Source organism: Pelodiscus sinensis, chromosome 33 (assembly GCF_049634645.1).
Source record: "Pelodiscus sinensis isolate JC-2024 chromosome 33, ASM4963464v1, whole genome shotgun sequence".
In the NCBI taxonomy this organism is placed as follows: domain Eukaryota; kingdom Metazoa; phylum Chordata; order Testudines; family Trionychidae; genus Pelodiscus; species Pelodiscus sinensis.
In genome coordinates, this window is record NC_134743.1 from 10,112,071 (window position 1) to 10,183,922 (window position 71,852).

General features: G+C 48.3%; 1 protein-coding gene across 1 annotated transcript; it reads right to left on the reverse strand.

The window, feature by feature from the left end:
* Nucleotides 1–11,337: 11,337 nt before the first annotated feature.
* On the reverse strand, nt 11,338–36,810 carry LOC142823350 (uncharacterized). The gene is made up of 6 exons (XM_075914286.1): nt 36,698–36,810; nt 33,682–33,824; nt 30,233–30,359; nt 15,608–15,829; nt 11,530–14,095; nt 11,338–11,344 (listed from the first exon to the last, which is right to left on the reverse strand). The coding sequence occupies exons 1-6, from the start codon at nt 36,735–36,737 to the stop codon at nt 11,338–11,340; spliced, it is 3,105 nt and encodes a 1,034-aa protein (XP_075770401.1). The 5' UTR covers nt 36,738–36,810.
* Nucleotides 36,811–71,852: the final 35,042 nt, after the last annotated feature.

Consider the following 71,852-nt stretch of genomic DNA (forward strand, 5'->3'; position numbering starts at 1 on the left):
ATACCTACCCCACATTTACAGAAGCAGCCCGTTATTTTGAAATATTTTTCAAAATAATGGGCACACTATTTTGCCATCCCAATAAACTTTGTTGCATGAGGGATAAGGGATGGCTTGAAATAGCACATTATTTCGACATTTGGTGCTGTGTAGAAGCGCCACATTTCAAAATAGGCTATGCAAAATATGATAGGCAATTTGCGGAGTGCAAATTGTGCATCTTATTTCAAGTTTAGGGTGCTGTATAGACACAACCCTAGCCTTACTGCACCATAACCATTAATGCTAGACTTCAGAAGGAAAGGACACAGAGCTCTAATCACAGTTCCTGTTTTCCTACTTCTCAGTAGATATGGAATCATGAGCATATAATGCCCAAAGATCTAGGGCCTGGGAGACAAGTTGAAGAAAGAAAAATGATCTTCCTACTAACTGGATGTACAACTATGAGAACAAATATTTGTGGCTAGCCCATGACCTCTTCACAAATGGCATTCCCTGGCCTCTATTTGCCAGAATGGGCATGTTCTGTTCACTCCCTATGGGGCACCTGGCATTGGCCACTGTCTGAAGACAGGATCCTGGGCTAGATGGACATTTGGTCTGACCCACTACAGCCGTTCTTATGTTCTTAGATTCCAGCACAGATGACTGATAATTCAGCTAGGGATGTTTGAATGAAATGATAGATATGCTTACCGCCCTGTCTTTAAGTACCAAGAATGACAACTCCATTCCAGCAGCCATACCCTTCCTGATACCAAAAGCCTGGTGCCCTATCCTTGCTAATCAGCCAGGAATTTGGATTTGAAGCTTTCATGCTACCAGAAAACGAACAGTCACTGGCAATTTCCAGGGTGATGTTAGTTCAGGGGTCTGGAGAGGCAAAAGTCCACTCCAGTGATGCCAGTAAAGGGAAGTCTTTAGGATGCCAAAGCAACTATTAATTAATGGAAACAGAATGAAACTTAATTTCTCCCTGCACCCACCTTGACATGGTCTTGGACCTTTCTGCAGAAAGACCCAAGCTATTAACCTTTAGGAATTATCTCAACCTGTCTGTGGCTTAAATGAAGCCTTACATCTTCCAGTGAAGCTGTGGGATCCATGGTTACCAAAATGAACACTGTAAGGAGCACTATATACCTGTCCATCGGCAGACGTTTGGTGAGGAGGCTGAAGATCACTGCCTCTAGGTGCTGGTGGGCTAGAATGGACACTGCCTCCACCAGGAACTGCCTCAAGCTACCCTGCTTGATGGTAGGCATATGAATGTATATTCTCCTCAGGATAGCTGGCACCTGGACAGAATAAAACCAGAAAAAATGTCCCTTTTCCATTCTCTTCATTCATTCTGCAGAGCCAAAACCTTTATTTAGTCGTTTAGCAATTTGCTGTTCTTGTAGAAATTCCTCCCTTCAAAAAACAAGTATTTAGACATGGCTGCATAGATTTAATCCACAAAAATTATGCATATCTCTGCCCATACCTGGCTGCAACACCGGGTTAAGACATGCTGAGGCCCTAAGCTATGTCAAGTTAAAGAGGCCTCATTGCATTTCCAAAAAAACATGTATTATTCTAACAGAAAGGACAATGAAAAGAGAAATAATAAAGTTATCTATCTATCTATCTATCTATCTATCTATCTATCTATCTATCTATCTATCTATCTATCTATCTATCTATCTATACATAGGCAAAGAGGCAAGTAAAAACTAGTAATTTGGGGGTATTTTTAGAGACCCCTCATTATCTGAGGCCCGAAGATGTAGTTCACTTAGCTTGTCTCTTGGGGCCGGATATTCTCTTTTTGCATGTTACTCGGAGTCTAATTTTTCCAAGCCTTTCATGGCTGGAAACTGTGACAACAAGATAGACAACTAATCAAGCATCTTCCTTTTCCCTTGGGGTACGGCTACACTAGCTCGTTAGTTCGAGCTAGGTAGGGTAATGAGGGCAAGCAGAGTTGCAAATGAAGCCCAGGATTTAAATATCCCAGGCTTCATTTGCATGTTCCCGGGTGCTGCCATTTTAAAATCCTCCTTAATCTGAACTCCGTGCCCGCGGCTACACGCGGCACGGAGTAGGTAGTTCTAATTAAAGATCCTAATTCCATGAGGAGTAATGGTAGTTCGAATTAGGATCTTTAATTTGAACTACCTAGTCCATGCCGCATGTAGCCGCGGGCACGGAGTTTGGAGTAAGGGGGATTTAAAAATGGTGGCGCCAGGGAACATGCAAATGAAGCCCGGGATATTTAAATCTCGGGCTTCATTTGCAACTCCGCTTGCCCTCATTACCCTACCGAGCTCGAACTAACGAGCTAGTGCAGATGTACCGTTAGATTATCTCTGTCTTCTGCTGTTGATTCCCCCATTGCCTGACTCAGGATAGGAACACAGATGGAATTAACTTCCAATCCCAGGGGGAGAAACAGCAAGACTTGTGTTCACTGCAAATGATGGCAAAGACCTGAAAGCCTGCAGGTTAGCCAGAAAAACCTCTCCAGCTTCTATTTTACCTCATCCAGCATGGCACCTCCACACTCCTTCAGGATGATCTTCATCCACAGACCGGCTGCTGTGGCACAGGAGGGGCTAGCAGACCGCATACCATCCAGTATGGCCTCAATAAAATCTGTGGCTTGTTCAGAGGGAAAGTACTTACTAACCACCTGTGGACAGATCAAAAACAGGAAAGATTGCAATGATAGTCGGCTCCAGTACTTTTAAGAAAGGAGGCCTAAGAGCTGTATTGGAAAATAATGTATTCATCAGCAAATTGCTAATTGGGCTCCTATCTGGCAAGGCAGTTGCAATTAAAATTTTCTCTGTAATCTTTCTAGCTACCACATCTCTATTCTACACTAATAATATCAGGTTAGATCTTAGGTTGTACAGTTAGCACAACATTGTATGGGACAAACAGGATGTAAATTTCCAGTTTATATTCTATTATGTACATGACATCTTTTCACAAAATATAAAAATATGCAAAGAGATGCATGCACACAAATATAGGTTCAGGTAAACACACAAGGTGCCAAGACTGGTTTCTCAGCTTGATGTCCCGCTCACATATTTTCCCCCGGATGGATGGATGGATGGATGGATGGATGGATGGATGGATGGATGTGCGCGCGCACATGCATGGGCATGTTCATGCAACTGTCTGGAATCTGTTTGTTTTTTACATGGCATTCATAGCATATACCTATGAAAAGCATGTTACTGATTACCCATGAATGCCTCACTCCCATAGCTCGCTCCAAGTGTGGAAAGACATCACAAAAGCATAAAACAATCATAGAATCATAGAATACTAGGACTGGAAGGGACCTTGAGAGTTCATCGAGTCCAATCCCCTGCCCTCATGGCAGGATCAAATACTGTCTAGACCATCCCTGATAGACATTTATCTAACCTACTCTTAAATATCTCCAGAAATGGAGATTCCACAACCTCCCTGGGCAATTTATTCCAGTGTTTGACTACCCTGACAATTAGGAACTTTTTCCTAATGTCCAACCTAAATCTCCCTTGCTGCAGTTTAAGCCCATTGCTTCTTGTTCTATCCCCATAGGCCAAGATGAACAAGTTTTCTCCCTCCTCCTTATGGCACCCTTTTAGATACCTGAAAACTGCTATCATGTTCCCCCTCGATCTTCTCTTTTCTAAACTAAACAAACCTAATTCCTTCAGCCTTCCCTCATAGGTCATGTTCTCTAGACCTTTCATCATTCTCGTTGCTCTTCTCTGGACCCTCTCCAATTTCTCCACATCTTTCTTGAAATGCGGTGCTCAGAACTGAACACAATACTCCAATTGAGGCCTAACCAGCGCAGAGTAGAGCGGAAGAATGACTTCTCGTGTCTTGCTCACAACACCCGTTAATGCATCTCAGAATTATGTTTGCTTTCTTTGCAACGGCATCACACTGCTGACTCATATTCAACTTGTGGTCCACTATAACCCCTAAATCCCTTTCTGCCGTACTCCTTCCCAGACAGTCGCTTCCCATTCTGTATGTATGAAACTGATTGTTCCTTCCTAAGTGGAGAACTTGGCATTTGTCTTAAACTTCATCCTATTTACCTCAGACCATTTCTCCAATTTGTCCAAGTCATTTTGAATTAGTGACCCTATCCTGCAGATTAGTCGCAACCCCTCCCAGCTTGGTATCATCTGCAAACTTAATAAGCGTACTTTCTATATCAATATCTAAATCGTTGATGAAGATATTGAACAAAGCCGGTTCCAAAACAGACCCCTGTGGAACCCCACTTGTTATGCCTTTCCAGCAGGATTGTGAACCATTAATAACTACTCTCTGAGTATGGTTATCCAGCCAGTTATGCACCCACCTTATAGTAGCCCCATCTAAGTTGTATTTACCTGGTTTATTGATAAGAATATCATGCGAGACTGTATCAAATGCCTTACTAAAGTCTAGGTATACCACATCCACCCCTTCTCCCTTATCCACAAGACTCGTTAGCCTATCAAAGAAAACTATCAGATTGGTTTGACATGATTTGTTCTTTACAAATCCAGGCTGGCTGTTCCCTATCACCTTGCCACTTTCCAAGTGTTTACAGACGATTTCCTTAATTACTTGCTCCATTATCTTCCCAGGCACAGAAGTTAAACTAACTGGTCTGTAGTTTCCTGGGTTGTTCTTATTTCCCTTTTTATAGATGGGCACTAGATTTGCCCTTTTCCAGTCCTCTGGACAAGGGAAAATGAATGGTGCACAGCCACTAGGACAGTCACCTAGTGTTTGTTACCTTAGCCATTTTGGAAGATGCTTGAAACAGAGCCTCAGGGTCTGGAGTTGTTAGTGCCTCACGGAGACAACTCAGCTCCTCCTCTGCTGACCCCAGGTTAGTGCACTGACCTAGGATAGAGAAAAGGAGAAAAAGTATGGCAACATTTAATAAAACTGAACCTCTGATCCATAGATAATCATACAGGAGGATCTATGGGGTATGTTATTACCAGCTGTGTGTGAAATTTTGGCCCCACTAAAGCCAATGACGAAATTCTTGTTGACTTTAACGGAGTCAGAATTTTACCGTCAGGCTATGTCTAGACTACATCCCTTTTTCGGAAAAGGGATGTAAATTAGACGTATCGCAATTGCTAATGAAGCGGGGATTTAAATCTCCCCTGCTTCATTAGCATAAAAATGGCTGCAGCTTTTTTCGGCACGGAGCTTTGCCGGAGAAAAGCGCCAGTCTAGATGCTGATCTTGCGGAAAATTAAGCCTTTTCCGAAAGATCCCTTATCCCTCCGAAAAAGGGATGTAGTCTAGACGTAGCCCCTATGTCTGAAAGTTAACAGTAATGGCATGTGATTCATTGTGATTCATACAGGATTAAACAGGCACTGTATTCTGTGTGGAGCATCTTTCTCTGTATATCTGGTTTCAGTAGCCACTCTGCTCTCAGTATTTAAATCTAATCTCATAGTCAAGCACAACTCATGTAGATTGATCTGAGGTTCTGATTTGGAGGAGAATCCCTCCACTGAACTCTCATTGTAAAAGAGATGGGGCTGACCAAAAGCTTAGGTAGGAAACCCAGGCTCTTCGCTCACTTCTAAATCATGAACTGTCTCTTTAAGGGAAAGCTGTCCTGCTCTGTCATCTCCCTCTCCCCACCCCACTCTGCAGAGCGGGGGCATATGGGCATATGGCAGGGGAGAGAGTGTGTGTGAGACAATGTGTGTGTGTGTGTGTGTGAGAGAGAGAGAGAGAGAGAAAGAGAGAGGGACATGCTGGCTGCCAGAGAAATCTTAGAAACAGTGCCTCTTTAGATAGGCACTCCGTTACTCACCATACTTCAGACTGGAGCAGCACTATTGTATGTGTCCCTCTCCCCAAACTCTGCTCTGCAGAGATGATGACAGGGGCAAAAGGGTCACCCTGACTTCTGCACGTCTCCCTGCTCACCTCCCCTCCACACACCACTAGCAGCAGATAGGATGGAGCAAGGTCGGAGAGGGGCAGCTGAACACATGCTGCTGGCATGCTTGCTAATCAGCTGAGTGCTCCAGACAGAAATTCTGGGGAGAAGGGCAGATCTGGCCTGTGTGCTATATTTTGTCCACCCTCTAATATTTGCAGATTATTTATTATTTGTGCAGTTCTCTTCCAGCAATGTACTTACAAGGCCCCAATCGTTCTGTTATATGAGTGTCGCTAACAAGACAGAAAGAATTACAGATGGAAAAAATGGTCATTACAACAATGAAAGAAAGTGAAGAGTTACTTACACCTGCTCATGGTCTCCTCACCTTGTATATTGAGAAGACAGTTGATACAGTCAACCACCCACTGACGCGATGTCGTAAGTGAAGCACAGGTATATGGTGCTAACAGCCCAATCAGCGATCCAAACTGATCAAAAGTTTCCTGAGGCTAATTTTAAAAGAATGAAGAATGAAAGTTCTCCGGCTATACTGGACATTATTTGCCTTCCTTATTGTGAACTCCATTACTGTACCTGGGTACGGCACATTGGAAAACATAATCCTTGTTGTACATGCAAATTGATGGGGTCTAAATTAGCTGTAGCACTCAAGAAAAATCTCAGAGTCATTGTGGATAGTCCTCTAAAAACATCTGTTCAACATGCAGCTGCAGTTAAAAATGCTAATGGTATGTTAGGAACCACTAGGAAAAGGGATGAATAATAATATGATAAATATCATCATGCCACTGTTTCAAATCCATGGTACACCCACACCTTGAATATTGCAAGCAATTGTAGTCCTCCAACTTAAATAAAGTTAGGTTATAATTGGAAAAAGTTCAGAGAAAAGCAACAAAAATGATATGGGATATGGGACAAGTCATACAAGGAGAAGTTAAAAGGACTGGGACCATTCATCTTAGAAAAGAGATGCTTACAGGGGGGTTTGATAGAGCCATATAAGATGATCAGAGATGCATGATATGGGTGTCCCTATATCTCTGACTGCCTGGGGCTGGGACTGGACAACAGGGGAGAGATCACTCAACAATTGCCTTGTTCTGTTTGTTCCCTCTGATGCATATAACACCCACCACTGTCAGAAGACAGGCTACATGAACCATTTGTCTGGGGGATCCAGAATGGCCATTCATGTTTTATGTTCTTATCCGATTAAATAGAAATAGAAATTCAACTTTAACAGCGATAGAAATGTAGCTGTGTTAGTCTGGGGTAGCTGAAGCAAATGCAGGACAATGTAGCACTTTAAAGACTAACAAGATTTATTGATTTATTTATTGATTTATTTTTTAAGATGGTTTATTAGATGATGAGCTTTCGTGGGCCAGACCCACGTCCTCAGATCAGGAAGTGGGTCTGGCCCACGAAAGCTCATCATCTAATAAACCATCTTGTTAGTCTTTAAAGTGCTACATTGTCCTGCATTTTGCTTCAACTTTAACAGCCTGAGAGTATAGGAATGCATCTATGACACTGACACAGCCAACCTATGTGTGACCACAATAACTTAACAAGCGGCACTGCAATTGTATCAAGACAAGTCACTTCTATGTTATTTCAAAGGGTGTGTCTAGACTACTGAGTTTTGTCGACAAAAGTGGACTTTTGTCAACAAAACTATACCTGCGTCTACACTACCGCTGAGTTCTGTCAACATAACATCGACAGAACTCAGCAGTTTTGTCGATGCTGGTAAACCTCATTTTACGAGGCATAACACCTTCTGTCGACAGAGTTCTGTCGACAGAAGGTGTTATTGCATGTAGGGTTGTGTCTAGACTACAGGGTTTTGTCGACAAAGCAGCTTGTTTAGTCGACAGAACTGAATGTGTCTAGACGCTCTTTGTCGACAGAAGTTTTGTCGACAGATACTGTCGACAAAACTTCTGTCGACAAAACCCTGTAGTCTAGACGTACCCAAAGAAAAGTCCTAGACTAGCGATCACCAGCATTATGCATTTTGGTAATAGATATGAAAGGTAGATGTTATGTATTATTGTCTGTATTTATATCTTGCTAGAAGTTTAACATAACCAAATTAGCTTGTAGATTCCAATTCCTTTTCATGTCTTAATTGCCTTAATTATATGCAACTGTCTTCAGTTAACCTTAAGATCAAAGATATACGATAGTACAAGAAAATAGTTTGTACATTGCCTTCAGCTTAACTATCTGTGTTGTAATGGAAGACTACGATCGGCTAATTACTTTATGTGAATGACTATCACCCATTTACCAGTGTATGCGTAGGAAATAGAAAATTAACTTCAAAACAAAGTACGACAGGAGATCTGCATGACCTATTCTTTCTCAGGGAGAGATCCTGCTTCGACATAAAATTTCTGTGAGGAGGCTTGCCAACCGGCTAGAATAGCTATAAAAGACAAGTTATGGGACTGATCTTCTCTCTCCAGTCTGCTTAAACTTTGAACAGGGGACGTGTAAGCCATAGGACATAGATCTTCCAAATAATTATTTGGAATAGTCTGGGAAATGCATGGAAAAACGAACAGCCTTTGCATCTAAACTGGCTTTGGATGTTGACCGGTTAGCATGATTCCAGAGAGACTTTTACAAGCCAGCCGTTTATTCCACCATGGTTGTGATCCTGAACTATGAAAAGTGAAAGTCATTTTAACAACTATCTATCACTTAACCATTTGTAACTCTCTTCTTTTTCCTTTTAACAACAAATCTGATATTCCGTTATTAAGGATTGGCTGATATTTAGGGAAGACCTGTGATTCATATTAACCTAAGGATAAGTGTCTAGTCCTTTGTGATTGGTGATTATATTAGACTTAGTTGTCTAGATGGGAACCAAGGTCTGGAATGCCTAAAGGGTACTATTGTTTGGTATTTTGTTAACCAGAGTAGAAGCTCTTTTCTTACTGGTTTGGTGAATCTAATTATAAAATCACTAGTCTGGGGAACTGCCTGCCCTGTTTCTTACAGTCTGGCCTGAGTGCTGTCACAGCACTATTATGGAAACCTTTCTCTTATGGAAGCAGAGGGATCTTACTCACTTTGAGGCCCCAGCTGCAGGCCTAGTAGAATTTCTCATGCATTCACGTTGAATGTCAGATTTGATAGAAGTTGGGAAGTCAGCTCAAGGAAGAGTAGAACTATACTCACTGTGCTATTAACTATCTCCTGATAGGCAGTTAGCAGCCAGACACTGGCCTGCAAGGCCCTTTCTCTCTCCCACTCCTGCCCTGAACTGAGCCAGGTCTCTAGTAGCTGTTGGCAAAGCAGGAGAATGGACAAAGTTAGTACCAGAAAATCCCTCCCAAACGTTTCTTTTAAATAGGTTTGATTGTCACTAAAATCCCTCTCCAAAGCATTTAACTTCCATATAGCAAAAGATTTATATGTCTCCAAAAAGAGACCCTTGTCTATACAAGTCCCAGGGACCAGATTCACCTCTGGTGTACGTAACTCCATCAAAGCCAAAGGAGTTACATGAGAGATGAGTCTGGCTCTGTGTATGTGAGGGCTTCTGTAGACTGTCTGATGGCAGCTGTCTAGCACATTGCATGCAGTTTGGGGTCCGGTGCTGTGTTCTCTTTCCTGGACAGCTTCTCCCATGCTGAGTGGCAAATGACAGAGAGGAGCATTTCTTTTTATTTAGAGCAGAGAAGTCTCCCCAGCCCAGCTCCTTTTATAACTTTATTTTCATACCAACGTTGCACCTAACTCCCCTCCCCTCAGCTCTTCAAACTATTCTGTTTATGTCTGAAGAGCAGGAAGTCTTTGGTGAATGAGTTTCCATACACAGAGCTTAACTCAATACTAATTCATTCCTTTTACAAGAGGTGATCAGTTCTCACTGGTCCTCTTGAATTTGGTTACTGCGCTGATGATTTTCTTTCCTGTCCATGTAGTGTTAACTATACTGGAAAAACTAGATCTCAGTCCACCACTGGCATAAAATGTCCCCTGCTATGAGATAGATACATAGCATTTACTAGCTAGTGGGAAAACACTGGCTGTAGAATCGGTGTCTATTTCTTACAAAGCCTTTCTGAATATTGACCTAGGAGAGCTTTTCCATTGCATTAGGAGTGCACAAATCATAAAATCATGGATTAAGGATGGAAGGGACCTCAGGAGGTCATATAGTCCAACCCCCTGCTCAAAGCAGGGCCAGCCCCAACTAAATTATTCCAGCCATGGCTTTGCCAAGCCTGGCATTAAAAACCTCGAATGATGGAGATTCTTAAGGGAAGAGAATAACAGAAACACCTAACTGGTGGGTCAGAACCCAGGCTTAGGAAAACCCCAGCACAAGGGGACTGTGGCGGGGCACCGCCCGCCTCCGTCCCCCTTCCCCTGGGAAACAAAGCGTTGACCCCCAGCCTGGGGGCTTAATCTATAATCTCAGCAGGCCCAGCGGCCTAGTCCAGCACTCGCAGCAGGCCCAGCGGCCTAGTCCAGTACTCGCAGCAGGCCCAGCGGCCTAGTCCAGCACTCGCAGCAGGCCCAGCGGCCTAGTCCAGCACTCGCAGCAGGCCCCGCGGCCTAGTCCAGCACTCGCAGCAGGCCCAGCGGCCTAGTCCAGTACTCGCAGCAGGCCCAGCGGCCTAGTCCAGTACTCGCGGCAGGCCCAGCGGCCTAGTCCAGTACTCGCAGCAGGCCCAGCGGCCTAGTCCAGCACTCGCAGCAGGCCCAGCGGCCTAGTCCAGCACTCGCAGCAGGCCCAGCGGCCTAGTCCAGCACTGCGGGGTGGGGTAGGGGGGTCCGGGCCCTCCCTCTCCACCGGACCCCAACCCAGGGCCCTAATGGTGGTGGGTGGTTCCCACCAACGGCTCAGCGGGGGGTCCTCCCCCAAAACATGCTAAGCCCAACGGGGGGGGGGTTTCCCGGCCCCTTGCCCTGGGTTACTTCCTACCCCCAATCTGGCAGCCGACGGAGGTCCCACCTGGCGATGCTGGGTTGCTGGCAGCAGCCTCGTCCGGCGGTCTTGTCCCTGGGGCAGGGGCACAGGGGCGTCTTCTGCAGCGGGGCGGACGGCCACCGGGCGTCGGTGTTGGGGGCGTGCTCGCCCCAGGGCTGGTGATAGCCGCAGCGGTGCCTCCTCCGGCTCTGGATCTGGCGGCAGGTCCGGCGGCGGGCCTGCAGCTTGGGCCGGAGCTCCTGCCTCCTCAGCGGTCCGCCCCAACTGAGCAGCCCAGCAGTCTTTTATAGCGAGGCTGCACTCCGAGCATGCCCAGTAGGGCTGTGGGGGAGGGGCGTGTTCTGCCCAATAAATGGGCTCCCCTTCCTCCTGCTCAGTGCGGGGCAGGTTCGCCCCGTCACACACCTCCCCCCTTAAAAGGTTTCTTTCCGGTGGCTCCTCTTTAGGAGCTATGCGCGAAAGAAAATCTGCATTGCCGTGCACCTTCCCTGGTCGGTGCGCCACCTGAAACGAATATGGCTGCAAGGCTAGGTACCAGCGCATGATACGCGCATTGGTGTCTTTCATTGTTTGCAACCACCTTAAAGGGGCGTGATCCGTCACTACCAAAAAGGTACTCCCCAGTAAATAATACCTTAGTGCGTCCACGGCCCATTTCACGGCCAGTGCCTCCCTCTCTATGGTGGAGTACCGGGTTTCCCTCGGGTACAACTTGCGGCTTAAGTATAGCAGCGGGTGTTCTACTCCCTCTACCTCCTGGGATAGCACGGCCCCGAGTCCTACCTCGGAAGCATCCGTCTGTAGGATGAAGGGCCTGTCAAAATCCGGCTGGGCTAATACCGGTCCCCGGGTAAGGTGGTCCCTCAAGGTCTGAAACGCCCTCTCACACTCTGCTGACCACTCTACCCGCCGCGGGTGTTGGTTTTTGGTCAGGTCCGTCAGGGGGGCTGCTATGGTGGAAAAGTTAGGGACAAAGCGCCGGTAATACCCCACCAACCCCAGGAACTGCCTCACCTGTCGTTTCGTGGTGGGAGTGGGGTATTCTCGGAGGGCCTGGATTTTATCTATTACGGGTTTCACCTGTCCCTTCCCCACCGTATACCCCAAGTAGGTTACCTCTTCTTTCCCTAGGTGACATTTGGCCGGGTTCGCTGTTAACCTGGCTTCCCCTAGGGCCTTCAATACCTCCTCTAAGTGGGTTAGATGTTCCTCCCATCCTTCGCTGTACACAATAATATCATCGATGTACGCCGCTGCATACGCATTGTGGGGTGCCAAGACTTGATCCATCAGCCGCTGAAATGTGGCAGCGGCTCCATGCAGTCCGAAAGGCATCATCGTGAATTGGTAGAGCCCAAAAGGGGTTGGGAATGCTGTTTTGGCTTTCGTCCTCGGTGTCAACGGGATTTGCCAATATCCTTTAGTGAGGTCCAGGGTCGAAATATATCTGGCCCTCCCCAGGCGTTCTAGTAGTACATCTACCCGGGGCATGGGGTAAGCATCGAACTGGGAGATGGCGTTCACCTTGCGGAAGTCGATGCAAAACCTCACTGAGCCATTGGGCTTGGGGACCAGCACTATGGGGCTCCTCCACTCGCTGCGGGATTCTTCCACCACCCCTAGGGCCAACATTTCTTTTAGTTCTTGGCGCACGGTGTCCCACATCTTCCTGGGCAGGGGACGGTGACTGTCCCGTACTTTCTGCCCCGGTTTTGTGGCAATGTGGTGGCTAATTAACGGGGTCCTTCCTGGTTTAGCGGACAACACATGGGGGAATCGCGCTATGAGTTCTTGTAGCTGTTGCTTTTGTCCCTCCTTTAGGTCTTGCCCAACATCTACCTGGGGGTCCTCCCTCAAGGCTCCCACTTGTGGTCCCAACTCGTCCTCTGGGGGGAAGGGGGTGATCATCATTGCTTCCCTCTCCCTCCAGGCCTTCAGGAGGTTTACATGGTACACTCGTAAATCTTTCCGCCGCCCTGGTAGCCTCACCTCGTAATCGACTGGCCCGATCTTCCGCACGACTTCGAAGGGTCCTTGCCATTTTGCTAATAGCTTGGACTCCGAGGAGGGCAATAAGAGTAACACCCGATCCCCGGGTTGAAAGCTCCGCATCTTCGCCTTTTGGTTGTAGTGGCGTGCTTGTGTTTCCTGCGCCGTCCGCAGGTTCTCCTGGGCTAGCCGGCCCAATTCTTCTAACCGCTCTCGTAGTTGTAACACGTAGTGGATGGTCCCCTGGGCGCGTCTCTCTTGTCCCTCCCAAGTCTCTCTCAGTAAGTCCAGAATTCCCCGCGGTCGCCGGCCATACAATAATTCGAATGGGGAAAATCCCGTGGAGGCTTGGGGGACCTCCCTTACAGCGAAGAGAAGAGCGGGCAACCATCTGTCCCACTGTCGGGGGTCGTCGTCGACGAATTTCCGCAACATTGACTTCAGTGTCCTGTTGAACCGTTCCACCAGCCCATCCGTCTGAGGGTGGTACACGGAGGTTCTCAGGGAATGGATGTTCAGTAGGCGGCACAACTCCGTTATCAGCTTGGATGTTACGTTGGTCCCCTGGTCTGTTAGGATTGTCTTCGGGAGACCCACCCGGGCGAACACCTTTAAAAGTTCGTCAGCAATGGCGCGAGCTGTCGTGACCCGGAGGGGAATCGCCTCTGGGTATCGAGTGGCGTAGTCCACAATGACCAGAATGTATTTGTTCTTATTGGCGCTTTGCTCCAGCGGCCCGACCAAGTCCAACCCTATGCGTTCAAAGGGCGTCCCTACCACGGGCAGAGGGACCAACGGGGCTCGGGGGACCCCTCCGGGGTTAGCCCGCTGGCATTCGGGGCATGATGCACAATAGTCCCTCACCGCATGATGTATTCCCGGCCAGAAGAACCGCTGGGCTAGTCTGCACAATGTTTTTTCCCGGCCCAGGTGGCCTGCCCAGGGCACATCGTGGGCCAATCGCAATACCGTCGTCCGAAGCCGCTGAGGTACCAGCAGCTGGCAGATCTCGGCTTGGGTCTGCGGGTCTTGGGTCAGGCGGTACAGCAAGTCACCCCGTATCTCGAACCTCGGGCCTTGGGGCCCCCCAAAGGGGGCCCGGTCCCTCGACTCGGGTCCTCCCGCCTGCTCCCAGGCCCGGCTGAGGGTTGGGTCGTTCCTTTGTTCCTCTAGGAAATCGCCATCCAGGGAGAAAGCAGTTTCTTGGGGATCTATGGGGGGGGCGTCAATTCGAGAGGGTTGTGAGGCTCCCCTCCTGGCCCCCCTTGAGGTCCCTTCCCCGGGGTCTTTTTCCATCGGCAGTTCTGTTAGCGCTGCCTGTGGCTGTTCTGGGCCTCCCCCCTCGGGGTCCCCTCGCCTGTAGCCCTGTAGTAGGGTCCAAAAGTGGGGCCAATCTCGCCCCACTACCACGGGGTAAGCCAGTCGGGGGACTACCCCTACGCTGCACCTCTCTTCGTGCGCCCCGATCGCTAGCCTCACCTTAGCGGTGGGGTACGTCCTTACCTCCCCGTGGATACACTGCATTCTCACCGGGGGCCCCCATTGCTCTGGGTCACCGACTAGGTCTTCTTCTATCAGTGTCTGTCCACACCCCGTATCCACCAAGGCTGTGGTCTCCTCCCCTTGCACCTTAACTGGGATGAGTATCTTTGTCCCCCCTTCTTTCTGCGGTTGCACCCCCGCTACTAGTACTTGCCCATAGCTGCAGGCCCTGGGGGTGCCCCTCTCTTTCCCGGGGTCTCCCTGGCGGCTCCCTGGGCGGCCTGCCCCCCTCCGGGCTCCTCCGCCAACCCAGTGCCCTCTCAATAGGGCTACCGCCTGCCCCAACGTCTTGGGCCCCTGTCGCCGGATCCACTCCCTGTCCTCCTTGGGCAAACTCTTCAGGAGCTGCCCCACAGCCTCCCTAGTACCTTTCCGGGGGCCCATCTTCTCCCGGGCCCCCTCGAGCACCTGCCCGACTAAAATCCTGGCCTTCTTTTTTTTTTTTTTTTTTTTTTTTTTTTTTTTTTTTTTAAAGCACCCCCAAAAAAAAAGGAAACCCCTCTCTGCGCCCCCTTTTACTCAAGGGGGGGGGATTATACCCACATTCTCCACCAGTTGTGGCGGGGCACCGCCCGCCTCCGTCCCCCTTCCCCTGGGAAACAAAGCGTTGACCCCCAGCCTGGGGGCTTAATCTATAATCTCAGCAGGCCCAGCGGCCTAGTCCAGCACTCGCAGCAGGCCCAGCGGCCTAGTCCAGTACTCGCAGCAGGCCCAGCGGCCTAGTCCAGCACTCGCAGCAGGCCCAGCGGCCTAGTCCAGCACTCGCAGCAGGCCCCGCGGCCTAGTCCAGCACTCGCAGCAGGCCCAGCGGCCTAGTCCAGTACTCGCAGCAGGCCCAGCGGCCTAGTCCAGTACTCGCGGCAGGCCCAGCGGCCTAGTCCAGTACTCGCAGCAGGCCCAGCGGCCTAGTCCAGCACTCGCAGCAGGCCCAGCGGCCTAGTCCAGCACTCGCAGCAGGCCCAGCGGCCTAGTCCAGCACTGCGGGGTGGGGTAGGGGGGTCCGGGCCCTCCCTCTCCACCGGACCCCAACCCAGGGCCCTAATGGTGGTGGGTGGTTCCCACCAACGGCTCAGCGGGGGGTCCTCCCCCAAAACATGCTAAGCCCAACGGGGGGGGGGTTTCCCGGCCCCTTGCCCTGGGTTACTTCCTACCCCCAATCTGGCAGCCGACGGAGGTCCCACCTGGCGATGCTGGGTTGCTGGCAGCAGCCTCGTCCGGCGGTCTTGTCCCTGGGGCAGGGGCACAGGGGCGTCTTCTGCAGCGGGGCGGACGGCCACCGGGCGTCGGTGTTGGGGGCGTGCTCGCCCCAGGGCTGGTGATAGCCGCAGCGGTGCCTCCTCCGGCTCTGGATCTGGCGGCAGGTCCGGCGGCGGGCCTGCAGCTTGGGCCGGAGCTCCTGCCTCCTCAGCGGTCCGCCCCAACTGAGCAGCCCAGCAGTCTTTTATAGCGAGGCTGCACTCCGAGCATGCCCAGTAGGGCTGTGGGGGAGGGGCGTGTTCTGCCCAATAAATGGGCTCCCCTTCCTCCTGCTCAGTGCGGGGCAGGTTCGCCCCGTCACAGGGACACAAAGAAGATGGAGAGAGGCTGTTCTCAGTAGTGACAGATGACAGAACAAGAAGCAGTGGTCTCAAGTTGTGTGGGGGGGGGTGGATCTTAGGAAAAACGATTTCACGAGGAGGGTGGTGAAGCACTGGAATGGGTTACTGAGGGAGGTGGTGAGATCTCCATCCCTAGAGGTTTTTCAGTCCCAGCTTGACAAAGCCCTGGCTGAGATGATTTAGTTGGAATTGGTTCTGCTTTTAGCAGGGGGTTGGACTCGATGACTTCCTGAATTCTCTTCAAGCCCTATCGTTCTATGATTCTATAAAAGAGTTCCCTGAACTCTTTTCAAAAAAATTTTCAAAAAAGAACATTTCTTCTTTTTATCTCTGAGGAGAGCCACTCAGACTCTGCCCAGTGGAAATAAATATGCAGAACCTAGAGGGAGCCATTCTGTTTGTTCTGATGCCCCAAGCAGCTTGATCATTCTGTGCATAGTGAATGTGAGTCTATCTATAGGCTAAATTCTGTTCTTCCTTACACCAAACTAAATATTGATCAGCTCTACTGATTTCAGTTTAAATAAGAGCAAATGTGGCCTGATGAGAAAGAGTTGCCTCCTACTTTCTTTGAGATGGGTAGGATGAAAAAGAGGCAGTTGGTGAGTACTGCCATAAGCTCCCACTTGGTAGCTAAAGGGCCAGGCAGAGCTAAGATCCTCAACAACTTACTGTAAAGTTAATGTATATCATGGATCCCATCATGGAACTCTGTGTCTGGAGTCCATGACTCTGCCCATAGCTGGAAATACCCATTGAAAAGATTTTGAACTAGTACACATAGAACAGAGAATGACGTGTGCAGCAAACTTTTCCAGGTTCTAGACATCTTGATGTAGGCTGCATAACTTCAGTGTTTTGCTAATAGTTTATGTATGCTTCAGCAGCCACAGGATTGGGCACCATTGTGTTCTTTGGAGAGTCTATTTATAAAAAAGATGTGCTTCCTTATACAAGAGCATTTCACTGAAAGATTGTGTTGTCAGAATTTTCACTGACTTGCCCGAGGTCTAAGTAATGTAGGTCGCACTGTCAGATATAAATATCCAGAATCAGATTCTGGTCTCTGTTACACTTGTGTAAATCCAAAATAATGCCACTGAAGTCAGGGGCATTACCCTGGTTTTACACGAATATCACTGATCAGATTCTAGCTCTAATCCTTCAGTCCAGCTGCATCCTTGAGCATCCAAAGCTCCCACTGAAGTCAAGGGGAACAATCAGCATGCCAGAATGGCAGAACTGAGTCCTAAGTGTTAAGAACTCTCCTTACCAGATTTCTGGTGGACACATCGAACTCTCCGAATACATAGGCGACCATATCCCCTGCTGCACAATTGTCCACACTTCCTGAACTGAGCAGCTTCAGGACAAAATGGAGAGCTGCCATCCTCACCTGCAAGGGTAGAGATTATGCACGAGTTATTATTATCTCTTCTGCATGCAATATGAGACAGGATATGAGAGTCCTTTTGCTTTTTCTTTTATCTCTTTGGAATAGTGGCTGAAGTACAAATGATTAACACATCTGTTATGTAAATTCCTTGCAACACTGGCTACAGAAGTACCATGCAAATGCCAGTTTTCACTTTCAGGTGACACTGTAATTAGGAAAAAGGCAGCATTTTCTCCTATAAATGGAAACAAACTTGTTTGTCTTAGTGTCTGGCTGAACAAGAAGTAGGTCTGAATGGACTTGTAGACTCTAAAGTTTTACATTCTTTCATTACAGTTAACAAAAAATATCTACATTTGTAAGTTGCATTTTCACGCTAAAGAGATTGCTCTACATCACTTCTATGAGATGAATTGAAAAATATTATTTCTTTTGTCATTTTTACAATGCAAATGTTTGTTATAAAAATAATATAAAGTGCATAGTACACACTTGTCATTGTGTTGTAATTGAAATCAATATATTTGAAAATGTAAAAAACCACAAAAATATTTACTAAATTTCAATTTTTAATCGCATTAATTTTTAGTTAACTGTGATTAATTGAAACCCTATTAATAATCTCAGCCTAAAAATGTGTCTCGTTGCCAGACTCTCCACTGAGTGAAATACTTCCCAGATATTAACAGCAATACCACTATTCCACACACAATCTTACCTTAGCACTCTGATCACTGAGAGCAGATTTCACTGCCTTCACAATCAGAAACTTTCTAACTCTTGTCTCAGGCACTGAAAGATAAGGAGAAGTGTGCAATATAGTATATCTTTGTTCCAAACACTCATGCTCCACATTAGAATGTGTCCTGTGCCCTATTTAAGAGTACTACCAAGCTTCACTCATATACAGAGAATCAGCGGGGAAAATATAGGACCAGACTCTGATCTCAGTTACACCAGTCTAAGTCTGAAGTATTTCCACTTCTGTAAATAGCACCATCATACTATCCTGATGGAAATATTGTAAGAGAGTTAGACAAATGGAGGTCAGTGAAGTTAGTCTGTGTTTACCACCAGTATAGCAGAATTCGGAATCTATTCTAGAGTGTCTAATACTTATTCAGTCAGGAGTACTATTTTGTTTTTATCTCATTATTATTAACATGCATCCGCCACAAGATTACATTTGTATTTGTACCTTGAACATATTTTAGGCTACATTCAGCACTTAATTAACCCTGTTGATTTCTGTGTGACCACATGGGAGTAACTTAGAGCAGCACTGGGTCCCTTTAGTGAATTTCCAACCCTCTGGTGAGCATGCATCTAAAAGGGTGTCGCAAGGAGAAGGGAGAAAAATTGTTCTCTTTGGCCTCTGATGATAGGACAAGAAACAATGGGCTTAAATTGCAGCAAGGGAGGTTTAGGTTGGACATTAGGAAAAACGTCCCAACTGTTAGGTTGGTTAAACACTGTGAAAAATTGCCCAGGGAAGTTGTGGAATCTCCACCACTGGAGATATTTAAGAGCAGATTGGATAGACACCTATCAGGGGTGATCTAGACAGTGCTTGGTCCTGCCATGAGGGCAGGGGACTGGACTTGATGACCTCTCAAGGTCCCTTCCAGTTCTAATAATCTATGACTATATGACTCTATGTGTTGCAGCAGGGGCAGATGACCGTTTTGCGGGGCCCCGGGCAGCATAATTCCGCGGGGCCCCCCCTTTGCCACGGCGCATGCACAGTGACGCCATGCTCATGTGCGGTGGCACCACGGCGCGTGCGCGGGGCTTTTTGAAGCGCGGGACCCGGGGCGGCCACCCCGCTCGCCCTGCCCTATATCCGCCCCTGTGTTACAGATCCTCTGTGCCCCATTTGCAGAGATGATGAGTATGTTATAGCCCTACCATGCCTGCAAAGCCTTGGTTCTTTAGATCAACCTATAGCAGCTCATGCTTTTAGCTCTGGATGTCCCCAACTCAACCCCCAGCACGATGGCGATGATCGCAGCAGTCACAGTTACTCCTGTGTTACTTACAGTCAGCACCAATAATAGCTGTGAGCAGATTCAGGGTTGCCACACGAACAGTCTCATTCTCAATCTTCAGCTGCGAGTGCAGAAATGCTATGAGGTCATCAGGAGAAGAACGGGCTGCAAAGGAAGAAATCACATCCTCACTAACAACTGAAAGCTCATTCTTACCACACCTACAAAAGAAGGAAGTTACAAGGAAACTACTGTGTAATTTGGAGTCTCTTCCCCTACCTAGCAGTAGGATACAATAGCACAGCTCCATTTGATTTTCCATGATGAGCTGCTGAGTTGGAGAACAGATCTGTGGGAAGAAGAGAAGTGATCAAAGGAAAACTAATCAGAACAAGCAACTGAAAAGAAGATGCTCAATTAATTTCTAAGCACTCACTTCCTACCTTTCCAAATAGAGCTCTGAAGCCAAAAGAAATGGTACTGACTGCACAACAAGAATCAGAAACAATGACCGAGACACTGGATAACAGAAGTTCATGCTTTCAAAGTGTTTTTAGCAGCAGAGCTAATTGAATCAAGACTTGACCCTTGGTAACTGGTTCAAATGGTTAATTATTCCACCATAAAAATGTAGGCCTTATTTGCAATCTGAATTTGTCCAGCTTCATTTTCTAGTTATTGGCTCACGTTATGCCTTTCTCTGCTAGATTATTACATATGTTTCCCCACATAGATATTATAGACTGCAATTAAGTCACCCTGTCACAGGATAGGTCCTCCCCATTTGGATGGGATCAGTTTTTACTATCTAACTCTAACTCCCTCTAATAACTGGCTTATGCTAAAATTGCTTTACAAACTGAGCTGGATTTTAGCTAATAAAATGAGACCACTATCTGCTTATTCTTAAGCCAGCAGAAACCAATAAGGCATGAGAAGGTCTCCGGGCTCTTCACTAGCATTCAAAAGATGTTTATTCTTAACATGCTTCAGATCTGCTGTGCTTAAGCTCAAGTGATACAAGAACAAGTTCCCCTCACCCGGTCGTGCAGAGCACTGCAGATGGCTTGAAATTTCCCTTCAGGTAGAAGGATCTTATATTCACCAGAGACTTCCAAGAGCTGCCTCAGACTCTACAAGAGAGGGTGAAAGTTAGAAGGTGGGCATACAAAGGAGCAATATGCAATGACTGAAGCAGGTTCATGGAATTCATAGATTCCAAGGCCAAAAGGGATGATTGTCATCAACTAGTCAGGCCTTCTGTATGACACAGGCCTTAGAAATTGCCAAAATAATTCCTAAAGCAGAACTTTCAGAAAAAAATCCAATCTTGATTTTAAAATGATCACCTTGACTCTTGGTAAATGGTTTGAATGGCTAATATCCCACCACTGAAAAGGTAGACCTTATTTCCCATCTGAATGTCTCCTGTTTCAGTTTGGAGCCACTGGATCATGTCATGCCTTTCTCTGCTAGGTCATTACCTATATTTCCCCATGCAGATATTATAGACTGTAAGTAAGTCACCTGTCACAGGGTAGGTCCACCCTGTTTGGATGGTATCAGATTGTGGAGGAGTTAAAGAACTAAGGCAGCCCAAGTGACCTAGTCTCCCCAACCACCGTAGCAGGCCTGGTTCTTAGAGCAGCATTGCCTAATAGTCAGGGTCAGTGCAGCAGCCCTTTAATGAGGCTCTTCAGCTCAACGACCCAAGCCCTTCTAGGTACGACCGTGCAACCTAGTGCTCAACCACCCTTTGGGGCAAACCAGTGTTGCCTAGTGGCCAGCCCTTCTCCACCAGGCTCTACCTACTCCACAGGGTCCCAGCCCAGGGCCTTGTCTTGCAGCTCAATGGGGTTTCTTCCAAAACATGCAGAGTCAAAGACTAATACCTCAACTCAATAATGCTTAGTTCACATAGATTACTTCCCACCATTCTTCTGCAGCAGGTCATCTCAGTAACTCCATGGTCTCTCCTCCATCTGTGGCATTGGATGGTTGTGGGGGGGGGGGTCAACTGGAACCACAGGCTGGCTGGTTTCTGCATCCTAGGGCACTGGCAGTCCCTCCACAAAAGCCTGCAAAGCACCTCTGCTCCCTTCAGCTGTCAGCCTAGACAGAACTGAGCTGCTCCCTTTTATATCCTGGTTCCAGTTGGAGCATTCCCAGCAAGTGTGAAGGGGCATAGCCCACAGATCATGATTAGCCCCCGCTGAACCATGCATGGGGGGTATCCTCTGTCACAAACACTCCCCCTTAAGAGGGTGTCCATTGGTGGACCTTCCTCTTCATCGTCTCCTTCCACTTGGGAGAAGTCTGTGTTTGCATGAGCCTTCCCTGGCCCAGCGTAACATACAGAAGTCATAGGGTTGGAGCGGGAAGTACTACCTCATGATTCAGGCACTGGTGTCCTTCATGTTATTAATCCATCTGAGGGGTGCATGGTTGGTGACCAGTTGAAAGGGCTTCCCCAGTACAGAATATCCCAGGGTATGTCTACACTACAGCGCTAATTCGAACTAACTTAGTTCGAATTAGTTAATTCGAACTAAGCTAATTCGAACTAATGCATCCAGACTAAAAAAACTAGTTCGAATTAGCGTTTTGCTAATTCGAACTAGCATGTCCACATTAAGTGGACCCTGAACCGGGCTTAAGGATAGCCGGAAGCAGTGCCGGCAGGGCATCAGATGAGGACTTAGAGCGTGGAGCTGCTGCCTCAGGCTAGCCGAGGGCTGTGCTTAAAGGGACCCGACCCCCACCCCGGACAGACAGTTCTCAGGGGTGCCCCTCTTGCAAAGCAGTCCTGGCTTGGAGTGCTCTGAGTGCCCACACTGGGCACATCACAGCACTCGGCCATCAGCCTGGCTGTACTTGCCACAGGCTGCCATCTGGGGAGAAGGAGCAATTGGGGGGCTGCAGGAGAGCTTCCACCCCCAGAAGCACGCAGAGCCAGCCCAGTCCTCCCCATCGGGGGCTCGTACCCCATTCCTCCGTCACCTCCTTCCACTTACCCTTCCCTAGCCCCCCTTCCTGATGTACAAAATAAAGAAAACGTGTGGTCAAAAATAGAATCTCTCTTTATTGAACAAAACTCGGGGAGACTGGGAAAAGGAGGTGGGAGAGGGGAAGAGAGAGGGTGGGAGAGGGGAGGGCAACTACAATGATCAGAGGTTTGGAACAGGTCCCATATAAAGAGAGGCTAAAGAGACTGGGACTTCTCAGCTTAGAAAAGAGGAGACTGAGGGGGGATAGGATAGAAGTCCATAAAAGCATGAGTGGGGTGGAGAGGGTGCATTAAGAAAAGTTCTCCATTAGTCCCCATAATAGAAGGACTAGAGGACACCAAAGGAAAAGGATGGGTAGCAGGCTTCAAACTACTAACAGAAAGGTGCTCTTCACAAAGCAAAGATTCAACCTGTGGAACTCCTTGCTGCAGGAGGTTGTGATGGCTAGAACTAGAACAGAGTTTAAAGAGAAGTGAGATAAAGTGATGGAAGTTGGGTCCATGGAGTGGTATTAGCCAGGGGGTAGGAGTGGTGTCCTTGCCCAAAGTTTGTGGAAGACTGGAGAGGGATGGCACGAGACAAATGGCTTGATCACTGTCTTCGGTCCACCCCCTCCAGGGTCCCTAGGGTTGGCCACTGTCGGCAGACAGGCTACTGGGCTAGATGGACCTTTGGTATGACCCAATACGCCCATTGTAAGCTCAGGGCTCAGGGTTGGGGGTCTCAGTGGACCACCTTCATTTTCATGCACACCTGCTCCTAGGTGGCCAGGCTGGCAGCTCTCCTGCCCTAGACGGCCACTTTCCTGTGCCTAGTGCGGAGGTCGTGGACGAGGTCCATGATGTCCGCACTAAACCAGGCGGGTGCGGTCCTGGGCAGGCTCCCGAGAGCCGCCAGCCTGGTCCCGGGAAGAGGGGGATGGCTGGGTGGCAGCGGGTGGCTGGCTCGAGCCGTGCCAGGTGCAGGGTCTGTTAGCTTGGTGGTGGCCAGCCTGTGCCCCTTTAAGAGGTCCGGGGCCGGAAGGGGGGCAGACGAGTTTCCCTGGTGTTGGCCAGAGTGGCCACCAGGGAAAGCTGGGGAGGGCTAGCCTCCCACTAGTTTGAATTAAGGGGCTACACACCCCTTAATTCGAACTAGTAAGTTCGAACTAGGCTTAGTCCTCGTTCAATGAGGTTTACCTAGTTCGAACTAAGCACACCACTAGTTCGAATTAAGTTCGAACTAGCGGAGCGCTAGTGTAGCACCGATCAAAGTTAATTCGAACTAACATCCGTTAGTTCGAATTAACTTTGTAGTGTAGACATACCCCCAGGGTGTAGATCACCCACTTGATGGCCAGGGCCTCCCTTGCTATAGTAGGGCGGCAGGTCTCTCAGGAGAACAGCTTGCAGCTGAGATAAAGGATCTGGTGCTCCTTCCCACCTATTTCTTGAGATAGTACCACTCCTGGTCCTACCTCCGAGACCTCCATTTGAAGGATAGAAGGCTTTGTGAAGTTGGATGGGATAGGACCAGCTCTTGGTTCAGCTGTTTTCACAGGGCCTGGAAGGCTTCCTCACAGTCTTCTGATTACTGGACTTTCTGTGATTGGGTGTTCTTCATCAGGTCCAATAATAGGGTGCCCAGTGTGATGAAGTTGAGTACTAAGCAGCCACTGTGTCTGAAGTATTGTGGCACCTGTTTCTTTGTCAGGGAGGTGGGGCAGTCACACAAGCCTTAGACCTTATTTATCAAGGAGCTATAGTTTTCCCCTTCCTACTGTGTTCACTAAGATGGCACTTGGCTGGATTCACAGTGAGTCCTGCATCTATTGGGGCTTACAATACCTTGCTAAGATGTCAGAGGTGTTTCCCCCAGCTGGTGCTGTGGATGACAATATTCTTAATGCACACAGCTGTATATTGCATATATGTTTGCAATATTTGGTTCATGAGCTGCTGAAAAGTGGCTGAGGCTCTGTGCAGCCCAAATGGCATCCTGCTGAATTGCTATAAGCCAAGCAGGGTGTGGAAGGCACTCTTCTCACAGGAAGCCGGTATCAGGGGTATCTACCAATATCTGTTGGTCAGTTCTAGTGTGGAAATGAACTTTGCATTTCCCACTGTATTCCTCCTTGAGATTTCCCCATGTATGCATCCCAGTATCACTTCAGCTTTTTTGGCCACAGCATCGCATTTGTAGGTCATGTTCAGCTGAGTATTCACCAAGTTTCCCAAAATATTTTTCAGAGTTACTGTTTCTCAGGAAGCATCCCTCAACATGTATGTATCACCTACATTGTTTTGTTCCTAGATGCATCTATTTACATTCAGCCATATTTAAATGCACATTTATTGTTAGCACCCAGTTTACCAAATGATCTATATCACTCTGAATCAGTGAGTTGTCCTTTCCATTATTTACCACTCCCCAATGTTTATTTCATCTGCCAATTTTATCAATGATGATTTTATGTTCTCTTCCAGGCTATTGATAATGAGATGACAGTCTAACTCCTTCCTGTACCTACACACTTTTCTTCTTTGCTGCTTGAAGCTTCCAGGATATCTCTGATGAAATCTACATATTTTACTACATTTAGGCTCTTGTGTAGTCCTTTGATACTTTTAGTCAAGTCCATGAGACATTGATTCCCTCAAAGTCACGGGCATTCCAATCCCAAAAGCAACCACATATTCTGGACCAGAAAGCCAACATAGATTGGGAGTAAACCATGGAGGAAGTGGGGAGGGGGGAAGGGCAGCAGGGTTGTGGCCCTGGATTTGCTGCTTGGCTTGTACTGAGCCAGCTCACATAGACTGAGCATGCTCAATCATACTACTGAAGCCAACTGCCCTCACTCCATCCTCTCACTATCAGCAGACAAGAGTTACCTTGGTCATGTGATACTGAGGGTAGATGAAATAAGAGAGACAAGGTGGGTGAAATAATATCTTTAATTATATTATCTCACCCACCTTGTCTCTCTAATGTCCTTGAACCAACACAGCTACAACAGCCCTGTACACAACGGTAGATGAAATAGACAGTGATTTTATATCTATCTAGTTATAGAATCTAAAGCAATGCAATTCAGGCCTTCTTAGTATTAATTTTCAGCTACTGGCAGTTTACTTAATACTGCCCAGAGACAACACACAGCAGCCCCTGCTCTGAGGAGTTTATTTATAATCTAAAAGAGAGACACAGAGTTGATAGGATGTACCAGTAAATCACAAGGAGGGAGTATCTTATGGGGCGGGGGGGGGGGGGGGGGGGAGGGAAAAGGTGTTTTGTTTCTTACCTCCTTATCATCTCCAGAAACAGAAGATACTTTTCATGAGAGGCTTTTACCTACAAAACTTGTCACCTGGGTCACCATGTCTATAAAATCAAGACTTGTGTGTTTATCTATTATCTAACAAGTCACTATGTAGACCAGGAAACGCCACTGGTAGCAGCTAGTGCAGTTCACCTATGCGCACACATTGATAGTTATTTTAATAAGTATCTCACCTTGGTGACATGAAAAACATTAACATCCTCTTTATATTGCTCAAGAAGCCATGGGATCTGTTCAAACACCTTATCTTGATGCTCTTCTTTATGCAGGAGGAGGCTCATCATAGTACCAAGGGCTTTGATAATGGCCTGCTTGAGCTACATAGAGACACAGAATTTATGTTCCTACAAATTCATTCAATATCATGCAATGGGCCCATCTTTTCTACTGCTGACGAGTGCAATTTCCCTTTTCCACTGTTGAAACAGCCCTATCTCAATATTTCCTGGTAAAGAGTTAAGACTCATGCATGGCTTCGTCTACACTGGCATGATTTTCCGAAAATGCTTTTAACAGAAAAGTTTTCCGTTAAAAGCATTTTCGGAAAAGCACGTCTAGATTGGCAGGATGCTTTTCCGCAAAAGCACTTTTTGCGGAAAAGCGTCCGTGGCCAATCTAGACACGCTTTTCCGCAAAAAAGCCCCAATTGCCATTTTCGCGATCGGGGCTTTTTTGCAGAAAACACTACTGTGCTGTCTACACTGGCCCTTTTGCGCAAAAGTCTTTCGGAAAAGGACTTTTGCCTGAACGGGATCAGCATAGTATTTCCGGAAAAGCAGTGACGATCTTACATGAGATCATCAGTGCTTTTCCGGAAATTCAAGCAGCCAGTGTAGACAGCTGGCAAGTTTTTCCAGTCTAGACACAGCTATGGTGTTGGTTTCAGAATTATATTCTACTGCACCTCACAACTTTCCCAAGTGGGATATTTCCCCAGATTAGTATGCACACTAAACCAACTCATTCCTGCTGTAACTCTACTGGAACTGAATAGACATCTGCCAGGAATGAATTTAGCCCATTCTCCTATATTCATCTGCATGTCAGGTGACAAAACTGGAATCTATGTACACTATGTACAGACAGAATTTCCATGAGATTGTGACATTATAATCTTTTTTAAATGTTTTACATCATACTCCGTTCTATCCCAAAGAACCTGCCATTGAACTCCATCATCACAAAGAGTGCCATACACAGAGAATTTAACAATACAATTTCACATAAAGGTTTAGAAAGCCTACAATTCTCACCTCCAAATCTTCACATGTGGTCCATTTGCTTGTCACATGACGATAGAGAGGAAGAATTTCATCACAGAATTGAGATTTACCCATTTTGGGAAATGGCCACTTTTCCCAGTTACTAAAATATACATTTACTGCCCTTGACCATTTTTCCAGAACTGCATGGAAGAAAAAAAGACAGGCAATATGAAAAGGATGCACTAGTAATAAGGATACGTTGTTTTATCAGTGGACACACCCAGGCTTGTAGTTTATTACACTTCCATGCCCAATTCAGGAACAGCTGATGAAATCCAATAACAGTTTTGAATGATTTCTCTTCCCTCCTTTCCGTTTCTTGTTTCTCAAAAGGCTTTCTTCTCTTTTGTCTCTCTCCATCTCTTTTTAATTCCCATCATTTGAAAACATATTTTTTTCTCCCTTGTTACCTCTTAATTAGAGCTGATTGTAAAGGTAGTTGAAATTAAATTAAAAGTGTTTACTCTTGTTTTTTTCAAAATTTCAAATTACAAAGATCATTCACATGTTTCAAAAATCAACAAATTTCAGCCACCTTTTTAGCTGCACAACAACACTGAACACATCCTGATTAAAACTGTCATTGACATTTTTTCAGTTTAATATTCCATCAACTTGGAAAAAAATATGAAAAATGTAATGCAAAAACAAAATATTTTGACCAGCTGTTTTCTGAATGATTCATGTCCTCTGCAGTTATTGCTTATTTAGCCCTAAAACTGTATGATTTCCTGTTGGGTTACAGTTTGTCTGAAAGATGTTCAGTGCCCCTAACTCCTATTAGCTATACTGAGATTTGACAGCATTTTACCCTAAAATTAGATGCACCCGCTGCCCTTGAAAGGAAAATTAAGGCTCAATCCTATGTTCTATGAAGCTGATGGCAAAATTCCCATTGATCTCAAAGGTGCAGGATTAATCCCTTAGGCCTGATCTACACTAAAGGGGAAAGTTGACTTAAGGTACGCAACTCCAGCTATGTTAATTATGTAGCTGGAGTTGACGTATCTTAAATCGTGTTTTCAGACTGTCCACACAGTGGAAGGTTGACAGGAGTGTTATTCCTCATGAGAAGCAGGACTACCGGTGCCAACGGGAGCACCCACTCAGTTCGAATTAGTGGGTCTTCACTAGACGTGCTAATTTGGACCCTGGTGATCAACTGCAGCAGCATTGATCTTCTGCATAGTGTAGACGTGGCCTTACTTGAGCATCAACTAAAAAGCAAAGGAAGAGAGAAGTGGAGAAGACCAGAGGACAGAGAAAGAGGGTGAAAGGAGATGATAATTAAGCAACTAAAGAGGAGGAATGGGTGGAGGGGTGGAAAACGGGAAATTTTTAAATGTAATTCAGTCTGTTGCCTGCACATTCTCCCCCAGGAGTTTCCTGGCACATGGGCAGCATCAGCTTTTGTTTATTTTTAAAATAGCCACAAGTCATAAAGGGCCTGAACTTACAAATGCTCAGCACCTCCAGCAAAGTAAGGAGTACTCTCAACTCCACTGAGTGCCACAGGAGCATGAGGACTCAGCCCCTGGTACAATCCAGTTCAGAGCCTGTTTGTAAACGATCAGTCACTTAACTCTGTACCAAGGCCCCTAAATATCCATTTTGGACATCTACAATAAGTGCTGGCACTTACCACCACAAAATTGTTGCATCAGCCTGCTCTCGTCGTCTAACATCCGCATGGAGCTCATGCCGTACAGTGTCATTCCCACAAAAGGAATGCACTTGAGTGCTGAAAAGAAGGACCAGAAGAAAAGGAAGACAGACAATTGACTGTTATCTGCCTTCTTACTATCGCATTTAGAAACACCGCTGGGTCGGATGCTATGGGCTCCTAGGTCATTTTGTGCTGCGTACACAAATGATAAGGCAGAAGTAAAAAATCTGTGGGGGATTTACCCTGAGGAGGAGCATTCTCCACCAATGTGCAGCTGTGCCAGATGCCCAATCCTCTCCCAGAGTAGGAGAGAGAGCACTGGGGAGGGATGAGAAATGGAATGGAGAAGAGCTCCACTAGACCTGATTTTCCTCAATCCTGTCCTTTAAGAACTTCAAATGGGGCATAAGAGCTTGCACCTTGGTGTGGATAGCTCATGGTCTAGCAACTGGAACCAGCCACAGCAGTTCATCTCATGCCCCCCAAATAGCACTCTGTGTAGCTGTACAGAGCGTGAACCTCTGTCCTTAAATGGAAGACAATAACTTTGAAACAAAAGATGGAAGTTGACCTACGATAAGCTGATGATAGGTTGCCCAGCGTAATCAAAGTGAACACGTCAGACAGCTTCAGTGGATTCAGATGACATTGAAGCTCATACATCACCTCACTGAAATAGCAGCGTGCCAGAGCCACTAATGTGTTGCTCGCTGCCACTTTTAGTTCATTTGTTGCTTCCTTAAAAAATACAAAAAGAGAGAGACTGAAGTGATTAAAGCCAACTACACCAGCCAATGCTGCTCAAATGAATCAAGTTCTTATTTCTGTTTTCCACCCAACTTTCTGAGAACAGAATCATGAGTCATAAATAATCATTGAATCGTTTGGCTAAACACTTGTCAGCCTTTCAGTTGTTTGCAAGCTGCTTAGACTATTCGCTATTAGCTATTTGTGGTGGATGATTGGCTATCATAGTGACATGATATTTTTCCTTCAGAGGAGGTGGGCAGCTTCAAGATATTCAGAGAATTTTCCTGAATAAACTATACCCTAAATCCAAATACTGCTTCTTTTGGAAACAGCTCCGATTCTGTTTAAAGGTTTCATCCTGCTGCTTAACACCATAGTATCAGAGCACCTTCCACACAAAATCAGTATCAATAATGAAATCCCTAGGAGACTTCACAAAATACTTGCTTGTTAAGAAGCGGTAGGCCTCTCTGCATCTGATATATGTCACAATATCCTGACCTTACAAAGCACTTAAGCACACGTGTAACTTGAACAAGATGAAACTAGTCACATGCTGCTTAGGACCTGGGATTTCTGGAGGACGGTGTGGGGATCTGTGGGCCCCTAGCAGTCATTAATCCTGGAGTTTCAGTATATAGTTTACAAACAATGTTTTAATTAGTTTAAGCTTTCATTCCTGTCATTAGCATATAGGGAAAACTAACTTACCTGAGTATCAGAGGGGTAGCCGTGTTAGTCTGAATCTGCAAAAGCAGTGAAGTGGGTCTTTGACCACAAAAGCTTATGTTCCAACACTTCCGTTAATCTAACTTACCTGAGTCTCTCTCATGTGGTTTGAGGCAAGTGTTATTATTTTGCTCAGTAGCCTTCTCTTTAGGACCTGGGCATCCTGCTGTAATACTTTCTCCAGGATACAGTAAATGTCTACTCTGTTTTTCTGGGGACAAAACATAAAAGAACAATTGGGGGAAATGTTTCCTTGATGACAATATAGTAATGCTATAAGCTAATATAGTAACGCAATATAGTAACACTTACGCTAATAAGCTTCTGCCCAAAAGAGTTTACAATCTAAACATGAAACAACTAGCCCAGGCTAAAAGAGCAGATCAATAGCCAGGAAAATAATTCAGGTCTTCTGATTCACTATCTGGAGTCCTCTCCACTAGACCACACTGATTCCACAGCCTGCATACTCACTCAAGTAACCCCTAGTCTTCATTTGTATAAAACTTGCTATGCCCTCTACAATCACCCCAGCTAGCAGTATTTCAGAAGAAGCTGAGCAATTTACAAATTTTTAATCAGAATAAGGGCCCTGCACTGCCCCCTTATCTAATTTCATTTATTATTATTGTTGTTGTTATTATTATTATTATTGTTATTGTTGTTATTGTTATTATTAGCATCATGCCTTTTTTTATCCACTCCAGACAGAATTTGTAAATACAATGATAAAATACCCAACTCCTGCAGTAAATCTTCTGCAGCTTTTAGGGAAAATTAGCTCAGGAGTTACCTCTACATTGACAGTAGCACACTTGAAGGTCTCTTTTATGGGGTCCATCAAAGTTCAAATTCACAGATGATACTAAATATGGAGGAGTTGAAGGTATGAGTTGTGACAGAGAAATAATAAAGAGGGGCACAGAGAAATTAGAAACCTGAGCAGAACAAGACTGATTTCAGAGAACTGCAAACTAGCGCACCTAGAGAGGGGGTCAATATAACTGACATAATGAGAGGGAGAAAAGTGGGAAACAACAAGTGACCTGGAGTGACAGTGAAAAAAAAAGTCAGCCATCTGGGTTGGGTTTGTTACATACAGGAATCTTGTCATAAAGCAGGAAGACAACAGTTTCTCATTGTTCATCTGAGGTGTGACTGCTTCTGGCTTATTTCACTTTTTTGGCACCACATTCCCCAGAAAAGATCAACAGCTTGGAAGTAATTCAGGAGAAAATTTTAAAAAGTGCAGGGAGGCCAGCAGAACTGACTTTTAAATAGAGACCTGCAACCTCTATGGGATCTGACCTCATGCATCAGGGTGAGGTTGGGTGGGTGTAGGGGAGCCTGCCTTGACAATAAATGGCCACGTCTCCCTTTAACACGTGCGGATCTCTAACAAGCAAAACCCAGGCCTGTCTCAAGTCTGGTGCACATAAGCATGCAGGCAAGGTCATGGGAGAAGCTGTGAGAGGAAGGAATGTTTTGCATAACAATGCAGATGAAGCATGGTACGTGAGACTATGTCAAGAACACATGGCAAGCAATCTTGTACAGGTACTTCTGTTTCTGATAACCACAAATTACAGATGCAGCCATACAACTGTCAACTATGCACATAGCAGCAACATCCTGAGTGACAGGATGTACTCCAGATAGGGTATTGGGCATGTTCCATATCCTACACAATACGTAATCAATTGGTAAATATTATTAGAACAACCAAGTCTCGCTTTGCTATAAAATGGGCTTAATAAGAACAATCAGTGGGAGGGAATGAGCAGGATTGACCCACAGGTACTGCTCGATGTAACTAGAAGTAAATAGGCCCTTCACACCGGTGATCCAGTGCATGGTGTTCCAATGCATGGGAAGAAAAGGAACCCTGACCTCCTGCCTGCTACTGTAGGTAGCATACGGGTGAAGTGTAAGTGAACTAGTCTTTCTTATTGTATTATAGTAGCTCTTTTATTAATTGCTTTTGCATTGCTTTGCACTATATTCTTGCTTTAGAATGTATGGCATTTAAGGTTTAAATTGTGTAGTAATTGTTTTTAAGGCTTGTAAAACTTAAACAACTGTCATAACTGCTTAAAGCTTGCAATAAATAAGAAAGTGGTTAAGTATCCCTGGAGTGTCCTGGTTTCTCTTGGATCTAAAATGAATCGTATCACATCACAGTGGGAAAACAACTGGACTCCCCTGGGCTCAGATCAGGTCAGCTCTCCTCCACAGAGTCAGCACAACCGTGACTGCCTACTCCAGCCAGCCACCACCTCCTTGCTGCATAGCATGCACTGTGGAGTGAGGATGCTTAGGAGTCAGTGTTTCTTACCCTGCAGCACGTACATTGCACAGCAGGGGGCAGTATCAGAGACCTAAAATTTAGACTTTAACATCAGGAAAAATGCCCCAGCTATAAGACATCTATCAGGTTATTACATCGTCTTCATTGGAAAGTGGTGGAAACCCAGTCACTAGGAGCTTTTAAAATTGGTTTGGCCCCAAAAAATGAAAAAGGCACTGCTGGGAAATTGGATGATCCAACAAGCCTTTCACATCTGTCTCCTGTGAGTCTATAACTCTGAATTCAGGCAGCTGAAGGTGTGAACTGCCTGCTAAGGTCATAAAGCACTTTGGAATGTTCAAAGCCAATGGTTGGCTACACATTCCAGTGGTTGTGCTTTTAAAGGATGCTGCTGCAAACTGCTATTATTACTGCTCTAGTGGGGAGAGGCTCTGCCTCTTTCCATTCATTTTTAAATGTAAGGAGGATTTTTAATTGAAAATCATAATTGATAACTTATGAATACAAGCGCCCCACACTATTCAAGCGAGCCAGAAATGAACTGCTTGTCTTGGCTTCCTGGTACTTGAAACTAAAATGCCTTCTGTGTTGACCCTTAATAGAGAAATGGACTTTGCTGGATGCGAGTATTAATAAAAGAAAAAGGGGGTTGGATTATTTAAGAACCCTTCAGAGCTATATCCCAATCATATGTCATTATAATTAAGAAGTGTTGTCTTGGGTTTAGAGCAGAGAGTCAGTTCACATGGGTTTTATTCACCATTCTTCTACTAACTCACTATGTGGTGTTGAGCAAGTGATTTAATTCCCAATGACACAGCCCATCAGTAAATGGGGATGTTTATCACTCTCCCAAAGGTGCTGTAAAACCTGATTCATGAGTAAGTAGGTAAGTGCTTTGAGGTTTTTGGATGAAGATGCTAAAGGAGGACAAAATACTGCTATAAGAGATTATAGATACCCCTACAGTGCACTTTTATAATCTACACCCCATGTACTCCAGTGTGTACAAAAGGACAGTGCTCCTCTGAGTGACTCTTTATTATATCATCCTGATCTGTAACAGAATTTTGCATGATGAGTTTTGCATGAAGACAGAAGGGTAAATACTGATTACACTGAAGGTGGGCTGAGCCAAGTTCTGTATTGAATTACTTCCATGAAGTCAAACAGAATTTGGAGTGGAAACATGGAAAACAGATGTGATTTGATGAAACTGCCCTACCTCATCCTGCTGAAGTTTTTCTAGCAGAACAGTCACAATGACAGCCAGTTTGGTCTCAGCTATCTTGACAATCTGAAGGGCAATAGAGGCCTTATCTTGATCGTCCATATGGTCCAGGAGGAAAACAACCTCGCTGTAAACAGCTGAAATTAAAGGAAAGGATTCTGCTGGTTATCATTGATGTTGGGATTCAGGGCTTGTGTCTTTAATTCACTATCTAGTAAAGACTCTGTAGGAGACCAGACATGGTAATAAGTGGACCTGGGAATCATGCAAATCCTTTTCTTCCCTCATGGTGACCATGTCTGTTTGCAGAGCTATTGTGGGGGGACGGATTATAATAAGGAAAAGCTGCTCCTTTTAAATAAGATCCCCACATAAAATAATCTTTTCCACCTTTACTATTAATTTAGGCATTTTGATAGCACACAGAATAATTTATAGCCAAGATTTTTAAAACTGGGTGCCTAAACTAAAACTCCTCAATCCATATTAACACGCCTACATCCTGATTCAACAAATTAATCACATGCCTAACTCAATGCCAACAAATAAATCTAAAGTTAAACACATGCTGAAGTGTTTTGCTTAGTCAGGGTGTCATTTCCAAAAGTGCTGAGCACCCAGAATTACCTATGGATGGTGCAAAGAACTTCTAGGGGTTCAGTATCTCTTGAAAATCAAGCCACTTTTTAAAGACCCCACTGTATGAATTTAGAAGTCAAACTTTATGCACTCTGTTTTGAAAAAAGGCTTCAGTTTTATTTTATGGTAATTTAAATACTTGCAGAGAAGACACATGGAATAGGTATTTGTCCAGTTGCCTCTAGAGACCCTAAAAGATTTTCCCCCAATGCACAACATAAGAACATAAGAACGGCCGTACTGGGTCAGACCAAAGGTCCATCTAGCCCAGTATCCTGTCTGCCGACAGTGGCCAGCACCAGGTGCCCCAGAGAGGGTGGACAGAAGACAATTATCAAGCGATTTATCTCCTGCCATCCCTCTCCAGCCTCTGACAAACACAGGCCAAGGACACCATTTTATCCCCTGGCTAATAGCCTTTTATGGACCTAACCTCCATGAAATTATCTAGCTAGGTGTTTTCCATGGGTAGGGTGATTGCCCCATACCTTTATGTGAAGCCTCAGAGATTAAGTCTTGGTAAGTCTTGCTCACATAGTCAGGATCAGTGTTACCCGTAAACTGAGCACTTGGGTGGCAGACATGTGTTTCTAATGGTTGTACACATCCGTACATGCCTCAATGCACATAAAATGTATTCTACATGTAGAATTGGAGAGAACATTGGTCAGGATGCAATTGATCTCCAGATTTGAGGGTGGGGAGGAATTTTCCCTGGGTCAGACTAGCAAGGATTATTGTTTGGGAGGTTGGGAATTTGTCTTCTTCGGGAGTATGGGGCACTGATCAACCACTAGGATCATCAGGGCATTTCTGACCTAATCATTTCTCTACCATTGCAAAGGCCTCAGGCATTGGTAGCATTTCAGTTTCTCCTATCCTCTGTCTGCAGCACACAGCATCTTAGTCTCCTAGGCCTTGGGCACATCTACACAGCAGGGCTAAAGCAGAAATAAGCTACACAACTTGAGCTCTCAATTGTGCAGCTTAAGTTGAAATAGTTTATTTCGGCTTTTGGCGCTGTCTACACATAAAATGCGGGTTATAGGAGTCGGAGAAAGAAGTCCTCCAGCTTGACATTATTTGACATTATGTTGAAATAATGGCTTGCTGTGTAGATGCGGACTATGTTATTTTGCAATAACATCAGTTATTCCAAATTAACACTGCTGTGTTGACATACCCTTCAAGAGTGACAATTTTTAGTCCAAGACAAGTTTTGGTTTCAGCATAGGGTTGCTAGGTGAAACGTAATGGTTTGTGACATACAGAAGATTAAAGTACATGATCGAATGACCTACCAGCCTTAAACTCTATGAAACTGTGAAATAGTTGATGTATTAATAAAATCAGGATTTTATCTCCCATGTGTCTCTCAGCAGAAATTCTCCTAGAGACTTAATATTTAACAAGAAATCTGAAATGCCATATTTATCTGTCTCCATTGTAACAGCATTCCAAGGCATGGAGGAGGAATTGATCAGAATTTATCCTTCCCATGAAAGATTGCTCAAGATTAGGCGATTACCCATCCTTACCCTTCGATTCCAACACCCAGATGCAGATGGAATCAGAACTGTAACTTACATTGCCCATACAGTTGCAATAGTAATGGTGAAGGATTAAGAGCACTAGTGTTGCTAAGAAACGCTTTGTTATCCTCCATTTAATATGCTAGCTATCCACTTAATATCTTAAGTAGACAGCAGGTACATCTAGACTGCAGAGTTTTTCCAGGATACCAGAGATATCCCAGAAAAACTCTGCCACGTCCAAGGAATGCGTCTGCTTTTCCAAAAAAATATTGGAAAAGCAGACATGTTTTTTCAGCATCTCAGTAAACCTCGTTCTACGAGGAAGAAGGGATGTTCTGAAAGAGGCTTTTTTTCTGACATTTGGCCCAGTGTAGACGGGCCAACTGTCAGAAAAAAAGCCTCTTTCAAAAGAAAAGTGATAGAACTTTGTAGTCTAGACACAGTCAGCTAGAAGAGAAGTCCTTCTGTGTTTTCTCTTCTAATTTCTCCCATCTCTGATGCTTTGCACCACTAGATTTTGGCTCCAAGGATGCAGAAGTCATAAAATAAGGACCCATATTAACAACATAAAACAACTGGAGAAAGGAAAGAAGACCTTCCCCATAACATCCAATAGTGACACAGGTTGTCAGGAAAGTTTCCAGGTTCAGAGGCTGTAGGCCAGTCCTTCAACTCAAGTCAATTAAAAGGGAAGTCAGTAGAGGCTCACTGGATTTACAGCAGCTAATGATCTGGTCATAGAAATGGAGAATATTACACGTTTCTATGCACCCATGCTCTTGAATGTGTATGTGTGGCTACAGGTTGGATATAAAAAATACAATAGTGACCCTTACCTCTATCAATTACCTCCTGTTCACTCACAAATGTATTCATGGTTTAGTCTTTCCTCAACACCTTCTCTCAATCCTTTCTCCAACTAGCTCCAGTACTGAGAGATAGATGGCCTCTCAGTCTGTCAACCAGAACTTCCAGTTAAACTTACACAAGCACTATTGTGACATCCTTGTGACCTAAGCAAATTCCATAAACTGTTGATGACCAGGTAGGCACACAGGGACTCTGTCACTTTGCTGGAGAGAACTATGGTTAAGATGACCTGTCACCTGTCTATGACTTTTACTAAAAATTGCCCTAAATAAATTTTAGGTGCTGGGGAAAGGCAGCACTCCAGCAGACTCCACTGCTCTGAGAGCAGGCTAGGGTGCCACTACTACTTCCACTCCAGGTGGGTGAACTGCCCAGGGTACCCTGACTGCTCTCCAACCAATGCTCCAGCACGGCATCTGGCCCCAGGGATGCCCTGAGATGTACCACGCCAACTACTGTGGAAGTCACAAAGGTCCCAGAAAGTCACAGAATCCATGATTTCTGTGATAGAAATGTAGCCGTGTTAGTCTCGTGTAGCTGAAAAAAAAAACAGGACTATGTAGAACTTTAAAGACTAACAAGATGGTTTATTAGGTGATGAGCTTTCGTGGGCCAGACCCACTTCCTCAGATCAAATAGTGGAAGAAAATTGGCACAACCGTATATACCAAAGGATACAATCAAAAAAATGAACACATGAAATTTGATTTGTCCTTTTCATATGTGTTCATTTTTTTGATGGTATCCTTTGGTATATATGGTTGTGTCAATTTTCTTCCACTATTTGATCTGAGGAAGTGGGTCTGGCCCACGGAAGCTCATCACCTAATAAACCATCTTGTTAGTCTTTAAAGTGCTACATAGTCCTGTTTTTTGTTTCATGATTTCTGTGACCTCCATGAATGATTCACAGCCTTATTCATAATCACTTTCTCCCAAATAGGCCTCTACCTACAGGTTCACAACCATCTCCTCCCTGTTGGTCAGAATCAATTCTTAAATGCCTATGCCCTGGGTTACTTCCTTCAGTTTCTGAAACAAAGCATTGTCCCCATGACATTCCAAGAACTTAGTGGATATTTTGTGTTTTATCATATTACTTTTCCCACTGATGTCTAGGTAGGTAAAGTCCCTCATTACTATAAGGGTCTGGATATTTGTTTTATTTGTTCTAGAAATGCCTCATCTCCCTCCTCCTCCTGGTTTGGATGTGTTTTCCCCACTTCGTCTTTACCCAGAGACTTTCAGCTGGTCTGCCTCGTGCCTCTTTCTGGAACTCAGAACAAGTGTACAATACAACACCACCTCCCTTTTATTCCTACATGCTCTTCCTGAACAAGATGTACCCCCCTATGCCAATACTGCAGTTATGAGATTTATCCCATCAAGTATCTGAGATGCCACTTAAGCTCAGTTATGACTTGTCTATTAGTACTCCCAATTCTGACTGCTTATTCCTGTTATTCCTTGAATTTGTGAGTAGACGTCTAAAGCAGTGACACTCAAAATGGTCCATGAAACCACTTTGAGAAAACTGCTAACTGGCTACACTGGTGTGTTTATTTACTGGTGCCGCAGCCACAAAGCCTCGTGGCTCCCATTGGATCCGATTTGCTGTTTGCAGCCAAAGGGAGCCATGGGAAGCAGCAGCCACAGCTCCTTTTGCTATGACTGGCTAACCAGAGCCAAAGGGACCTGCAAGGCTCCGTGACCTCAGTGCTGGTAAATTGTAGGGTAAACTGAGGCAGCCCTAAATGTGCTAGTAGGCCTCTAAACAGCATAACTCCATTCTAGGATTAAGGCCTGGGAACACCACAGTCAGGATAAGAACTGCAGACAGTAAAAGACCCTGGGCACCATAGCAACCACGTTCTAAAACACTCGAACTGGGTCTCAGTTGGTAACGTAACACATTTTGCTTGAGATAACATTCATAAAATTTGCTTAAACTGTCTTGCTTCACTCCTAGATAATAAGCCTGAGAACCAAGTGCTGCACCACATCAAGGCCATACCCGCCTCCTATAGCAACATCATCATCTATGGAGACTAAAATGTTATTACTGTTTTGCTGACATGTTTTGGCATTTGAACAATAACCACCTGTATATTAATTAACGAGCTGTTACTTTGCAATGGGTGGAGATATTATGTAATCTTGAGTAGTTCTATTGGCTTATGTGCTCATTTCGTCTTGCTGCTAGACCTATCAAATCATTTTTCCTCCGTCCTCCTGCTGACTATATAATCTATTGTATTGTGTTAATTAACCAGTGTTCACCAGGGTAACCCCTGCGTGTCACTCCATCAGCTGATGTATAATAAATCCTCTGCTTGTTTTCACCTGCATCCAGAGTGTCCTGGCTTATTTCCAACATAAATAAACACACCGGCGCGGCCAGTTAGCAACTTTCTCAAAGTGGTTTCACGGATCACTTAGAGAAACACTGATCTAAGGGATTGATCAAATTCCCCCCAGGAATTTCCCTCTTGTTGCTCCTGTAATTCTACTCTAATTTTCCATATCTGATTCTCCCCAAAGAACTAGTCCTCTATTAAAGATACCTTTTGTACCTAGTTGCCTTTTGTCACCTGCCCCTACTCAACTTAGTTTAAAGCCCTTCTAATAAGATTGGTGAGTCACTGCATTAAGATGTCCTTCCCTTTTGTGGTCAGATCGACCCCATCTCTTCCCAGCAAACCTCCTTCCTGCAACAGTATGCCATGACTAAGGAAGTCAAAACCTCCCATCCATCCATCTTCATCACACTATTATGTGGACATGCTTACCATTTAGTGTAAAAAGCAGAAAAAACACTCAGTGCAGGAAACAAGGGGACTGAAACTGAAGCTGTCAAGTTCACATGCTTCCATTTTCACTAACTGATACATCTGGATCTCTCAAGCTAGTGGGGATGTCCAAGGCAGAAAAATATTTCTGTAGATCAGCATGTGATTATTTGTATTGCGGTACTGCCTCATAGTCCCAGTCATAGGCCAGAATCTCATTGCCTTACGACCTGTACAAACTCAGAATAAGATGGTCCTTAACTGTCATTAAGTAATATTTATTCACAGCACAACAGAGAAGATAATTAAGCAAGAAGATAAGCTTACTTTGACCAGGTACCAACATGAAACTAGTGTAATAATACTACATATTTAGGAAACTTTCACCCTGATTCAGGGTCTGTTGTGGCTAAGCCCCAGTTCCATACCATTGTGCAAACTGGGGTCTTATACAACTGCGCTAGATAGAAAGTGTACAGCAGTACAGTTCAAGAGTACTCCATATTTAATACATGCACAGGAGGTCACTTCCACAAGAAGCTAAGGGCATGGTCATCACAGAGAGACTTCCTGTCTCTGCTAGTTTTATGCATCCCTCACTGTCTACGCCTGCTCCATAAGTTCAGGCCTTTCAAAACCACAGCATCATGTACAGGTAACTGTAACAATGCTTGTTCGTTGTATCTGTTCACATGAGAGCAAGGCATCCAATATCAGTCCACTATGGGTGGATCAGCAATAGGAATAATGTTTGTGCATGTGACAAATAACCCCAGGACCACAGAACAGATTAAGGACACCAATGTGTGTAGCAAAGTCATCACAAACACCGTGCAGACGTCAGGGAACTCATAAGTTAGCATATAACCTTCATTCCGATCTTGGTGCAATAGTATATCCTCAAAAGGAAACTTTACTTATTACTTGGTTGTATTTTACTTATCAGTTGGTTGTATTTTACAAGATAAAAAGCTGAATCGTTGGTTGAATGTTAGTTTATTTGCCCCAGGGCCAGAGTTTTACAAAAACAAGTCATGTGCACATACACAACTAAGAGTTCTGCAGCAACGCACACTGTCCTGCAGCAAGTAGTAGTGGGATCCTGCCCTTAGCAAGTCCTGGGCTTACAATTCACATGCTTATCTCACTAATAGGTATCAATTGATCAGCCTGTACTGAATATGGCTTGACAATTTGCCATCACTCAAAACACATTACAGTCAGAGAGGATGATAAATATACCATTTATTCACCATTATGTACAAAGTCCAACATGTCCAAGGAGGCAAGAAAACAAAACTGGTGAATACAGAAAAAACATTACAGCCTCTCTCCGATTTACAGACCAAACACTTGGCTGTAACTCGATCAGTTTGTAACTTGGACCCCATTGAGTTACACGTGACCACGCTGTTTGTAAGCGCGGGTCACATTCGTAACACGGGGACCGCCTTTACGACTGCTCCATGGGAGCTTTGGTCGTAAGTGCGAACGGTCGTAACTCGACCATTTGCAACTCGGGGAGCAGCTGTACTGCAAAAAATAGACTGATAGCAAGAAGCTTTTGTACAATGTGCAGTAAGATGCACACCTTAATCCCGCTCAGCGTTTGACTGACTCTAATTCAACCTAAGTTTTGTCAGAGTAGGGTATGAGGCCCAGATCTTCAAAGGTATTTAGACTAATTTCCATTGAAACCAATGGGAGCCAGGAATCTCAATACCTGGGAGGATCTGAGCAAGGACGGCAGAATTTGATGCAACAACAATATGCATTTCTAGAGAGATTTTCCTTTTTAAATAATTTTACTAACTCTCTGATTCAAATATAAGCCATTATTAGCCAATAATTATATTTTTTCTATCCCTATTAGAGCACAGACAAATAGGAGAGTGGAAATAACCTGATTTATTTAAAAGATTTTAACCAGGTTCTTTCATGGAAAAAAATTAAAGATCCAGCATTGTACAGATCACTCTGCTGAGATGTGAGCCAAATGACTTAAAGCAGAATTCCAATATTACTTCTCTTTTTTGAAAGTTTTCTCACAAACTCCTCAAAATATCTGCCTCCACCTAGTGGTGTGGGTTTGTTATTTATATTCCCTGTTGTAGAAATACATCAAATTATACTCCGCATGATTCTGATTCTATCTGTAGGGACAGGGACAGGGATAATCCTGGGAAGAGGCTCTTTTTTCCTTCACTACTCTATAGAGGTTCTTATACTGCTTGTTGTCAGCAAGACATGAGAAGTCATTCTTCCACTCTACTCTGCGCTGGTTAGGCCTCAGTTGGAGTATTGTGTCCAGTTCTGGGCACCACATTTCAAGAAAGATGTGGAGAAACTGGAGAGGGTCCAGAGAAGAGCAACAAGAATGATTAAAGGTCTAGAGAACATGACCTATGAAGGAAAGCTGAAAGAATTGGGTTTGTTTAGTTTAGAAAAGAGAAGACTGAGGGGGAACATGATAGCTGTTTTCAGGTATCTAAAAGGGTGTCATAAGGAGGAGGGAGAAAACTTGTTCATCTTGGCCTCTGAGGATAGAACAAGAAGCAATGGGCTTAAACTGCAGCAAGGGAGATTTAGGTTGGACATTAGGAAAAAGTTCCTAACTATCAGGGTAGTCAAACACTAGGGCTGTGTCTAGAATGCATCCTTTTTCCGTAAAAGGGATGCAAATTAGACACATCGCAATTGCAAATGAGGTGGGGATTTAAATCCCCCCTGCTTCATTTGCATAAACATGGCTGCTGCTTTTTTCCGGCTCGGAGCTTTGCCTGGAAAAAAGCGCCAGTCTAGACGCGGATCTTTCGGAAAATAAAGCCTTTTCCATAAGATCCCTTATACCTCTTAAAAAAAGGAATAAGGGATCTTTCGGAAAAGGCTTTATTTTCCGAAAGATCCCTGTCTAGACTGGCGCTTTTTCCGGCAAAGCTCCGAGCCAGAAAAAAGCGGCAGCCATGTTTATGCAAATGAAGCGGGGGTATTTAAATCCTCGCTTCATTTGCAATTGTGATGTGTCTAATTTGCATCCCTTTTACAGAAAAAGGATGCAGTCTAGACACAGCCTGGAAGAAATTGCCCAGGGAGGTTGTGGAATCCCCATCTCTGGAGATATTTAAGAGTAGGTTAAATTAATGTCTATCAGGGATGGTCTAGACAGTATTTGGTCTTTCCATGAGGGTAGGGGCCTGGATTCGATGACCTCTCGCGGTCCCTTCCAGTCCTAGTATTCTACGATTCTATGATTCTTTTCATCCATAAACATTTTTACAGACAAAGGGAACGTGATGCAATTGACCTGGCCTTGGGATCCCCTCCTGGAGGCCCTATGGTCTGACCATACCCTAGAGACACAATAGAAAAGTCCTCCAGACAGACTGGAGTGGCTGTGGGAGAAGCAACCAATCAGGGCCAGGAAAGTCCTATAAAAGCAGCGGAAAGACCAGTATCAGTCAGTGTCTCTGGAGGCCACAAGGTATGCAGAACCAGGAGACAGGCTGCCTGAGAGAGTGGCAGCACTGCAGACAGCTCCTTGGCTATGTCTAGACTGCAGGCTTCTTTCGAAAGAGGCTCTTTCGAAAGCATCTTTCGAAAGAGCCTCTTTCGAAAGAGCGCGTCTAGACTACAATACGCGGATCGAAAAATCGATCCGCTTTTTCGAAAAAGAGCATCCAGACTGCTGGACGCTCTTTCGAAATTGAAAGCCACCCGGAACTGCTTCTGCCAGGGCATGGGGGCAGCATTTCCTTCCGGGTGCTGCCTGCCTGCCCTTTGCAGAGACGCGTGGTGAGAGGGACACTCCTGAACACCCGTTGCTCTGCTCCTGCAGCTGCCTTTGCTGTCCCTTGAGGAAGTAAGCAAGGCATTGCAGTGCTGGTTTGGAGTGCTCAGCTTCCTGGGACACCCCAGCAGCTTTTTTCTTTTGAGGTTTTTCGCTTTGAGACCCTTTTTTTTGGCATGGAGCCAGAGCTGCCCCTGGGCAGGCGATGGCCCCACACCACCATACTGCAGCTGTTGCTGCATCTGCATGACACTGTCATGAGGCTACTTCCCGAGCTGGACCCAGACCAGAGGTACGAGGGGCTCCTCCGTCAAGCAGCCGCACTGCCCTTGCCTCCAAACTTTTTCGTGGACAGGCGTGTTTGGAGGTTTGACACCAGCTCTGACTGGTGGGACCGGCTCGTGATGGAGATCTGGGATGACCGAGACTGGCTACGCAACTTCCGGATGCGAAAGACCACTTTCCAGGAGCTGTGTACCTGGCTCGCCCCTGCTCTGCAACGGCAAGACACCCACCTGCGGCCCGCCATCCCCCTGGAAAAGAGGATCGCCATTGCCCTCTGGAAGCTGGCAACCCCCGACAGCTACCGCTCCGTGGGACACCAATTTGGCGTGGGCAGGTCTACCGTAGGATCCATCCTGATGGAGGTAAGTCATTGTCTGGGGACAGTCACAGTTTGGGGTGGGGGGAAGGGAGACTGTCAGGAAGGGCCAAGTGGAGTGGGAGTGGGAGGGAGCTCCTCCACTCACCCTGAATTGTTGGGGGGGGGGGTTCTGAGGAGGGGATTCCCGGGGTGTTTGAGAGGGAAGGTGGGCGGTGGGTTCTCCTCCTAAGAGATAAGGCACCCCTTCTAACATTTTGTTGCCTGTCTCGTTCTGCAGGTGGTGAGGGCCATCAATTCAGAGCTGCCCGAATTGCGGAGGAGCGCTTGATGGGACACACATTGCAATCCGTGCACCGCCCCATCGAGCAGCCCAATTCATCAACAGAAAGGGCTACTTTTCTATGGTCCTCCAGGCCCTGGTCGACCATCGTGGCCAGTTTTCGGACATTTGTGTTGGGTGGTCAGGGCGGGCACACGATGCCCGCATCTCCAGGAACTCCGACCTCTACCGGAGGCTTCAGGAAGGAACATTTTTCCCGCATCGTGAGTTTGCGGTTGGGGATGTGCACATGCCGGTGTGCATAGTGGCTGATGCCGCCTATCCCCTGATGCCGTGGCTGATGAAGCCCTACACCGGCCACCTGGATGCGAGCAAGGAGCAGTTTAATGCTCACCTTAACCGGGTTCGCAACCAGGTGGAATGTGCGTTCGGACGTTTAAAAGGCAGATTCCGGTGCTTGCTCACACGCCTCGACATGGGGGAGAGCAACATCCCTGAGGTGGTGGCCGCGTGTTGCGTTTTCCATAACCTGGTGGAGAGGAAAGGGGATGCCTTCCTACCAGGGTGGGGTAGAGGTGCTGATGGCCAGGAGAGGCACTTTGCCGAGCCCCGGACAGCTGCCATCCGCCAGGCTCACCGGTCTGCTGTTGGCATCCGGGAGGCCCTCCGGGAGCAATTCTCCAGTGGAGGCCACTGACTCTACTTAGGGGCTTCTGCCTGGGGACTGGGCCCTGGCCCAATAGAAGCTTCCCTCCACAACCCATCTCCTGACCCTGTTTGGACACATCAGTAACACCAGGGTGTGTTGCAAAATAAAATGTTATGTTTAATGTTTGTACATATTCTCAAACAATAGTATAAATGTAGCAAACATAACACATTTTTTTTTCATTTTTGTTGTTGAAAACACTATTTACAATAAAGAAACATTTTGTTGAACCCTTTGTTTGTGCTTTAACTGGGGTGATGGGGGTGCTTGAAACCTGGAGGGGGGAAGGGGACTGGAAACCTGGAGGGGGGAAGGGGACTGGAAACCTGGAGGGGGGAAGGGGATCAGGTTGCACGGTGCTTGCCAGATTTCCCTCTCCTGCCTGGGCCTCGTGTTTGGGGTGCTCCACGGCTACGGGATCGGGTGGTGCACCTGTCGGTTGGCTGGCTGGGGTGCTCTTAGGACGTGGAAGCCTGGGGGAGAGGAGGGCCAGGGGGAGAGAGGGGCTGGGGAACTGGGGGGGCTGGGGGAGAGGGAGGTCCAAGGAGGGAAAGGGATGCTGTTGTGGAAGGGGGGTTTGGTGGGGTGGGGTCATGGGGTGCTGGAGGAGCAGGACCAGGCACAGGAGCAGGCAAGCCGCAGACCTCCCTGAGAGTGGCACACAGGGACGTGCGCTGCAGGACCAGCTCGTCCATGAGCCGGTCACGCCAGCGATCCTCTGCCTCCGCCCTCTCTCTGAGGATGGAGTTCAGCTCCTGCACGGCCTCCACGTGCTGCCTGAGGATGTTCGCATAGACACGCCTGTGTCTACGGCTCCCATGTCCCCGAGATGGAGATGGAGGTGGGGCTGGGGTGCTGCGGCCCTCTTCCACGGCTGGTCTGGCTGTGGAGGAAAAGAAGAACACACAATCAGTCCTAAAAACTGGACTCTGTAGCACTTAAAATACTAACAGGATGGTTTATTAGGGGATGAGCTTTCCTGGGCCAGACCCACTTCCTCAGATCAGAGTAACACGGCTACATTTCTATCACAATCAGTCATGTGTGCAACAGCTGTCCAAAAGGGCATGCCCTCTCCCTTGAGACAGGGGAATCAGACATTCTGAAGGTTACACTGTGTGTGTGTGTGTGACCTGGGCATCAGCCTGAGCATGACAGGTTTCCCTTGTGCATCACCCACTGTGCACCCACCTACCTCCCCCCCCCCGGGTGTTACACAACCTCACTGCACTCACTTGCTGCTTCCTCTCCTGCGCCAGATGTTGCCTGGGAGGCCTCTGGGGTCTGGGTGACTGGCTCCAGGGTGAGGGTCGCCGTCTCCTCACTGTCCTCCTCCTCTGGGACCATGTCCCCGTCTCCAGACTGCTCTGGGTCCTGCTCGGGAGCGTCCACCATGGGGTCTGCCAATCCAGACTGTACGAACCGCCGTGGTGTGCGTGCTTCTCCACTGCCACCCAGGATCTGGTTCAGCTCGGGGTAGTAGGGGCAGTAGTGGGGGGCTGCCCCAGAACGGGAGCTCTCCTCCCTGGCTTTGACGTACCCCTGGTGCAGCTCTTTTACTTTGGACCGCACCTGGTCCTGGGTGCGGGGGTAGTGGCCCTTCTGGACCAGGGCTTCAGCCACGCGGCCATAAATATCTGCGTTTCGCCGCCGGCTTTTGAGGGCCTGTAAGGCCTCCTCCTCTCCCCAGAGCTCCAGCAGGCTCTTGATCTCTGCGCCAGACCAGGATGGTGCCCGGCGCTTGGAGCCCTTGGCTGGGTCCTCAGAAGCCTCGGTGGAAGGGCCAGGACGGTCTTGGGGCTGGAACATGCTGCAGCAAAGTAGCCGTGTGCTCTGGCTCCTTCTCTGCAACAAGTGGCTGTGAGGTGCCTGTCCCTTTAAGGAATGGCTGCAGCAAGGAACCACAGACGTGCAACCCATGGCCCAGATTGTCCTCCAGGGCTTCTTCCTGGAGGCCAATACTTTCGAAAAAAAGGGCTCCCCCCGTCCACGCTCACTTACTTTCGACGGATCTCCCTCGAAAAAGGCGTTCTTCCTCGTAGAATTAGGTGTACCGCCGTCGAAAGAAAAGCCGCGTTCTTTCGATTTACTTTCGAAAGAACGCGGCTTGAGTCTGGACGCAGGGGAAGTTCTTTCGAAAAAAGGCTACTTTTTTCGAAAAAACCCCTGAGTCTGGACACAGCTCTTGTGAAGAGCTATTGGCGAGTGCTGGACTGTGATGGGACTTTGAAATAAAGCCCTGAGGTAAGGGCAAAAATGCTGTATTTTGGTGGGGTAGCTCTGGGGACACCACTCTCTTTGAGTGGGGAACAAACTTAAAAGGACATAAGAGAGCTAACCAAGATAGGCTCCGATTAGATGTGTACCCTGGAAGGGGTTTTGATGAGCACACACAATGAGTGAGACTCGGCCAGAGACTGTGTCACCGAAGTCAGACAAGAGAGTGCAGGCACATGTGCTTAGCCAGAAGGGGTACTCAAGAGAGGTGAATGCTGCTCTGTTACAGAGAGCAGTCCAATATTGTCATTAATTCCTGTTCATGGCTTGTTCCTTCATTAAAACCAGTTGTGTCTCTGCATATGATGTCCTTTGTGGACCCCGGGTGAGGTGAAGGGACATGGCTTCGCGCATAAGGGGTGTGGCACTTCCTCCCTCCGAGCTACCCAAAGTGTGTGGTGCTCCAGCAGCAATTGATAGGGTCTTGGGCTCTGGCTGCTGCTGCATTAGCAGCAGCCCTTATTGGAAAACTTGAGAGCCCCAAGCCCTCTCTATCCCTTCCCCCAAATCCCACTCCTGCTTCACCCCACTGGGTACTGAGACTAGGGCCAGGACACTCTGCTTCCCAGCCACCACCATAGTGAAGTAGAGCAACCCAGCTGGGAGATGGTGGAGCACAGTAGGCTGTTGGTTGTTCCAGGTCCCACCACTGTGGTGTGTGCTTGGGGGCATGACCTCCTCTGACTGCCCTGTGCTAGATTTTCCCAGATAATTACCTGGGCACCATGGGTCCCATCCATCTGATGGTTGAGGCATCCACTGTGGGGCCTGGACAGCTCGGAGAGGCCTATATAACCGTGTCTCGCATGGGCCAATACAAACTGCCTCCTGTGTTGCATCATTTAATGAAACATCTCTTGTACACAGGCAAGACTAGGAAGAGCTGACAATTAAGCTTACCATTTTTCCCAACTGGATGGACTGGACGCCATTTACAGCAATGGTGTCCCATCCCTCTGGTCAGGAAAGATGATAACCCTAAGCTGACTCAATGCAATGGTAGCAACGTCAGGTGACAGAACAGTAGCACAAAAGAGTGGCAGGGGAAACTCAAAACAATATTTTTTTTAAAAAAAGAGAAAATTGAAAGTTTCAGCAACAAGACAAAAAACAGGAGAAAATGACTCAAGTGGAGAATTAGGCGGGAGTGAGGGAGTGTCATGTCTTTCTTAGTATACCTGCGGGGCAGGAAACCCTATTCAGACCTAAAGGGCAGACACCAAGTCTAAGGGCCTTATGCCCAGAACCTCAGAGGTATTTCGGCTCTTAGGGTATGTCTACACTGCAGTGTTTTTCCAGAATAACTGCCGTTAGTCCAGAAAAAAATACTTGCGTCCATACTGCTATTGCATTCTTTTGACAAAAAGTTGAAAGAACCAAGGGGTTCTTTCACGAGGAAGACGTCTTTGTCTGAAAGAGCAGAAGAGGGAGTTCTTTTGAAAGAAGAGGCCTCCAGGAAATAGCACAGGTGCCCTGGTGGCCACTCCGTCCAAACTAATCAGAACTCTATAGTCCCTGTCTCCGGCCAGCTCTTAAAGCTGCAGGCACCTGGGACAACACTTGTGGCAGGGGGCTGGCCCAGAGAGCTGCACCTCACTGCGTGGCTGTGACTGCCACACTAATTGGGACCCATGGCCCAGCCACAAGCCTCCTGAGACCTCTCTGGCCCTCACAGGGAGCATGACCAGGGCTCCCAGGACTCAGCCAGAGGCCCGAAGAGGTTTGTGCCATAGTGGTCCGGGGCAGAGATCCTGGCCTTCCTGTAGGTATGGGGTGAGCAGGAGACCCTGCAGGATCTCGGCTCCCAGTGGCACAACGCCGACATATACGGTCGGATGGCCGAGGCTCGGGCCACAAGAGGCCACCACTTCCAGAACCTCATACAAGTATGGAGCAAAGTGAAGGAGCTCTGCCAGGGCTATGCGAGGGCAAGGGAGCACAGCTCTCTCTCTGGGGCAGGACCCCACTCCTAGCCCTACTACGCTGAGCTCCACCACATCCTGGGGGGTGGTTCAGCCCCTTCCTCCCCCCTGGTGGTGGACTTGGGGCTGGAGATGCTCATCTTTGCCAACCCAGGGCTCCCAGGCCAGGAGGAGGAAGAATCCGACGACGAGCTGGAGGAGGAGGAGGAGACAGCCAGCACAGTCACCCTCACCCTCAAGCCCGTACCCCAGGGCCTGGATGTCTTACACGCATTCTCTGAGGACGGGGAGGAATCATCAGGTGAGTGCTCTGTTTTTCACACACACAGGGCAGGGAAGGCGGGCGCAGAGGGGATGGGATGCAATCGTCGCTTGGTCATCTTGGCCTGGATATTGTGCTACACTCCGTGCACGTGGAACTACATGCAGTGCCAGTCTGCAACATGCAGCCCCAGGAGGCAGCCCCAAAGCACCTCCAGGCAGGGCCAGCCCGAGCCCTTTGGCACCCTGGGCCCAGGCATGCGGCGCCACCCCCAGGCGCAGGGTGCATGCGTGGGCCTGCCCCCCAGGGCGCTCGGCGCATGCGCGAGCTGGTCACGGCCACTGGCGCGCAGCCCGGGGCCGCCCCCAGGGTGCACAGCACATGCGCTGCCCAGCCTGGTCCGGCCAGCGCTGCTGGCACGCACGCTGGGCCGTGCAGGGCCCCGCAGCCATGGGTGGAAGGGTGCTGTTGGCCAGCGCCGCGGGGCCGGCGCTGCGGGATCCGGGCACGTGGCTCCTGATGGCAGCTGTAAGGGACGCCATGCACCCCTTACAGCTGCCATTAGGCGCCCCTCATCGGCTGGCGCCTTGGGCAGCTGCCCGGCTCACCCATGCCTCCATCCGGCCCTGTCCCCAGGGTCCTGTTCACGGGCTCTGGGGAGGCCACACACACATCTGACCCCTGTGGGAGATGCCCTCCCACCACTAACCACTGCTGGAAGCAGGCTGGGGACAAGGGCACACACGTGGCTGCACACAGACTTAGGAGTGCCGCACACGACACACGGGAATGCCTGCACACTTGAGGCACCACCCACTTCCACGGACAGCGCTGGCAGGTGTGCGTGCAGCCCCCATGGAAGAGCAGACTGCTCCAGGCCCCTCTCCTGCCCATGGCATCCCACTGTGGCCGACCACTTCCCTTGCCCTGCCTGTCTGTGGGATGAGGATGGGGGGGAGCAAGAAGCATGGTCCCCTGGGCACCTCAGGGCCTCTGTGAGGCAGGGCCGATGTCCAGGCCACACATAGCCTTGCTCCTGGAACATCCCTGCCCTCTAGCCTGAGGACTCTTGTTCTCAGCTCACAGAGGAGGGCACGGACTCAGGGACAGTGTCTGCATGGATGACTGACCGCCTCTTCCTCTTTATTCTCCACAGCCGGACTAGCATCACTAATGGGCGATCACCGCCAGCTGAGGCAGCCGCCTGACCCTGGGGGAGCTACAAGTGCAGGAGGGTCCAGGGGGACCTGATGAGACAGCACGTGGTCATCCTCCAAGGCATGCAACGGATCCTGGCCCAGAAGGACCAGGAGGACGCTCAGGGGCCGTGTCTACATTTGCGAGATTTTGCGCAAAAACTTGCCACCTGTCTACACTGGCCGCGAGTTCTTGCGCAAGAACTATGATGCGCCCGCTCAGGAATAAGCCCTCTTGAAGAAGTGTTCTTGCGCAAGAGGCCAGTGTAGACAGGCAACATGAATTTCTTGTGCAAGAAATCTCGATGGCTAAAATGGCCATCGGAGCTTTCTTGCGCAAGAGAGCGTCTACACCGGCACGGATGCTTTTGCGCAAAAGCACATCTCTTGCACAAAAGTACATGCCAGTGTAGACGCTCTCTTGCACAAATACTTTAATGCAAAAACTCTTGCGTTAAAAGTATTTGTGCAAAATCTTGCCAATGTAGATGTAGCCAGGGTGTGTCTAGACTACAGGGTTTTTTCCAAAAAAGTGGCCTTTTTTTGAAAAAACTTCCCCTGCATCTAAACTGCTGCCATGTTCTTTTGAAAGTAAATCGAAAGACCATGGCTGGTTTTTTAACTATGGAAAACCTCGTTGTACGAGGAATAACGCCTTTTTTCAAAAGTGCTCTTTCAAAAAAAGGCACTATGTATTGCAAACTGTGCTTTTTCGAAAGCGAGCATCCAGACTGTCTCGGTGCTCTCTTTTGAAAAAGTGGCTTGCTTTTTCAAAAGTACCGGTTGTAGTCTAGATGCTCTTTCGAAAGAGGCTTGCAGTCTAGATGGGACCCAAATATGGGCTCAGATGGTGCAGCAGAGCCAAAACATGTGTGCTACCATATATGAAATGATGGCACACCCAGCTCCTGTCCCTGTCCTTGTCCCCGCTGCTCCCACTGCCCTCCCTGCTCCTGCTTCTCCTGTTGTCCCAGGCCCCACCCACCTCCTGAGGTTGCCGAGGTCCTGAGACCTGAGGTGGCACTTCCAGCTGCACCACGCACCACTCCCAGCCCTGAGTCCCCCTCCTCCTTGGCCCTATCCAGGGAAGAAAAGGAGGAGTTGCACTATATGTAAGAGAGCACTATGACTGCTCTGAACTCCAGTATAAAGAGGGAGAAAAACCTGTTGAGAGTCTATGGGTTAAGTTTAGAGGAGCAAACAACAGCAGTGATGTTGTGGTTGGTGTCTGCTATCAGCCACCGAATCAGGTGGATGAGGTAGATGAGGCTTTCTTCGGACACCTGAGAGAAGCTTCCAGATCTCAGGCCCTGGTTCTTGTGGGGGACTTTAATCACCCTGACATCTGTTGGGAAACCAATATGGCAGTACACAGGCAATTCAGGAAGTTTTTGGACAATATTGGGGATAACTTCTTGACACAAGTGCTAAAGGATCCAACCAGGGGCCATGCGCAGCTTGACCGTCTGCTCACAAACAGGGAGGAACTAATAGGGGAAGTAGAGGTGGGTGACAACCTTGGAGGCAGTGATAATGAGATGGTAGATTTCAGGATCCTGACCAAAGGAAGAAAAGAGAGTAGTCAAATACACACCTTGGACTTCAAAAAAGCAGATTTTGACTCCCTCAGAGACCGGATGGGCAGAATCCCCTGGGATGCTAACATGAAGGGGAAAGGAGTCCAGGACAGCTGGCAGTATTTTAAAGAAGCCTTATTGAAGGCACAGAAAGTAACCATCCCGACACGTAGCAAGAGAGGCAAACATGGTAGGAGACCGGATTGGCTTACAGGGGAAATCCTTGCTAAACTTAAGCACAAAAAGGAAGCTTACAAAAAGTGGAAACTTGGACAAATGACCAGGGAGAGCTATAAATGTATAGCTCAAGAATGCCGGGGGGGTTATCAGGAAGGCGAAAGTGGAAATGGAATTGCGATTGGCTACGGATGTGAAGGATAACAAGAAAGGTTTCTACAGGCATGTTAATAATAAGAAAGTGATCAGACAGGGTGTGCAGCCCCTACTGGATGAAGGAGGTAACCTAGTGACAGATGATGTGGGGAAAGCTGAAGTACTCAATGCTTTCTTTGCCTCTGTATTCACGGACAAGGTGGGCTCCCGGACTAATGCGCTAAATGACACAAGATGGGATGAAGATGGACAGCCCTTGGTGGGTAAAGAACAGGTTAGGAACTATTTAGAAAAGCTAAACGTACACAAATCCATGGGTCCAGACTTAATGCATCCGAGGGTACCGAAGGAGTTGGCAAATGTCATTGAGGAGTCTTTGGCCATTATCTTTGAAAAGTCGTGGAGGTCGGGAGAAATCCCGGATGATTGGAAAAAGGCAAATGTAGTGCCCATCTTCAAAAAAGGGAAGAAGGACGATCCAGGGAACTATAGGCTGGTCAGTCTTACCTCGGTTCCTGGAAAAATCATGGAAGCGATCCTTAAGGAATCCATTTTGAGGTACTTGGAAGAGAGGAAACTGATTAGGAATAGTCAGCATGGATTCACAAAGGGCAAGTCATGCCTGACCAATCTGATTAGCTTCTATGATGAGGTAACTGGCTCTGTGGACGTGGGAAAGTCAGTGGATGTGATATACTTGACTTTAGCAAGGCTTTTGATACCGTCTGCCACAATATTCTTGCCAGCAAGTTAAGGGAATTTGGATTGGATAAATGGACGGTAAGATGGATAGAAAGATGGCTAGAAGGCCGGGCCCAGCGGGTAGTGATCAATGGCTCAATGTCAGGATGGTGGTTGGTTTCTAGCGGAGTGCCCCAAGGTTTGGTTCTAGGACCAGTTTTGTTCAATATCTTTATTAATGACCTGGATGAGGGGATGGATTGCACCCTCAGCAAGTTTGCAGATGATACTAAGCTAGGGGGAGAAGTAGATACGCTTGAGGGCAGAGATAGCGTCCAGAGTGACTTAGACAAATTGGAGGATTGGGCCACAAGAAATCTGATGAGGTTCAACAAGACGGAAGAATCCAAAGCATAGTTACAAGCTGGGGACCAACCAGCTAAGTAGTAGTTCTGCAGAAAAGGACCTGGGGGTTACAGTGGATAAGAAGCTGGACATGAGTCAACAGTGTTCCCTTGTAGCCAAAAAGGCTAATGGCATATTAGGTTGCATTAAGAGGAGCATTGCCAGCAGATCCAGAGATGTCATTATTCCCCTTTATTCGGCTTTGGTGAGGCCACATCTGGAGTATTGTGTCCAATTCCGGGCCCCCCACTACAAAAAGGATGTGGAGAGAGTCCAGCAGAGGGCAACCAAAATGATTAGGGGGCTGGAGCATATGACTTATGAGGAGAGGCTGAGGGAGTTGGGTCTGTTTAGTCTGCAGAAGATAGGAGTGAGGGGGGATTTGATAGCAGCCTTCAACTTCCTGAAGGGAGGTTCCAAAGAGGCTGGAGAGAGGCTGTTCTCAGTAGTGACAGATGGCAGAACAAGGAGCAATGGTCTCAAGTTGTGGTGGGAGAGGTCCAGGTTGGATATTAGGAAAAACTATTTCACTAGGAGGGCAGTGAAGCACTGGAATGGGTTATCTAGGGAAGTAGTGGAGTCTCCATCCCTAGAGGTGTTTAAGTCTTGGCTTGACAAAGCCCTGGCCGGGTTGATTTAGTTGGGATTGGTCCTGCCTAGAGCAGAGGGCTGGACTTGATGACCTCCTGAGGTCTTTTCCAGCTCTATGGTTCTATGATTCTATGATTCTAGGTTCTGAATCCTGCTCCTCCCTAGTTACTTTTATTATGGACAAAATACAAAGTTCTTGGTTTTCAACACAAAACTGGTATCTGTACTGATACCAAGGAAGGGGGGAAGGGAAAGATTGTTGTGGGAAAGGCAGAGAGGGGCAAGGCACAGGCCTCTAGTGTGTGTGGGGGGGTCATGGGGAGAGTTGGTGGGGTCTTTCAAAGAAACTCTCCCTCAGAGCTTCCCAGATGTGCACCCTCATTTGATGGGCCTGATGGATGGCAGCTGTGCACGGCGCATTCCACATGGATACAGGCCCTGTTTAGGTGGGTATTAAATTGGTCCCTGCTGAGGTCCAGGTGGCAGGTGTATAGCTTCATCAGCCATGGCATGAGGAGTAGGCCACATCCCCCATGATGCACAGTGGCATCTATGTTATACCAAATAAAAGCAAGCAGGATCTTATGAGGGGGATAAGGCAAAAAGCCACGTTTATTGTAAAGATAATAATAAAAAATAAAGAAAAGATAGAAGCAAACAATGTTGTTTAACTACTTAACCCTTATACATATAAACATTCATTCATCCATTTATTCAGGTTCTGTGTATTTGTTATAGTTACCAGCCTGGAAGTTGCTTGTGACAGAAAAATGGCCAGGTATTCTGTACACAAGTGATGGTAGTGGGGAGCGAAGTCCTGATCAGATGTGCATCTGAAGCTCCTGGTAGGCTGGCAGCAGAACCTTGGACTCTGATTCCATAGTTTTTTAGTCCAGTTCTTATAGGAATTTTTTCCTATGCCAGTCTATGGAAATTGCTGCATCATGCTGATGTCTCCAGGGTGGCTGCCAGGTGCTTGACAGTGATCTCATCGGGTGGACCTTCAGTATTTGACACCTTTTGGTTGCACTGGCACCTGACGCCTTTTTCAGCCCTTTGTTGCTGTATTCTCAGGCTGGCACCTCTCAGAACCATTCACTCATCATCCAAGCACTCTCTCTCTTACATACATTCCTTAATTAATGTTTCCCACACAATATTTTTGTATAATAATAACTTTACATATCTCAGAGTTGTAGTTACAAAAAGTTTCTGGATGGTATTGCTTAAAACATTCTCTGAGTGCTGAATAAAGTTACAATGTTTTAAAGAGAACAGGCGTTAAGTAAGTAATAATGCCCTTAGTCAATTACAGGGCTTGGCTCCCATAGCAGAGTTAGTGGATTGACAGTGCATTGTTACAATGTATCTCGGCAATGTCAATTTCAAGCAGCCCCTTGCACAAGCTTGAGCATGCCCTGGAGCACAGAGGGGGGGCTGTTTCTGGCTACATAGGATTATATTCTTAAATTCTAAATTACATAACCTAATACATTATATTCTAAAGGGGCAATAATAATGATAAATCTAAACATTTAACAATCTTAACAAATAATAATAATAATAATAATAATAATAAGAAGAAGAAGAAGAAGAAGAAGAAGAAGAAGAAGAAGAATTAATAATAAATCTAAACACTTTAAGTTGTGGGGAACAAATTATGGGGAGTCACTTTCATTTGGGGGAATCATTTTCAATATATTAATATGTTATCCCTACATCTGCACATCCCCAACCTGACAGTCACGCTGGGGGAAGAATGTGCCAACCTCCAGCTAGTGGTAGAGGCTGGAATTCCTGAAAATGTGTGCATCGTGAGCTCTGCCCAACCACCCAACAAAAATGTCCATGAACTGTCCATGGTGGTAGACCAGGGCCTGCAGCACCATGCAGAAATAGCTCTTGCAGTTGATGTATTGGGCGGCTCGAAGCTGTGGTGCATGCATGGGAATATGGGTTCTATCTATGGCCCCACCGCAGGTGGGGAAGCCCAGGGTGGCAAATCTGGCCATGATGGGGTCCAGGTCTCCCAAGCAGATGACCCTGTATAGCAGGATGGAGTTAGGCCTTCACCAACTGCAGAAGGAGACAAAGAAATACAGAAAACAGAGAATGAGAGGGGGTGCCTGAGCCCTTGGGAGGTTCCGGAGTCCCTCTTCCTCCTTTCCCCCTCAAACACCGCAGGAGCCACCCCCTATGAGTCGTCCCCCACCCCCTGCAGGGCTGTGTGAGGGCGGGATGGCACATCCCCCCCAGGGATGGGACTTTCCCTCCACTCCCAGCCCACCCCCCACAGCCTCGCACCCCTTTCCCTAGGGTCCCCTTTTCCAAGACTTCCCCCCCCCCCCAGAGATTCTGAGAACACCTTACTTCCATGAGGAGGGCCCGGACAGTGGACTTTCCCATGCCAAACTACTTGCCCATAGACCACTAACTGTCTGGGGTGGCGAGCTTCCAGACAGCGATGGTGACCCACTTGTCCAGGGGGATGGCGGGTCGTATCTGGGTATCCCGTCAATGGAGGGCAGGGGCAAGCCAGGCACACAGCTCCATGAAGGTGGCCTTCCTCATACGAAAGTTATGGAGCCATTGCTGGTTGTCCCACCACTCCATGACCAGCTGGTCGCACCAGTCGGAACTGGTGTCCAGCCTCCAAAACCGTCTCTTCACTGTGGGATGCAGTTGCCAGGGCCTTGCTCCGCACACAGGGAGAGGGTCTCAGTGATGAGCTCGGTGTCGAGCTCGTGCAGGGCCAGGAAGCAGCCTGCACAAACAGAAGCTGCAGCAGTGTGGGGCCATCGCATGCCCACAGGCAGCTTCGGCTCCATGGCAAAGAGTATGCTGTGGTGTCCAAAAGCCGGGCAAGCAGAGCACACACTGCAAAAGCTTTGCTGTCCCTCGGAGAGGTAGGCAAGCAAGCAGCAGGGTCCCTTTAAGCACATGTCTCAGCTAGCCTTAGGCAACAGCACCCAGAAGCAACTACTGGTAAACCTCATTGCAGGAGGAATAACAGCTAATTCAATGTAGGGCTTTAATTTGGAATCCCGTTTCACTGCCGCGTGTAGACGCGGGCAGTTACTTCGGCCTAGTCAATTTCTAAAATGGCGACTGGACGGGAACATGCTAATGAAACGCGGGATATTTAAATCCTGCGCTTCATTTGCAATTTCGGTCACCCTCATTAGCCTCCCTAGATCGAACTAGGGGGCTAGTGTAGACATACTCTTCCAGAAAAGCTTATTCCAAAAGAAGCTTGCAGTCTAGACGTAGCCCCAAGGTCCATTGCTTTCAATGGATGTTAGAAGGCTAAATACCTTTATGGATCTGGGCCCTACTCCTACAAAATGATCCACACAGATAGATCTGTGTGTCTGCATTCATGTCAATGGTACTCTACACAGACACAATGAAAGATTAAGGAGTAAAGGATATTTATTTGGGATATATCTCTTCAGACACGCACATACATGCCTGCATACACAGTAGCCCAACAGTTAGTTTGTTCTTTTAAAGAAATGATGTGACACACATAAGGCTGACTCAAAGGCAGGGACTCATAAAAACGTGTAGTGATATATGCCTGTCAACTTGTACAACTATAATCATTAGGAAATACAACTTAAACCCGTTTTATTTCCTAACATGCAGAGCACATGTAGGCAGGGACTAGCAAGCACTTTGAAATGTATCCACACACTTGCTGAGCTGTCTATGGAGAGCGACAGTCTACATCCATAAACTCCAAGGCTGGCATGTCGGATCCAAAGCAATGAGCAAAAGTCTTAGTGTCATCAACTTCCACAGATGTCAGTGGGAGCTACAGATACTGAGAGCTTCTCAGCACAGTATGATTATCTATGTGTGTGGCCAACTTTAGCAGGATTTTGTTTTGTTTAGTTTTGTTTTTCCTCCAAGCCCTAGCTCTTGGATTCATGATTATGTACAACTCAGTTTTTGCCTTCAAAAAGTAAGTTTCTATCCGTCATGATTACAGAGAAGTTTAAAATATGACATGAGTTCACCCAAATGACTCAGAATCCAGAAAACAGTCCAAAAATAATATTTTTTTAAAAAACCTCATGATTTTTAAGCCAAATGAATGACTTGTTTCAGGCCTGACCTGAGATATTTGTTATGCTTGGGTTTAGAAATATTAATAACATGTTAGAAGTAATTTATATGCTGGGCTCTTGCAGTGCATTAGAAAGCCTGATGAGTGCTATCCCACGAGAAGTACTGTTTTCCAACTGAACAGGGGAGAGGATCTGTGGGATCACGTGAGGATTACTTGTATTCCCTCCCTCTGGGGTATCTGGTGTTGGCCACTGTTGGCAGACAAGATACTGGGTTAGATGCACCTTTGGTCTGACCCAGTCTGGCCATTCCTTTGTTCGTATCAAGCACCCATGCTGAGTGAGAATGTGAATGGAGCAGACAGGGTATGTCTACTAGGGATGTTAAAAGTTGATTAAATAGGTAACTATGTGACCACTGAAAATCTCATGGGCAACATGCTGCATGCTCTTAAATAAGCATTATATTGCTGAGCCCACAGCGATGCCTCCCTGAGAGCAGGCCTGTCAGCCCCTGCTGGCCTGGCTCCCAGGGAAGTGGTTTCCCTGCCACAGTGAAGCTACATCCCTGGGAACTGCCTACATCCCTAATGTCTTCACCAGTGGCCTCCAACCTTTTTATGCACAAGAACATTTTTTAAGTATTAGGGCAACTCCCACCCTACCCCTGAGGCTCCACAGACTTCATTCCCCGCTCTCTCCATCACTTGCTCTCCCCACACACACACTTTCATTAGGCTGGGACAGGGGGTGCAGGCTCCAGGCTGGAACCAAGAGTTCTGAATTTCCCGGGCTTCATTTGCATAAGCCGGGCGCCGCCATTTTAAAATCCCGGCTCGTTCGAACCCCGTGCCGCGCGACACGGACTAGGTAGTTCGGACTAGGCTTCCTAGTCCAAATTACCGTTACTCCTCGTGGCCACAACTTCCCCCACAGAGTGAGGGAAAGCGAAGGGGGAAACTGAGGTTCCAGGCTTCCCATAGACCAGACTTATTTTTCTGGAGTTCTGGAGTTAGTGGATTAGACTCTGGCGTAGGGATAAAAATGAGGCTTCAGAGGTAGGTACCTTATCCACTGTGACACTGAAGGAGCCCTCCAACCTCCCTACCTTCAGGGCCCCCTTTATCCTTCCTGTGTTCAAGGGTGCCAGGTTGGTTCTCTGTGACACTGGTGGTGGCTGTCCCCAAGGGGACAGTGTGTGAGACAAGACTCCCAGCAAGTAGGATAGGGACAGGGTGCAGGATCTGGGAGGTAGCTGGGGTGCAGAAGCAGGCTGGGAGTAGGGTTTCTGGCCAGTTGGAGGGAGCAAGAACGAGGGAGGGTGCAGTGTGTGGCCAGGAGAGAGGGTTAAAGAACAAAGGAGGGTGTCGGAGTAAGCTGGGGATGCTGGGTGTTGGTGGGGAGGTAAATGACAGGATTAGGGTGTAAGTGAGGGGGTCTGGACATGAGGGGGAACCTTACCTGGCTTCGTGCTCCCTTGCAGCAATGGCTGCAGCCACGCTGTCCTTGCTGCCCCAGAGGGAGGCCCTGCTTCTGCGGGCCACGTGGTTCCGAAGGCCGGAGACACTGCGGCTGTGGCCATGCGATCCAGGGCTGACCCCGAGGCACTGCAGCCACAGGCCACCCCAGAGGCTGGAGGTGCCACTGCCGCAGCCACGCGGCCGGACCCCAGGTACCACCTGCCACAGAGGCACCATGGCCTGGGGCTGGCCCAGGAGGTGCCACTGTCATGGCTACACAGCAGGCCCTACAGGCTGCCCCAGAGGCACTGCAGTCACATGGCCCGGGGCCAGCCCCAGAGGTGCCACTACTGCGGATACATGGCCTGGGGCTCGCCCTGGAGTCACTGCTACCACAATTATGTGACCCAGGGCTGGCCCTGAAGGTGCTGCTACTGTGTCTTAGGGCTGGCCTGGAGGCACCACTACTGCAGCCAGGCCGTCCGGGTCCAGCCCTGGAGGTGCCGTGGTATCAGCGTCTCCATCCTCCGGAGCCAACCCCAGACTGTGTGGCTGCAGAAGCAGTGTCTCCTGGGCTGGCCCCTGGCTGCCTGGCTGCGGTAGCAATGCTTCCAGGCTGGCCCTATAGAGGTGCTTGAGTCCTGGCGCTGCCTCCTCTCCAGTGGCAGTGTGGGGCATGTAGGGGCTCAGCTGAGCTCCTCCCCATCATGAGTCCTGTCATTAGGAGGAGGGGTCTGTAATTGCCTCGCGGGCCGGATCAAAGCCCAAAGCGAGCTGGATCCAGCCCGCTGAGAGACTTTTGTCCACCCCGATCTAAAGAATAGCCACATCTCCTGAATAGGAGTGAAACCCTTATGAATTTGTAGACAAAAGACATTTTCTGTGAAAAATCACTTTTTGTGAAAAATGTGATGTAATTGAGAGTCCAGCTTTCCATTAATGATTAGATTAGAGAGAAGTTTTTGACCTGCCCTAGTGAAAATGAATAGCCATTCAACATTTGAGGGAACATGTAGGCTGTGTCTGCATTGGCACGATCTTGCGCCAAAGTGGCCGCTTTTGCGCAAAAACGTGCTGCCTGTCTACACTGGAGGGGAGTTCTTGCGCAAGAACACGGACGTTCTAATGTGTGAAATCAGGGCTTCTTGTGCAAGAACTGTGATGCTCCTGCTCAGGAATAAGCCCTCTTGCGCAACTGTTCTTGCGCAAGAGGCCAGTGTAGACAGGAAACATGAATTTCTTGCGCAAGAAAGCTCGATGACTAAAATGGCCATCGGAGCTTTCTTGCGCAAGAGAGCATCTACACTGGCGCGGATGCTCTTGTGCAAAGGCACATGCCAGTGTAGACGCTCTCTTGCGTAAATACTTTAAGATTGAAAAATGTATATTTAGTTGTGATTAGGTTATTTTTCTTTGTTTTGTTGTTTGGTTAAACTCTGTGCTAAGCCCATGTGCCTCCCTCCTCCCCCTCCCCCCAACACACACACACACACACACACACACACACACACACATACACACGCGCTATATCTAAGCTGCACCCAGAGATATTATTTTTCTCTATGTTATATTTTGTTTTTCTCAGTTGCTCTGTAACATCTAGCAACCAAGTAGTCTTTATTAGTATATCTGGGTATGTCTACACTACAACGCTAGTTCGAACTAACTTAGTTCGAATTAGTTAATTCGAACTAAGCTAATTCGAACTAACGCGTCTAGAACTAAAAACTAGTTCGAATTAGCGTTTTGCTAATTCGAACTAGCAAGTCCACATTGAGTGGACTCTGAACAGGGCTTAAGGATGGCCGGAAGCAGTGCCGGCAGGGCATCAGAAGAGACTTAGAGCGTGGAGATGCTGTCTCAGGCTCACCGAGGGCTGTGCTTAAAGGGTCCCGACCCCCACCCCGGACAGACAGTTCTAAGGGGTGCCCTGCTTGAAAACCAGTCCTGGCTTGGATTGCCCGGAGTACCCACACTCGGCACATCACACCACTCGGCCATCAGCCCGGCTGCACTTGCCGCAGGCTGCCATCTGGGGAGAGAGGGCAATTGGGGGGCTGCAGGAGAGCTTCCACCCCCAGAAGCCCGCAGAGCCAGCCCAGTCCTCCCCATCGGGGGCTCGTACTCCATTCCTCCCTCACCTCCTTCCACTTACCCTTCCCTAGCCCCCCTTCCTGATGTACAAAATAAAGATAACGTTTCTTCCAACATTGACTCTGTCTTTATTGAACAAAACTGGGGGAGACTGGGAAAAGGAGGTGGGAGAGGGGAAGAGAAAGGCGGGGTGAGGGGAGGGCAACTAACATGATCAGGGGTTGGGAACAGGTCCCAGATGAAGAGAGGCTACAGAGACTGGGACTGTTCAGCTTAGAAAAGAGGAGATGGAGCAGGGACAGGATAGAGGTCTCTAAAAGCAGGGGTTGGGTGGAGAGGGTGCATTCAGAAAAGTTCTTCATGAGTTCCCATGAAGAAGGACTAGAGGACACCAAAGGAAAGGAATGGGTAGCAGGCTTGAAACTAGTAAGAGAAAGTTGTTGTTGTTGTTGGCGGCAAAGCAAATAGTTAACCTGTGGAACTCCTTGCTGCAGGAGGCTGTGAAGGCTACAACTGGAACAGAGTTTAAAGGGAAGGGAGATCAAGTCATGGAGGTTGGGTCCATGGAGTAGTCTTAGCCAGGGGGTAGGAGTGGTGTCCCTGCCCAAAGTTTGTGGAAGGCTGGAGAGGGATGGCACGAGACAAATGGCTTGGTCACTGTCTTCGGTCCATCCCCTCCAGGGTCCCTAGTGTTGGCCGCTGTCGGCAGACAGGCTACTGAGTTAGATAGATTTTGGTCTGACCCAGGACGGCCATTGTAAGCTCAGGGCTCAGGGTCGGGGGGTCTCAGTGGACCCCCTTGATTTTCATGCACACCTGCTCCTGGGTGGCCAGGCTGGCAGCTCTCCTGCCCTAGCCGGCCACTTTCCTGTGACCTAGTGCGGAGGTCGTGGTCCCGGGAAGAGGGGGTGGGCTGGGGGGCATCGGGTGGGTGGCTCTGTGCCGTGCCAGGTGCAGGGTCTGCTGGCTGGGTGCTAGCAGGCTTGCACCTGGCACGGGCACCGTAGCCAGCCCGTGCCCCTTTAAGGGGTCCGGGGCCGGGAGGGGGGCATAGAGTTTCCCTGGTGTTGGCTAGAGTGGCCACCAGGGAAACCTGGGGAGAGCTAGCCTCCCACTAGTTCGAATTAAGGGGCTACACACCCCTTAATTAGAACTAGTAAGTTCGAACTAGGCTTAAGCCTCGTAAAATGAGGTTTTCCTAGTTCGAACTAAGCGCTCCGCTAGTTCGATTCAAATTCGAACTAGCGGAGTGCTAGTGTAGTGGCTATGAATGTTAGTTCGAACTAACGTCCGTTAGTTCAAACTAACATTGTAGTGTAGACATACCCTCTTTTAGTTTTGTTAATAAAAACAACTTTTTTAAGGCGACGCTATGATTCTTGTATCCTAGAAAGCAGCAGGAGGTCTGTGTACGCAAGCCTAGACTGAGAGGTCATCTAGCAGAGATTACAATTTGTTTTCTGTTTTTCTTTTCCAAGCTCTCTTGGCGGAAAAGAGTTTGGGGATACCCCCTTGGAAGAACTCAAAGCCTAAGAAGAAAGGTGGGTTTTTTATTCACTTGGCAGAGGCAGCTACCTCCCAAGGTGAAGGGATCTGTGACCTCAAGGAAGCTGGTTTTTATTTTTAAGCAGAATGCTGTTAAGGCAAGGTCTTTAAGGTCTCTGGCAGGTCTGTACCTTCTGCACTCTGAATGCCAGAGTGGGGAACAGAGTTGACCACCCTCCCCCTCCAGTGGCAACAGCCTCCCTGCTCTCTGCCTCCAGGCTGCGCTGACACCCCAGGAGCATCTGAGCCCCGCCCGGCCTGACCCCATGGGCCTGGCGTGGGGAGCTGGGCCCAGTGACACCCCAGGGGTGGGATCCAGCTGAGTGCCAGGTCCCAGCTCCCCAGGGAACGCCGCCGCCCTGCAGCCTGGGTCTGGGTGGGGAAGCAGGGACCCGGGGAAGGATTTAGGCCCCGGGGACAGTAACTGGCCATGAGCTCCCAGGGCACCGCGGGGCAGCTGGGCCGATGGACCCCTGGGCTGTGTAACGAGGGGGCAGGGAGCAGGCACCGGGGGGGGGGGGGATTTCCCCAGCCTGAGGCCTTGGGGAGGCCGATCCTGGATCATGCGCCCGGCTCTGGCCCCGTTTCAAAGGCTGCTGGCAAAGTGCAGCGGGGGCAGGGCAGGACCCTCTGCTGCTAGAGGGGATTTGCCGACTCCCTGGGCTTCCTTGGCTCCATTTTCTCCCACCCCCTGCGAGTTAGCCCAGGCTCTCACACACTCACCGAGCAGCAAGAGGAACAGAGACAGGAGCATCGGGGCTGCGGCAGGAACCGAGAGGGTGGAAATGGCCAAACGACGTCGGCTTCTGACGAGACCAGGAAGGGACAATCTGCAGTCGCTGTCTGCTCCGACCTGCCCCCCGCTGCCCCTCTGGGCTCACAGCAGAAAGCCCCCCTCCCCGTGCAGAGTCTCTGCCAGCCCCTCAGGGCTGGGCTGGGAACCCAGATGCTGTCGCTGCTCTGATCCTCGTCAGGGCGTACGGTGAGGGAGCAGAGATGCCGCGGCCCTTTTACTCTGCCCCATCCTCTCCTCGTGTCTGATCGTCACTGTTCTTCATTTCCTGTCCTCTACATACCCCACCACCACCCACATCTTTATTTAGCGCCGGAAGCCTGAGAATCAAACACGTGTAGTTACAGGACTCAGCGAAACCTACCATGTTAGATGTAGTCCTGGCCTCGCTGGAAGGTTTAACATGAACTACACTGAACTCATACATAGAGCTCAAAGTGCTGTATCAGGGAAACAGGTGGGGAAACTGAGGCACGGGAAGGTGGGAATGGGAGTGTCCTGAAGTCACCCAGCAGGACAGAGCCAAGAATAGAAGTCAAGTCTTTGTCTATACATTCAGCATTAAAACACTGAGCGCACCGGGTGATTTTTTACACCTCTAAGCAATGTTCCCTCTAATTATTTTCATTTGTGTGCGCCATAAATATTGTTATGTGCACTGAGGTATGTGTGGATATGCATCACCAGTGGCAACACCTATTCCCGGCTATGGGCACTGTGCTCCTCAGCTGGGCTGCATGTAAATGAAGGGTAGCGGTGGTCGGAGACTCTCTTCTAAGGGGGACGGAGGTGCCCATCTGTCGCCCTGACATTTCATCCCAGGAGGTATGCTGTCTGCCGGGGGCCGTATCCAAGATTTTACGGAGGCATTGTCGAGGATTATCCGGCCCTCTGACTACTACCCCATGCTACTCATCCATGTGGGCACAAATGATACTGAGAGGTGTGACACTGAGCGGATCAAGAGTAACTACAGGACACTGGGGGTATGTCTAGACTACAGGCTTTTGTCGACAGAAGTTTTGCCAACAGATACTGTGGACAAAGCTTCTGTCAACAAAGAGCGTCCAGACTACTTACAGTTCTGTTGACAAAGCAGGCTGCAATAACGCCTTCTATGGACAGAACTCTGTTGACAAAAGGTGTTATTCCCTGTAGAATGAGACCGCCTTGGCTTAACCACGAGATCTTGCATGATCTAAAAATAAAAAAGGAGTCATATAAAAATGGAAAGTAGGACAAATTACAAACGATGAATATAGGAAAACAACACAGGAATGCAAGGGCAAGATTAGAAAGGCAAAGGCACAAAATGAGCTCAAACTAGCTATGGGAATAAAGGGAAACAAGATGACTTTTTATGAATACATTAGGATGAAGAGGAAGCCTAAGGACAGGGTAGGCCCACTGGTCAGTGAGGAGAAACATAACAGGAATGGCAGAGATGCTTAATGACTGCTTTGTTTCGGTCTTCACTGAGAAGTCTGAATCATAGAATCATAGAATCATATAATAATAGGACTGGAAGGGACCTCGAGAGGTCATCGAGTCCAGCCCCCCGCCCTCAAGGCAGGATCAAGCTCCGTCTACACCATCCCTGACAGATGTCTATCTAACCTGTTCTTAAATATCTCCAGAGAGGGAGATTCCACCACCTCCCTTGGCAATTTATTCCAATATTTGACCACCCTGACAGTTAGGAATTTTTTCCTAATGTCCAATCTAAACCTCCCCTGCTGCACTTTAAGCCCATTACTCCTTGTCCTGTCCTCAGAAACCAAGAGGAACAAATTTTCTCCTTCCTCCTTGTGACACCCTTTTAGATATTTGAAAACCGCTATCATGTCCCCCCTTAATCTTCTTTTTTCCAAACTAAACAAGCCCAGTTCATGAAGCCTGGCTTCATAGGTCATGTTCTCTAAACCTTTAATCATTCTTGTCGCTCTTCTCTGTACCCTTTCCAATTTCTCCACATCTTTCTTGAAATGTGGCGCCCAGAACTGGACACAGTACTCCAGCTGAGGCCTAACTAGTGCAGAGTAGAGCGGCAGAATGACTTCACGAGTTTTGCTTACAACACACCTGTTGATACAACCTAGAATCATATTTGCTTTTTTTGCAACAGCATCACACTGTTGGCTCATATTCAACTTGTGGTCCACTATGACCCCTAGATCCCTTTCCGCCATGCTCCTTCCTAGACAGTCGCTTCCCATCTTGTATGTATGGAACTGATTGTTCCTTCCTAAGTGGAGCACTTTGCATTTCTCTTTATTAAACCTCATCCTGTTTACCTCTGACCATTTCTCTAACTTGCTAAGGTCATTTTGAATTATGTCCCTATCCTCCAAAGAAGTCGCAACCCCACCCAGTTTGGTATCATCTGCAAACTTGATAAGCGTACTCTCTATCCCAATATCTACATCATTGATGAAGATATTGAACAGTACGGGTCCCAAAACAGACCCTTGAGGAACTCCACTTGTTATCCCTTTCCAGCAGGATTTAGAACCATTAACAACAACTCTCTGACTACGGTTATCCAGCCAATTATGCACCCACCTTATCGTGGCCCTATCTAAGTTATATTTGCCTAGTTTATCAATAAGAATATCATGTGAGACCGTATCAAATGCCTTACTAAAGTCTAGGTATATGACATCCACCGCTTCTCCCTTATCCACAAGGCTCGTTATCCTATCAAAGAAAGCTATCAGATTAGTTTGGCATGACTTGTTCTTCACAAACCCATGCTGGCTATTCCCTATCACTTTATTACCTTCCAAGTGTTTGCATATGATTTCCTTAATTACCTGCTCCATTATCTTCCCTGGGACAGACGTTAAACTGACCGGTCTGTAGTTTCCTGGGTTGTTCTTATTCCCCTTTTTATAGATGGGCACAATATTTGCCATTTTCCAGTCTTCTGGAATCTCCCCTGTCTGCCATGATTTTTCAAAGATCATAGCTAAAGGCTCAGATACCTCCTCTATCAGCTCCTTGAGTATCCTGGGATGCATTTCATCAGGACCTGGTGACTTGCTGACATCTAACTTTCCTACGTGATTTTTAACTTGTTCTTTGTGTATCCTATCTTCTAAACTTACCCTCTCTCTGCTTGTATTCACTACGTTTTGCCAGCGCAAAGCCTCAGAGGCGCGGGGAACCGCCGCTGCTGCCGCTCCAGTCTGGATGCCTGTGGTCTGCTGGGGACGGTCCCCAGCAGACCACAGGCACCCGGACTGAAGCCGCAGCCGCGGGGGGGTCCCGTGCCTCTGAGGCTTTGCCAGCGCAAAGCCTCAGAGGTGCGGGGATCCGCCGCCGCTGCTGCTTCAGTCAAAGCGGCAGCAGCGGCGGTTCCCCGCACCTCTGAGGCTTTGCGCTGGCAAAGCCTCAGAGGCGCGGGACCCCCCCGCAGCTGCGGCTTCAGTCCGGGTGCCTGTGGTCTGCTGGGGACCGTCCCCAGCAGACCACAGGCACCGGGTCTCATGCGGCAGCAGCGGGGGTTCCCGCGCTTCTGAGGCTTTGCTCTGGCAAAGCCTCAGAAGCGCAGGAACCCGCCCGCTGCTGCTGCTTGGGTCCCGGTGCCTGTGGTCTGCTGGGGACGGTCCCCAGCAGACCACAGGCACCGGCACCCAAGTGGCAGCAGCAGCGGTTCCCGCGCTTCTGAGGCTTTGCCCTGGCAAAGCCTCAGAAGCGCGGGAACCCGCCCGGTGCCCCTGGTCTGCTGGAGATGGTCTCCAGCAGACCAGGGGCACCGGAGCAGCTTACGAACGGGGCTTTCTCGCCCCGACTTCCGGGGCGAGAAAGCTCCGTTCGTAAGTGCGGATCCGACATAAGTCGGATCCGCGTAAGTCGGGGACTGCCTGTAAGAACAACCCAGGAAACTACAGACCAGTTAGCTTAACTTCTGTGCCATGGAAGATAGTGGAGCAAGTAATTAAGGAAATCATCTGTAGACACTTGGAAGGTGGCAAGGTGATAGGGAACAGCCAGCATGGATTTGTAAAGAACAAATCATGTCAAATCAATCTGATAGCTTTCTTTGATAGGAGGCAGAGGCAGGCCGGGAATGGGCCGGGACTGATCCGTGTTCTCCTTTCCCCGGGGAGGGGTGACCCTGGGCCTTTCAGGGGGGCTCTTGTGTGACTGCACCTGGGCCCCAGACTGGGGAGTGGCCGTTAGTGGATCCCCTTGTTCCATCCTCCGGAGTGACCCTTCAGTCGGGGCCATTGCTCAGGGTTGTCTCCTCACAAGACCGGCCCCGCCCCCGCCCCCGCCCCCGCCCCCGCCCCCGCCCCAGGAGCTGTCTCTGTCCGTCCACTTAGCTTAAAACCGCCTCGGCAGCCGTTTGCATGGGACGTGCAGCCCCAGGATGCTCAGGGACCACCCCCTCCCTCTTCTCTCCCCTCAGAACTCAGCCGACTGGGCGAGGATGGGTCACCACGTGGCCCAGCTGGGCCTTTTCATTTTGGACCCTTCCGAGGACGTCAGCCGGCTGGCCCGGGAGGGGGTGCACAGCCTGTATCAACTCCTCCTGCATCACAGGGGTAAGGAACCCAGCCGGGACCTGGGCCCCAGGGACACCCTGAGGGTGCCAGCAGCGGGGGGAGGGGTCCCAGGCCTTTTCCCCCAGACTGGCCCAAGGGGGGATGCGTCCCTCTGTGTTCCCGTCCTTCTGCCTCCTTTGCCCCTCCATTTGCCCAGGGATGCCTGCAGGGACCCGTGGGAGGGGAAGGGCTCAGACCTGCCAGCAGAATGACCCTGTTTTGTCTCTTGCAGGCCTCAACATCCACGAGACAGAGGACCTCTGGTGCAGGCACTGGTACAAGGAGAGGTGGGTCCTGGCTCACAGCAACACAGTCAGGGTGGGAGAGGTAAGGACGCGCTGCCAGGGCAGGGCAGGGCTCAGGGGTGGGCTGCCCCTTTGTGACGCTGTCCCGGCGTTTCAAGGGGGCGGCTCTTCCTAGGGGCAGTGACGCACGGAGCCCTGGATCTCCCGTAGAGGGGGAGCCAGGGCGGGGGGGGAGGTAACACTTTCTGATGTTGGCCAGTGGTCTAGGGCTGCTCTGTTCTGTGAAGGGGGGTGAGGTCTGGGAGGATCTTGGGGGCAGGAGGAAGGTGTGACCTGGGGCAGGGCTTGGGGTGCAGGGTCAGGAGAGCGTCCAGGTGCAGGGTCTGGAAGGGAGTTTGGGGAAGGAGGAAGCTGTTTTAGCCTCAGGAGTTGGGGCTGGGCTCTGGGCCATTAACTGAAGCCTCGTGTCCTCTTGATTTCAGGTCTTTGGGCAGCGCTTCTCCCAGGAGCAGGAAAACTCCTTTTTGGAGACGGCTCTGCTCGCTGCCCACTCCCCTCTGCAGCGCCCTAGCAAGGCCGGGCTGGTCCTGGCCCACGCCCTGCAGGGGCAGGCCCAGCACGTCCTCGGCTACATGGTGAGCAGCCAGAGCGGATGCAGGAGAGTGGGGAGGGTCAGGGTCTCCTTCCCATCCCCTCAGGGAGTCCACCCCGCCCCTTTCCTCAGGCTGACAGAATCCCTCCTGCCCCTGCGAGCGTCCTTGGGGTTGGGGGAGGCTCTGCACACACAAGCCGTGTCCTGGGAGATGGGAGGGGGGAGAGGTGTCAAGAGCCCTGGGAGGTGGGTCAGGAGCTCACCCTACGGGCTGCTGGCCTGACAGGGGGGTGAGCAGGGAGCAGAACAAGTCTCAGCACTGGGGGCAGGAGGGTGGAAATGCTGGGGGGGGGCCCAGTACCCCTGACTTCCTGGGGATGGATCTTTGTCTGACAGATTCTGCTTCCCTTGCAGCAGGAAGACAGCCAGTGAGCGCACCAGGAGCTGAGGAGGCAGCAGCTGCGTCCCCACTTCCAACCCTGCAAATTGTATATAATTGTATTTTAATTATGATTAAACAACATTTGAAAGAACTTTTGGAGCAGGCTTGGTCAATCATTGTTAATCCTTCAGTCTCTCCATACGCAGCCAACAGTGGACAGCAGTTTTATATTCTGGAATGCAACATTAAAACATTAGACGGAAAGTCACTTTAAAAGGGAAAATCGAGAGGTTCCCTTTCAATCTGATGGCAACAACTCATTTACCTTTTTTTTTTCATTACCCAGATTTTCGTCAAAATTGACAAGTTTCTTTGAGGTGTTTCAATTTTGATGAAACTGCATTTTCCAGTGGAAAAGCATTGCGCTGGAAAAATTCCAGCCAGCTCTAGGAAATAGGTAATACACCAACCAATGGCTCTCAGGAATATGTAGCATAGCTCACGAGTGTACTAGAACGAATAAAACGACCTTGTCATGCACTGCAAGAGGCTTTTTGTGTTCAGTTATTTCCTTTTTTTAAAAGCCCTTCACCCCAGACAGTTGCAGCTTCCATCCATGCAGGACTCTGCTGGAGAACACACAGCACGCTGGCTGCCCAATTTTATTGTCCACATGATGCCCCCTCTGGGAAAGGTGAGAAGGTTGCTCTGTGGTTGTTTGGTCCTCTGGTCTCAGCTCCTCACTGGTTCCCCTGCACAGACATCCCTCTCTGAAGAGCTACACAGCACTTGAGTTGCAACCTTTTCTGTCACTTCACGTAGCACCATGATCTGATATATGTTGATTTTCGTCTGGCTTTTGGCATTGTCCCTCATGGCATTCACACCGGAAGACTGGGGAAATGTGGTCTAGATGAAATTAGTATAAAGTGAGTGAACAACGGCTTCTACATTTTGTAGATTACTCCAAACTGGGATGGGTTGCAAACACATTGTAGAATGGGATTACAATTCAAACAGATCTTGAGAAACTGGAGAATCGGGCTGGTATCCCGGATTCTGACTGCACCTTTATACAGCCACAGCCTCCTGCCCCGGCACCAACATTGACAGCGGATGGTGATGGCTTCCCCCATGGCAACCACCCCGCCGGGACTGATGGAGATGGAGGGTCCGGGCGCAGGGAGCTCTGCATTTACACACAGACAGGAGTGAGCTGGGGAGGCACAAACTCCTCCCCGTGTGTTAGCACCCACTCCCAGGGACAGCGACGGGGCTCACAGACACCTCTCTGCACCCACAGGGGCCCTGCGGGTTGGGGACTGATCTCTGTCCCCCTTAGAACAATCTGGAGTCACCCCCGACTGCCCTGGGAGTAGGGCCTGGTTCAGATCTAAGGCCCCCAGTGTCGATCCGCAGTCACCCCCCAACTGCCCTGAGGACCCGTCCGGATTCTGATCTAAGCCCCCCAGTGTCAAAACAAGGAGGTGGAACTCAGCTTTGGGGTGAACATTCAGGTATCAACAGCTCTTCTCTGTCCCCACCTGTCCCAAAGAGAGATACTCATGTCCCAACACCCTGAATTGCTCCGCCAGCCAGCATCCTGGAGAGGAGACAGCTCATTAGGGACCAGAACTCAGAGCGATTGGATCCCACACCCTGGTCTCGGATCTCCCCCACACACACCTGCCATAGGCACGTGCCCCAGCTGTCTCTGATACTCACCGAGGAAGAGGACGGTGATAGCAGATGCCATGATGGGGCTGTGAGGGGCCCCTTAGCACCACCACCAACGCCCCGGTGCCCAGTTCTACCCAGTCCCATATAAGGAGCTCAGATGCTAGCTGCAGCTACAGGAAGATGTCGATGTCTTGTCACTTCCTGCGTCCGTCACACTTTGTCTCTGATCTTCAGGTGAAATCTAGTGCGGTCACAGTTAGCAGCAAAGGTCCCTGCACAAATCAGGAAACCCTG

What these genes read in the sequence shown, in the direction of transcription:
- LOC142823350 (XM_075914286.1), bottom strand. Translation starts at nt 36,737, where the DNA reads ATGAATACATTTGTGAGTGAACAGGAGGTAATTGATAGAG. An exon ending in AAAAACTTCAGCAGGATGAG is followed by an intron (nt 30,360 to 33,681) that starts GTAGGGCAGTTT and finishes TTTTGTCCCCAG; the next exon opens with AAAAACAGAGTAGACATTTA. An exon ending in CAGCAACCCAGCATCGCCAG is followed by an intron (nt 14,096 to 15,607) that starts GTGGGACCTCCG and finishes CCCCCCCCATAG; the next exon opens with ATCCCCAAGAAACTGCTTTC.